Here is a 70,618-nt window from a genome sequence, read left to right on the forward strand (position 1 = left end):
AGGAGCACTGATCACAGGTTAAGGAGATGTGTATTGTCTCCAGACAGTACAGTAAGTGAGGTTTTGCAAACCCAGGCAAGTCACGGGGGTTACAGATAGTGCGACATGAACCCAAGATCCCTGTTGAGACCGTCCTCACGTGTGCGGAACTTGGCTATCAGTCTCTGTTCAGCGACTCTGCGCTGTCGTGTGTCATGAAGGCTGCCTTGGAGAATGCTTACCCGAAGGTCAGAGGCTGAATGCCCGTGACCACTGAAGTGTTCGCCAACAGGAAGGGAACAGTCTTGCCTGGTGACTGTCGAGCGATGTTCATTCATCCGTTGTTGTAGCGTCGACAACGGATGAATGAACATCGCTCGACAGTCACCAGGCAAGACTGTTCCCTTCCTGTTGGTGAACACTTCAGTGGTCACGGGCATTCAGCCTCTGACCTTCGGGTAAGCATTCTCCAAGGCGGCCTTCATGACACACGACAGCGCAGAGTCGCTGAACAGAGACTGATAGCCAAGTTCCGCACACGTGAGGACGGTCTCAACAGGGATCTTGGGTTCATGTCGCACTATCTGTAACCCCCGTGACTTGCCTGGGTTTGCAAAACCTCACTTACTGTACTGTCTGGAGACAATACACATCTCTTTAAACTGTGATCAGTGCTCCTTCCACTCACATTATCAGCCACTTCAGGTCTTGAACAGCAGGTTAGGTGTAAAGATTCGCATTCTAATCAGTAATCTCTAAACTGTCTGTGCTTTATATGCTCTGTCTGAGGCCAGAACTCTCCATTCACCTGACGAAGAGGGTGTCCCTCGAAAGCTTGTATATTATCAAATAAATAGGTTGGACTAAAACCTGGTGTTGTCAGACTTTTTAAAGTGAATTACCTCACGCTTCTCCGCATTAAACTCCATCCGCCACCTCTCGGCCCAGCTCTGCAACCTGTCCAAGTCTCCCTGCAAACTAAGACACCCTTCCTCACTATCTACCACACCTCCGACTTTGGTGTCATCAGCAAATTTACTAATCCACCCAACTATACCCTCATCCAGATCATTTATAAAAATTACAAACAGCAGTGGCCCCAAAACAGATCCCTGAGGCACACCACTTGTAACTGAACTCCATGATGAATACTTACCATCAACCACCACCCTCTGTCTCCTATCAGCTAGCCAATTCCTGATCCAATTACCTAGATTACCCCCAATCCCATACATCTGCATTTTCTGCAGAAGCCTGGTGTTGGATTGGGATAAACAGCAAGAAGTCTCACAACACCAGGTTAAAGTCCAACAGGTTTATTTGGCAGCACAAGACACTAGCTGCCAAGTGCTAGTGGCTTGGCACTAGCGCTGCCCCTTCATCAGGTGAGTGAGAATTCTATTCACAAACAGGGCATATAAAGATACAAATTCACTTTTGAGTTCAGTATAACTCTTCATCAAAACGTCTTTAGGGGAACAAGTAATTGTTTGGAGTGGGAGGTCTGGAGGTTTATGAAGGACTGAGCAGAGGACTGGCGGGCAGTGCTGAATACTGGCACAGACACGATGGGCTGAATGGCCTGGCTGACTGATGACGTAACGCGGTGGGTGTTTCTTTCTGATTGACGTGTCCAATAGCCAATGAGAGTACACGTAGTGTGTGCATCGCAGCCAATGGGACTGCAGCACTGGGGTGATGCGAATTCTCTGGCGTGAATCACGCTGTATTTTGTGTGATTCTCCATTCTTTCAGTCAGATTGCAGACATTCCAACAACAATAAAAGCTGCGCTAAAACCCCGCCAGACGATTGACAGAGAGCAGGGAAAAGCAGCTTAAAAACATATGAAAGTCAGTCAGAATTCCTCACCCGCGGCCCAGGATCGGGTTAAAATGGGGAAAGCGGCAGAACCCCGGCCAACAGCCCGCTGACTGACAGCCAATCAGGGGTGCTAGGCTGTGATTGGCCGGGAGCTCGGGGTGCTAAGCTCTGATTGGCCGGGAGCTCGGTGTGCCGGGCTCTGATTGGCCGGGTGCTCTGGTTGCCTGGCTCTGATTGGCCGGGTGCTCTGGGTGCTGGGCTCCGATAGGCCGGGAGCGCGGGGTGCCGGGCTCTGATTGCCCGAGAGCTCGGGGAGCCGGGGCTGGTGATCCCGGCCGAATTGTGCCCAACACCCGGCCAATCAGAGCCCGGCACCTAGAGCTGTCCGCCAATCAGAGCCCAACACCCTGACCATCTGACCAATCAGAGCCTGAACCCGGAGCTCCCGGCCAGTCAGAGCCCAGAATCCGGAGCTCCCGACCAATCAGAGCCCAGCATCTAGACCTCCTGACCAATCAGTGCAAGGTGGCGGGGCGGGGCTTGATACAAAATGGCGGCGATGAAGCGGGAGGGCTTTGGGCCTCGGTAAGAATCTGCGGGGGGGAAAAAATCCAGTCGGAAGCACCCGAGCAGCGGCTCAATCGGCAAAGCTCCCCAGTCGTTGAGGTAAAGTATCGATTAAACAGCGCCGATTGTTCCGATTCTCTCCCGGAGGGGAAGCGAAATGAAGGAGCTGCAGTGAAGGAGCGGCGGCGGGCAGCAATCCGCGCAATCCGCCCGGCTTCTCGATCGACACAAAATCGCACAAGAAACTTGGTCCGGACCTTCCAATACCATCTGCGTTAGTCATTGCGGCAGCGAGAGAACATGAAGGAGAAAGACGTGTCGCCCAAAGCTGGCGGAAAGCGTGGGGAGGAAAGGCGAGGCGGCCATCACCAACAACCCAGGAAAATGGGAAATAACCACAACAGCATCAACAGGAACAACAAGAACCATGGCAATGCCAAAAGGGCTCGCAATGTCAGCGGCAAGAGGACCAACAACAGGGACTATGATGTTTACCCTCCCAACCGGACTGCTAATAACTTAAGTCTTTCTTCTGCTTCAAGGACAAGTAGGGCTGAGAGACAGCCTGGTGAATACAAAACCCTGAAGATCAGCAATTTGGGTTCCCAGTTGAGTGATGGTGCCATTGAGGATGGGCTCTTCCACGAGTTTAAGAAGTTTGGGGATGTTAGCGTGAAGATCTCCAGGGATGGGGATGAAAGAGTTGCTCTGGTGAATTTCAGGCATTCTGAGGATGCCAAAGCTGCCAGGCATGCCAAGGGCAGGCTGGTGTTGCACGATCGACCTCTGAAAATTGAAACGGTTTACCCTCCTCCGAAAGGAAGAAGCTACTCCCCTGAGCTGGATGGGTATTCAACTCCAAATGTGCAAGGCAACCGTCATAGGCAGAGATCTCTGTCTCCTGCAGGACTTGGATACAGAGAACACCGGACTCAGCAGCGCAGTTCTTTGGGGCGTCAGTTACCACCTCCACCTCCACCTCCACCACCACCTCAGAGAGATTTAGAAAGAGAGCGGGATTATGCATTTTATGAAGGCCGGGCACGAGCTGCTTACACACTCGACAGAACCACATTCAGGGAGGATGAGATCTTGCCAGAAGATGATAAAAGAGCTAATAGGACGTTGTTTATTGGTAACTTGGACCCTTCCGTTTCACAAAATGATCTTTTGCTTGCATTTGAAAGGTTTGGAGTAATTTTAGAGGTCGATATCAAACGACCACCACGTGGGCAAGGGAATTCATATGGCTTCCTGAAATTTGAAAACTTGGATATGGCCCACAGAGCAAAGATTGCAATGTCAGGAAAAGTGATCGGGAGAAATCCTATTAAGATTGGGTACGGAAAAGCAACCCCCACCACTCGATTGTGGGTTGGGGGATTGGGTGCCTGGGTTCCTGTAGCTGGTCTTGCAAGAGAGTTTGATCGCTTTGGGACCATAAGATCTATTGACTACAGAAAGGGAGACAATTGGGCTTACATTCAGTATGAAAGCTTGGATGCTGCACAAGCTGCTTGTACTCAGATGCGTGGCTTTCCTTTGGGTGGACCAGATCGGCGGCTCAGAGTTGATTTTGCGGATACCGAACATCGATACCCTCAACAGTTTCTACAAGCTTTGCCTCTGCCTCATTTTGATTTGATTGGAGATGGCCTTCTTCCTCGTGGTGCGGAATGTCTGAGGGGTAGAGAAAGGAATTCTCCTCCAATGCATTACAGAGAGAGGGACCTTTTTCCAGGCAATGACTGGCATGTCCTTTCTGTCCGGGAAAGAAACCGGAATAGCCATGAACCGTTTGACCATCTTGATCGTGAAGTCCGGGATAGCTGGTCCCTTGAACGTGGACGTGACCATATTTTACAAAATTGGGACCAAAGGAGAAAAAGGAGAGGCCCTCTAGAAACACGCCCGGCTGATTGTTCACCCAGCAATGACCGCTCCAGAAAGCGGCGTTGTATTTCGCCTGATCGCAGCCCGGGTAATAGCAGCCGTGATGGTGGACGACACAGTGACTCAGACCGTGATGCGAAGAATGAACGATATTCACCAGGTCGGGATCAGTGTAACAGCACAGAGAAAGTTCCGTGTGGCAAACATGAGGTCAAAATTATAAACTTAAATGAAAAGGATAAAGACCGCAAACATAGAACTACAGAATGTGCAAGCCCCATGAGGAGCAAATCTAAATCTGAGTTGGGCAACGCCAAAGCATCTGACAGCTTCCGGGAATATGAACGCAAGTTGAATGTAGCGTGGCATGGTATGCTGGTTCTAAAGAATAGTTCTTTCTCCACGAACATGCACTTCCTTGAGGGTGATCTCAGTGTTGCAGCCAACTTATTGGTGGATGTTTCAACTGGTGGAAAAGTCGCACAGTTAAAAATCACTCAGCGCTTACGACTGGATCAGCCAAAATTGGATGAGGTAACAAGACGCATCAAGGCATCAGGCACTAATGGCTATTGTGTCCTGTTGGCCGTACCGGCTTTGAACAACATGGAAAATGCGGAAGGGATGCCCTCTTCTGTAGAGCAAGCCACTTCACCACAAAGACCACTAAGAAACTTGGTGTCCTATCTAAAACAAAAGCAGGCTGCTGGTGTCATAAGCCTGCCTGTTGGAGGAAGCAAAGAGAAGGACCACACTGGTGTGCTTCATGCTTTCCCCCCATGTGATTTTTCTCAACAGTATCTGCAAACCTCTGCTCGAGCCCTGGCCAAATCTGAAGAAGACTGTCTAGTTATAATAATTGTACGTGGTACAGCTTAGAATTGAAAGTGTTTGTTGTGTTACCGCTGTGTATTGTGATGTGTACGGAATGCAAAAAGGGCAAAGTTCACCAAACTGTCTGACCCTTTTTAATTGCATCAAGTTCTGGGAGCCCTAGGTTTTTATTTACACAAACACCAACAAGACTGAGCTGGGAGCCTTGCTTCCAGTAAAAGTAGATCTTCTACCAATTAATAGAAAGTATTATGGTTGTCTTATGAAATTTCCTTGACTAGTGTCCTGCCTAATGCCCAATTCAGTCACAATAATAAACTGGGTATGTAGTTATTAACATTTTTTGGCCTGGGTGGCCCATATGTTTTAAATTTGATTTCTCTATCTTTTGTCTCCAAGTCCTCAGTTTTTAAAAAACTCTCTTGAAATCACCACTTGTTATGGATACTTCTTTACTCTGTTTTTTCAAAAAGATTCCGTACTACATTTCAATACACCAGCGTTGTCACTTGATTATAAACCATGAACTGTACAGAGCTTGAATGCTTCCTGCATTAAGGTAGCGCCTACCTGCTGGTGCTAGAGGCCAGTAGTTGATTATTCCTTCAGGTAGGATTCACTATTGGAAACACAGAGTCCTAAGCGTGATACTCCTTTAATGTTATTGTTGAAGGGCAAAACAACTGTTGAAAATCCAGTTGTTTTCTAGTTTTGTAAATATGGCAACCGATACAGGAGAGCAGACACCTTGAAAACTGTTTTATACAATGTGCTGTAAAGCGTTGTAGGCAGTTCTGTTTTGCACTTATTATCTTTTAGGCACCAGTAATATTCAAACCTGAGTTGAAGCAGAGTAAGGTAATACTTTGTCTTTCCTGCCTGATGGTTCAGAAAACCTTTTTTAATTACTTGGATTTCAGTCCAAAATCTACAAATTTGGTTGATTTAATCTTTAACATACCTAAAGAAAATGGCTTAAGCTTTTAGAACCAGTGATCGGGACAGTAAAGTCAATTTTTATGCCAAGAAAAAGAAGCCAACAGTTTAATTGTATATGTCAAGAATCTGGAGTTGAAAAGAACTTGTGTGAATGTTTTAAAATGTGTCTATGTACTTGTTCTTTAGAGGGTTAACTTGTCACTTGTGAAAAGAAGAAAATGAGCCAAAGCACAACAATTTGAGAAAAGTCCCGGGTCGTTGCCCAGGTTTCCCGCCCAGTCCTGCAGAGACTGGCTCAAATTCGGATATTTGGTCCTCTTCTTTTAGGCAGTTTGTTGGCATTTGTATAAATGTGATCACCGGAACTGAGGTGCAGCAGAGTGACTAGTCCATTGAACCACCCCAGCGAGTGTCAGTGCATTTAGGAAACCAGGTGGATCAAATGATCAAAAATAGAAGACCATTTATCCTGTATAGTAGCATAATATCCTTTGCAATGAAAGTGGTTACTGGAGGTGGACAGCCATGTTAGGACATTTTGTTTTTTTTTTCCAGCTGAGCAGGAACCTCCTGTGTGTTTCTAAAATTATCTGGCCAGATTTAATTTGGGGCGACAACTTTTAACTGGATTAAGTCTTTTGGCGAGGGAAATGAAAAGCAAAACAGAGCAAGTCCTATGATGTCACTATTTACTGTAGTCTAAGTACTACTGTTCATCATTTGGGCAGAGTTTCCAGTAAAATCTACACACAGGATTCAGATTTCCTATTTTTGATACAGCTTTATCCAAATGTACATTTTGACATTGTTGTTTCTTCCTTAATGTAACAAATAGCTCTAACTGTGTGGTCCTAGTCACAAAGACAGAAGCAAGAACTGTTCAATATGTGATACAAGTTGGGAAACTATTCAATTTACAACGATCTTGAGCTAATGGGAAATGCTGTTTGAACAAGTACACAGGCATTATATAAATGACACCAAAGAAAGATGCTTTCAATGTAAAAAAAAAGGTATGCAAGTGCACACTGAATGTTTCTGAAAGACAAAACCAGAAAAGCCTAAATTCTCAGCTGGTCACTCACTGTCTGTGAAGGGAACAGTCATTGTTCTGTCTTGCTGCAGATGCTGACTGACCTGTTGTGTGTTGTCAACTTCCTCTTTTGCTTGCCTATTGGATGAAAGTACTTCTCCCACCTTCAGTTCTTTGGATCTGGGATGTTGGGGCACTGGTGATCAGTACTAGCTTGCAAAGATTATGTATTTTGTTTAAACAAAGTTAAATAGTAGTCTGTAGTATTTCTCTTGTTGGAGAAGTTTGCAATGCTCAGTGTCACTGTTTCATAGCATTGAAGATGAAACTGGCCTGCTTTCCAGCATAATTAAAGTATCTAGCTCTCCCCAGTGAATACACATTGTAGGGCAGCCTGTGGTGACTTAACTCGTTAGCCAAGGCACCAGTTGGAATGTGACAATTCGCTTTTGTGCCCCTGCTCAAATAAAAATTACTGCCCTCTCAGTTTAAAAAAAATCACTTCTCATAATATGAGTGTCAGTAACAAGGTTGGAATTTATTGCCTGTCCTTTTGTATTCGAGAAGGTGGTGATGGGCTATACCCTTGACCACTGCTGTCTGTGCTGTGAAGCAGTCACATTTCTGTGCAGTTATCTAATGGGAAGACGATTGGGTTGTGATCCCTGTGTAACTTGACATAAGTGGCAGAATGGGTAAACTAAGCTTTGAGTGAGGAAAGAGGGCATGGGGGTTTAGAAGTGTTGTTTGGTGTCAAGCGAACTGTGTGTATGTGAGCATGAAGAGGGAAGAAAGCTAGAGATAGGATGCTCCAAAATTACTTGATGTGTACACATACATGCATGTGGGAAACATTTGTTTATATTAAGGCTTCCAGCAGCATTTGGAATGCAGCACTGTTGGCGTTAGGATGTACTGGTCCATCAAATCATTTTACTTGCATTCCACAAGAACCGCCCTTTGCTGATGTCAAGTCAACGCAGTAAATGACTTCAAACAAATGCAGATGTTAACACAGCAGGAACACATTTTGGCACAAGGGTGGGGTAGCAAGTTTTTTCCCCCTGAAATTGGATGCTTGCATACTTGTACACGTGCATGCTAAAAACCAAAATGAGTACTTTCATTTGATGGGATTTTGGGCCAAATAAAGATTCACAAAACAAAGGAAGATAATTGCAACTGACCTGTATTGGTCTAATTAAATTGGCGTGGAGATTTTTTAATAAAGGAGGTAAATCCAATTAAAGCAAGTCCGTGTGCACTGTCCTGAATATGATTTTAAGTTGTGAAATGTATGCTTTAAAAAAAAAGCACCGATGTTTTTGGTTTAATCACAATTTTGTTTTAGACAATTGGAGTGGAGTGTAAAATGTATGAAGCATCAATCTGGCGCACCCGTTTGAACAGTTGGCATGTTGTCCCACAAACTGTGTTCAAAAGCTGCAGTTATTCTATAATTTAGTTTATCCTCAATATTCTGAGAGTGTAGGTGCAAAAGTGTGTTTGGGTGTTGGCTTTCTCATTCCCATAGCACTAAAACAGCAGTCTTTCTCTAACCATAGAACTTCTGTTTTCAGTAGAATAACTGACTTTCCTTAGAAATTAAAGGAAGATCTCTTAGGAGCACTTAGACAAAATAACTATCAGAATCCTGTTATAGGTTTAGTTTTAAAGTTTAGGTAGTCTACTTACTCCTTTTTGCCTAGTTTAGTCTAGAACTGTTCCCCTCTCCTCACCAGTCTGCGGCTCTAAAGGCCAGCAGACAGTCCATCCCCAAGATTTGGCCAATGTCACCAATTGAATGGAGGCTTGAGAATGGTCATTGGAACCAATATTTTTGTCTTTTGTTTTATGTTTTTCTTTCCCCTTCTCCTGCTGAGATTGGGAACATTGTAGGCAGTTCTACCTGGTACCACTGCATAGTTGAACATCTGTTTATTGTTGACTCTTGGATGCTGGGGGTGTAGTATTGAAACACAGACCTGTGACTCGTGAGAGGCACTCTTCCAATTTTATTTTCTAGTCAGTGTGTTGCTGTCCTCTTGACTCGGTTGGAGTTCTAGTAGTTTATACATTTTTTAAAAAAAATTTCTTGTTGACCTGCATAGACTCACATCATGAGGACAAGTTCTAGGCACCGTCATTACTGTAAAATGCATAATGCTTCTAATGTTCTATGGTCTGTATTGTTCTCTTCCCATTCCTGGCAGCCAAGGCGTATAATTATTTTGGTGCAGGTAGCCCCATCCCAAGAGAAGAAATGGTCTTAAATGTTTCAAACTGTAAAATGACCTAGAGTGTTAGAATCCATTGTAAACAAGGATTAAGAAAAAACTGTAAAGGATCTTAATCTTCAAGCAAGTCTTCAGACTTGCATCAGATAGTCTTGATTAGGGACTATTTAACATAGGACTTTTATCTTGAAGAAAAATCAGCTTTTACAATGTCTTTGACAACTCTACATCAAAAAAAATTGTTTAGAAATCTAGGGTCTTGGTGCCTTAGTAAGAAGCAGTTGCTCAGTAGCATGCCAACTGAATTTCCTTAGAACTATTTTTTTTTTGAAGCTATGTGTAAAATTACTGTATTCTTGTTAGTTATATAGAAGAAACTGGTGTTGCATGTATTTTTTGTGTCTAATTTGATATTTCTTTCCTGCAAAAACCAAGTGACAGAATATTTGAATGGCAAAGCTGAGGAGGAGACTTCCTGCTGGAATTTAGTACGAACCGAAGACAATGTTTGTGTGAAGTAGAATGGCCTGTTGCAGGGGGAAAAGATTTCTGTTATTTTGTTTTAAAGAGCTGGAATGGCAGCTTGAAAAATATATATAAAAGTTCCTGTATCTTCTAATGTGAACCAGGTCCTGTGTTTTGAGGGGAAAGATGATCTGCTGCTGTGTGCTGTTAATAGCTGATTTCTGGGGGAGAAAGGAAAAGCTATTCGGGCTCAACCAGCTGAATACAGGCTTTCACAGACACACGTGCGTTGAGCTGATTATGTTGTCAACCAAAATCAATAAAATGTGTTTTCTTTTGAGGAAAAAACTGCGTTGGAGTAAGTTTGAATGAAGCAAAAAAAATGACCCCCTTGTGTACATTTGAGGCTTTTTGTTTCGGAAGGCCCCGATATTTGAGGAGGAAACATCAGCGTCACCGTTAACTTAACAGTGGCCTGCAAGAAACGAAATGGGGGGAACATTCCCCACTTGAAGTGTGAGAATTGACCGCTGGCTGATCATCTTGATGCTGTTCTAATCGAAGATCCAGAATTGCTTGAAAGAGTTATAAAAAAAAGTTTTGATTTATTTTTGACCTGACAAATCTGTGAAGTGTTTGAAGAATGTGAATCCTTCAAAATAAGTCTCGATCTTGCTACCCATGACCAAACCAAAAAATCAAGGCATTCCGTGCTTCCCCAAAGTAAAAATATTCAGCTTTCCTCGAACGTTGCCTAGAATTGTAAGGCAATGCCCCCATATCCTGGAGCTTTAAAAGCGTGCCATTTGAGTGCTTAATTTCGAGAGGAAGAAAAGGTACTATACACCTGATATGTCATCAGGGCTAGCAGTTGGTTTAAACACACTTCCTTTACTGTGTTACTGGTGCCTTTTTTTGATGGATCCGTTGTGGCTTGTAACAGTTTCACACCCCATGGATGTGCATGTCTTTCTTAGGTACCCAAACTTATTTATACCTGTATTGCCTCAACTCATCAGTGAGCTTTCGACTCCAGTGTTTTGACCTAGGAGACCTTTTATATATTTAAAAACCGAATAGAATTGCCCAGTAACTAGCTGATAAGCTTGCACTGTTAACTAACAGAAGACGTCTGGTCTGAGTTTCCCTCGCAGCTGCTATGTTAAACACTTTGTAAAGGATGAGAGAAAAAAACACTTCTGCTCTACAGCTTTTGCAAGACAACTTCTATCACCATTGGATGCTATGGATTGCCGTCTACAAAGGTGTTTACACTGGTTAATATTAATGTGTTTGCACCAAGGTAAGGTTTTTAAAATAGGATTAAAATATTCAATAGTAATCTTTGTAGAGTTAGGATGTTAAACTTTTGGTTTATGTTTTGTCTTAAATTGCCTTGGCACAAACTGGAAAGATGTGAACGTGAAGCTTTGTGTGGTGTTTATGCTTTGCAGACACTACTAGCTGTCCTATGGTAAAGATCTTACGATATCAATCAGAGGGATATTTATAGTAATGTATATTTCTTTTAATTGCATGCCAATGTCCTACATAATCCATATATCTTACTGGGTATGGTGTTTTCAGGCTGAGGCCACTTAGATGTTGCAAGTTGCATCTTCTGTGTAAAATTAAGGATCACGTGAAGGGACAGTGATGGAGTTGGGAAAGGGGCATGGGTTTTTGGAAATTGACAGACTAAGATAGTTCACTCTCAACTCCTATTGCCCTGAATATCTAATTCTGTCACCATTTCAACCCCTTTGGACTTGGATGCACAATTTTGTTTGTAATGCACCCTGCAATATATGACCATATTCTCTGCAGCTAAATGTTACACATTTCAGGACCATGGGTAGCTAATATATTTTTCACCTTGATACCCAGAAGCTCAACCTTTATGAAATATAAGCTACAGGAAAGAGAACGTTTAAGTGAGCGTGTAATCAAAACATAACCTGTCTTTTTCTAATCAGATGATGCCCAACCTGTTGTTGTTTTCAGCATGTTAGCATTTTGTTTTTTAAAGATATATTTCAAAATCTGGCAGCTCCCCACTCTGAAGCAGCACATTGGGCTTATTGGAGTTGACTAGTTTCCTTCCTGTTTTCAGATGTTTGGGGATGATTGTTTACCAGATTTTGTAAAGGTGTTTGATGCTTGTACCATCCATTTCCAAAGACAATATTTACATTCAGGTTTGTGAGAGTACAGAGACTTTTGGAATGAATCTTAAATTGTAATGCTTAAACATTGCATTGACTAACTTTATCCTGACCTTTTACCAGATTCTCTAGATAATCTATCACACTGTTATTTGTGGCCGTAGCCTATTAGCACCCTTAGTATTCCCTCACATTGTCTTTCCCCACCCCAACAAGTCCTTCCATTCCAGCACTCTGCTTTCCAACTCCATCCCAAATCTGAAGCCCAAACTATTTGGTCTTATTTCTAATTTTTTTTTTGGTTTGTCATCGTGCAACCTTTTTAGTTTGGGAGGTTTGGAAAAGGCTTCTCCTTTTGAATAAATCCAAAATCTGGCTGTTGCTATTAGCTTCAAGATGTATATAAATCAGCATGATTTAAACACTCTATTATGAGACCCAGTTGCATAACTTGTGTGACCCACAAAGATCACCACCATTCTTAACACTGAAATCTTAATGTGAGTAACTAAATTGGCAACCTCAATCAAAGACAGAAAACAAGTCAAGGTTGAGTTTGAAAAGCACAGCACAATGTGAAGTTTAGTCTGAGGCATGTTTGAGCACTGCACCAGGTGACTGATTTTTGCTTTTTAACTTCACTTTGATCAGTGGGTGTGCTTGATCCTGGGGGGAAAGAAATACCGGTAAAAGTTGAATAGTGATACTTGCTCTGACCATTTTAATTAAGCTGTCCATTGTTTTATAATTATTACTGTAAATATTTTTAGTGATTTTTAAACTTTTCTCAGCATGTCCTTGTTACCTGGGGAACTATCTAGGATATACAGTTACCTAGAGTAAGATGGGTAATTCTGGAAATGGGCATTGGGTCACTCAGCACCTGAAAGAGAAAGGGTCAATCGAATTGTATGTTCTGACGAAGACAATATTAGGCTGTCGTCTTTTGTCAGATGCTGACTAGTCTGTATTTCTAGTTTTTTTTTCTGTTCTCCTTATTTTAGAATTCCATTCCTTGAAGTTCATACAATATACACACACATACTCCGTCCCCATTATGTGATTAGACTTCCAGGAGAATCTTATTCTGACTTGAAATGTGTGGCATCAGATTGCATTTGCAGCGTTTGCCAACCAGGCCAGAACGGTCAAAGGACGTACTGTTATTGGCTTTGGTGCCATGAGAATGTGGTGTGGGATGGTGGCAAATCAGCTATGCTGATAGAATGATGATTCTTTAGTATGGGGAAGTCAGACAAGTATGGTTTTGTATAAATTGAGTGCTGATCTAATTGGATCAAGATGCTGGTTTGGAACAGATATTACTAAAAGCTGAATTGATCTTTGCTAAGATAGTAGTGAACGTGGGCAATTTCGTTAAACATGCCATTTCTGTTTATAGTTCATTTCCCTTTACTGTTGGGCACAGTTGTTCTTCCATTGTATTGTCACCATTAATTTTGCAATCCCATACCTTTTATAATTACACTTTGCCCAATTGTAACACTGTATTCCAGATTTAACCATGTCTGTACGATTAAACTTTGCTGAAGTCTGTTTTGCATCAGTGGAGTCCTGTATGTCGGTGGCACAGTGCTTAGCACTGTTACCCCTCAGTGCCAGGGACCCAGGTTCAATTCCAGCCTTGGGTGACTATGGAGTTTGCACGTTCTCCCTGTATCTGCTTGGGTTTCCTCTGGGTGCTTCAGGTTCCTCCCTCAGTCCAAAGATGAGCAGGTTAGGTTGATTTGCCATGCTGACTTGGCCCTTTATGCAGGGGGATTTGCAGGGTAAATACATAGGTTATAGAGATGGGATCTGGGTGGGATTGTTGTCAATGCAGAATGCCATCCTGCAGTATAGGGATTCTACGTAGCAACTCATTACTGTAGAATATATGATACAAAAGTAAGACTAGATTGGGCTTGATTTCCTTTCTTAAACTTGTAAACCAGGAATATTGTGTGCCTGTCAGGATGACGAAAGTGAGTTAGATAGATTTTGGTCTTTGTCAAGCTATTCAACTGGACATAAGTGGAATAAGCAACTTGTCAGTGATATTCTGCAAGGATTTGAGTTGAGTACTGAAAACTCTGACTTGGTGCAAGTCCTCATGCCTGAAGACCAGTTTGGTTTGTGCTATATGCCATTAGTTACGTTTTTATTTGGGGTGCTACAGTTGATCTTGGTAGAGAACATGAAAGAAAACTGATGTTTTTTTCTCCTGGTTGGGTAGTGCATGTGTGTGAATGTGGGTGAGATGAAGATTGGGCTTGACAGTTGATCAAATTCCCCTTCCTGCCTTAAGCCTGAAGATGAGCTAGGCGAGCAGCTGGCCTGGTAGCATTGTACCCAAGCATTACTTGGGTACGAATTTTCATTTCTTAAACATTGTCACTGAATCTACTTTTGCTCCTTGGCACAACTATGAAACATAATGATATATTGAGAAGTTTCCCAAGTGTGGTTGGGATACCTTGTGTATAAGAGTGCTGCAGAAGATTTATATATATATATTTTGTTTATAATTGTGCAGTTAAAGATTTTAATTTTGAGACATGTTAACATCAAATCAAGCTGCACACAAGATTATTGTTAATTAACTTAATTTTGTAGCGTCAGAGATTTACAGCATGGAAACAGGCCCTTTGGCCCAACTTGTCCATGCCGCCATTTTCTATTAGACCACTAAACTAATCCAAATTGCCACATTTGGCATATATCCCTCTATACCTACCTTTATCCATGTAATTATCTAAATGCTTTTTAAAAGACAAAATTGTACCCGCCTCTACTGCTACCTCTGGCAGCTTGTTCTAGACACTCACTACCCTCTGTGTGGAAAGAATTGCCCCTCTGGACCCTTTTGTATCTCTCCCCTCTCACCTTAAACCTACGCTCTCTAGTTTAGACACCCCTACCTTTTGGGAAAAGATATTGGTTGATTATCTACCTTTTATCTATGCCCCTTGTTATTTTCTAGATTTCTATAAGGTCACCCCGCATCCTCTATGCTCCAGAGAAAAAAAGTCCCAGTCTATCCACCCTCTCCTTTTAATTCAATCCATCAAGTCGTGGTAACAACCTAGGAAATCTTTTCTGCGCTCTTTCTAGTTTATTAATACCCTTTCCGTAATAGGTTGACCAGAATTGCACACAGTATTCCAAGTGTGGCCTCACCAATGTCTTGTACAACTTCAAAACGTCCCAACTCCTGTATTCAGTGTTCTGACCAATGAAACCAAGCATGCCGAATGCCTTCTTGACCACTCTGTCCACCTGTGACTCCACTTTCAAGGAGCTGTGAACATGTACCCCTAGATTTCTGTTCTGTATCTCTCCCCAATGCCCTACCATTAACTGAGTAAGTCCTGCATCACCTCACATTTGTCTAAACTTAGCCTCTAATGCATTCAAGAGTTCCAAAGAAATCTGTTTGTAAAAGTTGATGCTGGGGGCTGTTGAAGTGTTTTGCTTGATCGGGTTTGTTACTCTCAGTAGCTATACTTGGCTGAACCATCTGGAGAACGCTGACTAATATTTCTGGACTATCCGTTATTTGTAATAAGCTTTGCCAGTGGTGTGCATGTTTCTCTAAATTGTGGTTGTGGCTGGCAATGTCCATCTCTATGGCAGCAAATGGTAGCACATCACATTAAATATGATCAAACAAAAAGTCACGTATCAGAAATTTCCTGGGAATCTTGAATTATTTCCAACTCTTTTTGGTGACCATGTTATTTTCTCTCACTTGACTGCAACACACAATTTCTGATTTACAATCAGTAGCTGGGGATGTGTGGTATGATTGGTGTTCCTCATGAATACTTTTGAAAGGTTGATAGTTTTAAAGTATGTTTTTTGTGTAATCAAGTTATATTTAGAGTAAAGATACTTTCCTCCTTTTCCATTCTGTGCCCTCTTGAACTGGATGATTTCCTCAGCAAGGAACTTGCCAATATCTGCCTGAAATTTTGCCATCTTTTCAGGTGAGATATTAAACCAAGGCCCCTCTGCCCTCCCAAGTGTATGTTGATGGTCGTAAGGTCCTAATACAAATAAAAATTGAATTATCTATTGTTCCTTGGCCAGTATACATCCCTCAACCAACATCACAAAAACAGGTGATGTGGTCATTATTTAAGAACGAAGAGAAGTACAGCACAGGCACAGACCCTTTTGGCTCTCCAAGCCTTGCCAATCATGATGCCCTAACTAAACTAAACAAAACCTTCTGCCCTTACTCAGACCATACAGGGTGGCACAGTGGTTAGCAAGCTGTCTCACAGCACCAGGGACCTAGTTTCGATTCCTGGTTTGGGTCACTGTTTGTACAGAATTTGCACGTTCTTCCCATGTTTGAATGGGCTTCCTCTGCTGGGTGCTCCATTTCCTTCTACAGTCTGAAAGATGTGCTGGTTAAGTGCACTGGCCATGCTAAATTCTCCCTAGTGTATCCCAAACAGGTGCCTCTGTCTTTCCAGTGAAAATAATCCCAGTCTCTTCAACCTCTCCTTATAGTCAACAGCCTCAAGACTAGGCAACATCCCGGTGAACCTTATTTTCACCCTTTCAAGAACTTCCATGTCTTTCTGGTAGTGTGGTGACCGGAACTGTACAAAATACTCCCAAATGCAGCCTAACCAAAGTTCTATATAGCTGCAACATGATTTGCCAGCTCTTGAACTTAGTGCCCTGGCCGATTTTGAAGGCAAGCATGACATGTGCCGCCTTAATCACCTTGGAAACCTGTGTTGCCACTTTTAGGGAACGGTGGACCTGCACACCCAGCTCCCTCTGTGTTATGTTCCTAAGGGTTCTGCCATTTCCAGTATAATTCACACCTAAATTTGATCCTCCAAAATGCATCACCTTATGTGTCTGACATTTCTGTGCCCAAGTCGCCAATCTATCTATATCCTGTTGTATCATCTGACAATCCCTGGCACTATCAACAACTCCACCAATCTTCGTGTCATCTGCAAACTTGCTAATCAGACCACCCACGTTTTCTTCCAGATAACTTATATATACTACAAATGACAGAGATCCCAGCACTGATCCCTGTGGAACATCACTAGCTACAGATCTCCATTCTGGAAAAACACCCGCCTATCACTACTGTCTTCTATAACCAAGCCAGTTCTGTATCCGTCTGGCCATTTGGGAACCCCAAATTCCACATGCTATTAGTTTTTGTACCAGTCTGCCATGTGATATGTTGTCAAATGCCTTACTAAAATCCATATAAACTATTGTTGGTTGCGAGTGTTTAGTGTGTAAATTGGCTTCCTGTCCTACATTGAAACCAATGACTTCATTCCAAGGCATTTCCAGATGTTGTAAATATAAAATTGCAGTGCCTTGCCAATATATATGGTGAAAACTCCCAGGTTTGTGGATGATAGTTAGGCATAGTAATTTGTGTAGATAGAGGATAAGGTTTTAAAGGAACATTGACAGATTAATTGGGCAAAACTGTAGTAGATGGGTTTTCTTTTCAGGAAGCGTGAAATCATCAACTTTGGAGCTGAGACAGATTTAACCTTTAAAAGGGTTAAATTAAGGATCAGTTCTGCATCACCTTTAGATTTAGAAAATTGCTGAGTTAATCAAGTTGTCCAAAAATTTTACAAGATTTTGATGTACAGAGAAATTATTTCCTTTTGGCGGGGGAATCAAGAATAAGTGGTCACATCTTAAAATTTGGGCTCGACCGGTCGGAAGTGAAATTAAGGACAGTGAACATTGTCTTTCCACTATCCTATAGATACTGGGTGACAATTGGAACTTCCAAGACTGAGTATATTTTATGTTTTTGGTAAAGGGTAATAAGGAATAAGGCAAGAAAATGAAGTTGGGTTCAGATCATGATCAAATTGAATCATGTACTATTTTCTGGGCTGTTCCTTTTACTGTTTTACTTTATTTACTTCAAAAAAAGTAAAATTCCTTTTTTTAAAGGGAAAAAAAATTACCATTCTTTTATGTATAATACTTGTAGTGAAAAACCTAGAAACTGTAAAGGATCAAAGTGTCTGTGCACACAGGGCAATTTGACAAAAAATTGCAAATGTAATTTGGCCTTTATCTTAAAGGGGTTAAAATTCAAAAAGTAAAAATGGCTCTTCTATTATAGAGAGCTTTGCTCTGACTGAACTGGGTTATTGTATTCTGGGAACAATGTATTAACCTTTGAAGAAGTACAATGCAGATTCAAGGGCTGTGCACTTACTGGCTGTTCCTAATTGTCCTCGTGAAGGTGGTGAATTGCTTTCTTGAACTGTTGCAGTCCATTTGGTTCAGGTACATCAACAGTGCTGCTGAGAGGGAGTTCTGGGATTTGACCCAGTGACAAATCTGGATGGTGTGTGGGTTGGAGGGGAGTTAGTAGAAGGTGGTGTTCCCATGCATCTGCTGCCCTTATCCTTCCGGATGGTAGCAGTTGTGAGTTTGGAAGGTGTTGTGTAAGGAGCCTTGATGAATTATAGATGATGCACACTGCTGCCACAGCTCACCTGTGGAGGGGAGTGTGTGTTGAAAGTAGTGGATGGGAAGCCATTCAGGTGGGCTGCTGGTGGGTGGTAGACTCTTCCTGGATAGTGTCAAGCTGCTCAGATGTTACTGGAGATGCATTCATCCAGACAACTGGAGAGGATGACACCAACACTTTGTGGAATAAACCTGCTCTCAAAAGTTTAATCCTCTGAGTTCAAAAATTTGACAAATTATTTAAGAGACATTAAAAAGATAGATTCTCTGCAGTTGCTCCATTGAATTCTAATTCCCCTGGAGAAGAAATCCAGAACAAAGAATCACAAATATTAAAATTAAAGCTAAGCCTTTTGGTAGTGAAGTCAGGAAGCTTCTCTTCAAAGTTTTGGGCATAGAACTGTACTGCACAGGAACAAGACCTTTTGGCCCAGCGATGTTCTGCCAAACATGATGCTAAATTTAACTAATCCCTTCTACCTGCCTTTATCCATATCCCTCTTGCATATTCAGGTGCTTATCTAAAAGCTCTTAAATGTTCCTATCGTATCTGCCTCCACCATCATCCCTGGCAGTGCATTCCAGACACCTGCCAATGTGTTTAAAAAAAACTCATGTCTCCTTTTGAATCTTGCCCCTCACAAGCCCTTAAATGTCCCCAGTCCTAGATGTTTCTACTCTGGGGGGAAAAGATTCTGACTATCAAGCCTACCTATTACTATCATAATTTCATAGACTGCTATTAGGTCTCCCCTCAGCCTATACTCCTCAAGAGAAAAGAACCCTAGTTTTTCCAGCCTCTCCTTAGGGGTGGCACAGTGGTTAGCACTACTGTCTAACAGTGCCAAGGACCCGGATTTGATTCCTGGCTTGGGCCACTGTCAGTGTGGAGTCTGCACATTCTCAGCCATATCTGTGTGGGTTTCCTCCCACAATCCAAAAGACATGCTGGTTAGTTGCATTGGCCATGCCAAATTCTCCCTCAGTGTACCCAAACAAGCACTGGAGTGTGGAAGAGATTTTTCACAGTAACTTCATTGCAATGTTAATGTAAGCCTACTTGTGACTAATAAATAAATTTAAACTTTATGGCTCATACTCTCTAATCCAGGCAGCATCTGGGTAAACTTGTTCTGCACCTTTTCCAAAGCCTCCACATCCTTCCTGCAGTGTGGTGACCAGAATTGAACACAATACTAAGTATGGCCTAACCAAAGTTTTGTGAAGCAGAAACATGACAGCCTGACTCTTGTACTCCAATGCCCCAACCAATAAAGACAAGCCTGCTATATGCCTTCTTTATCACCCTGTCTACTTGTGTTCAAGGTTTTGCCAGTAACTGTATACTTGCCCTTAATATTTGATCTCCCAAAGCACAACACTTCACACTTGCCTGGGTTAAACTCAGTCTGCCATTTCTTTGCCTATATCTGCAACGGATCTATATTGTGCTTTATCCTGTGACAATTTACCATTATCTACAGCTCTATCTATCTTTGTGTCGTCTGTTAATGTATAAACCCACCCCTCTACATTTTAATCCAAGTCATATTTATATAAAATATGTCACAATCAGCAGAGGTCCCAGTACGGATCCCTGCAGAACACCACTAGCCATAGACCTCCAGGTGGAAAAACACACTTCCACCACTACACTGACTTCTATGGGCAAACCAAGTCTGAATCCACGCAGCCAAGTCACCATGGATTCCATGTTTATTAAACTTCTGGATGAGTCTACCGTGAGGGACCTTGTTGAAAGCTTTACTAACAGCCATGTAGACAACATCCACTCACTGTTCTACCCTCATCAATCACCTTAGTCACTTCCTCCAAAATCAGTCAAGTTAGTAAGACATGACCTGCCCTACACAAAGCCATGCTGACTTTCCTCATTAGGCTATACTTTTCCGAATGTGTGTAAACCCTATCTCTAAGAATTCTCTCCAATAGCTTCGCAACCACTGATGTGAAACTCACCAGTCTATAATTTCCTGGATTGTTCCTTTTTCCTTTCTTGAACAGAGGAACAACAATAGTTACTCGCCAGTTCTCCGGGACCGCTCCAATTACTAATGAAGATACAAAGATCTTTCTCGACCCCAGCAATCCCCTCTCTTGCCTCTCTCAATAACCTGGAATAATGGAATTGAAGGATCGAGCATTAGCAGCGATCTGATTCAAATAACAAACTTGAGGCTCTGAATAGCTTACTTGTGCCCCAATTTTCTTGTAGAAGAGAGTGCGTGGCAGAGATTGATGCTGACTTTAGCTTTTGGGGCCTTGAGGCTCTGAATGCTACTTTGGCGATTCCTCTGGTTCAAAGATATCTTGTTTCGACTCTGATTCAATCTGTATGAGATGGCTGGTAAGTCCCACGTGCGATCGACAGATGCTGCCACATGTAGAGCAGGTGCTTGGAAAGTCAGATGGATGAGTCATTGGGAGGTACATGCGCTCTCCGACGGCTCTTGTTCCGGGCAAAGTCTCTTGATCTTCCTGAATGAACCTGCTCCATTTTGGCTCTTCACAAACCAGGCACTCCCATGAAAAATCAACATGTGACAGTGGGCATTCAGCTTGCGACCGATACTATACACCACCTCATACTGGTATATGCTGTCACATGCATTCTCGGAGACATAACTGTGTAGTGAAATCCTGCCTGGGCGCACCTCTGCTTGAACAGAATTTTACATTGCCCCAAACCTAAACCCAGTCCCTCGGGCTGGAGCCCCACAGTCTGACCTGCCTCACAAAAATTTCCCTGAGCCCTTTGCCATTGCACAGAGGGATTTCCTGTATTTGCTGCTGCTGCCGTACCCTCACCTGTGGCCAGGACTTTTGCTGTCCGGAGATCCCTTCACCGAGAGATCCTTCTCACTATGCTGGGGACGTGGGGCGGAGGGTGGTGTGCACAACAGTCCTATAAACCACAAATTGCACTAGTTCACAAACTCCCAAGCTACCTGCCCTTTTTACAATCTTGCCTGTGGACAATGTTGACATTACTTGTTTTAGGCTGCACTCCCTTTTCAGTTCCTTAAAAAATCTTTTATCAATGTTTTGTTTGCACTTCAGCCCCATGCTCCTGATCTATGGGCAGCCAGTGGAGTGGGGAAGGTGGAAGACCTCCTAGCCAAATGTGCTATTAGCAGGTTCAGGCAGTGGGTGACTGAGGGGGCTCATTCTATCTGACTCTCTGTCCCTCTACCATGTCCATGTTTGTGGCCGGGGATTCCTGGAGAGAGATTATGTGGTGTCCACGGGCATCATTGAGGTTTGCCATGCTTGTTGGGCCCTGTTGGGGCTGGGATATATTAACCCTAGTTAATACTGGATGCAGAACTGGCTCAGTCATAGAAGACAGAGGGTAACAGTGGAAGGGTGGGTTTCTGAATGGAAAGCTGTGACAAGTACTGTTCCTCAGGGGTCAGTTCTGGGACCTCTGCTGTTTGTAATATATATAAATGGTCTGGAGGAAAATGTAATTGGTTTGATTAGTAAGTTTGTACACGATACAAATGGTGGAATTGCAGAATGCAATGAGGACCATCACAGGATACAGCAGGATATGGATTGGTTGGAGACTTGGGTGGGGAGATGGCATATTAAGTTTAATTCAGACAAATGTGAGCTAATGCATTTTGTAAGATCTAATACAGCTGGGAAATATACAGTAAATGGCAGAACCCTTAAGAGTATTGATAGGCAGAGGCATCTGGGTGTACAGGTACAAGGTCACTCACTTAAAGCAGCAACGCAGATGGAGAAGGTAATCAAGAAGGCATACAGCATGCTCGCCTTCATCCACTGGGCCATTGAGTTTAAAAATTGGCAAGTCCTGTTTCAGCTTTGTAGAACTTTAGACCGCACTTAGAATATAGTGTTCAATTCTGGTCGCCACACTACCAGAAGGTACTGGAGGCTTTGGTGAGGGTACAGAAAAGAATTACCAGGATGTCACCTGGTATGGAGGGCATTAGTATGAGAAGAGGTTGGAGAAATTTGGTTTGTTCTCATTGGAAGGACGGATTTGTGGGGCGACCTGATAGAAGGCTACAAGTTTGAGGTGCATGAACAGAGTGGATAGTCGGAAGCTTTTTCCCAAGTTGGAAGAGTCAATTACTAGGGGGCGTAGGTTTAAGCTGCGAGGGGCAGGGCTTAAAGGAGATGTAAGAGGCAAATGCTTTACTCAAGAAGTGATGGGTGCTTGGAACTCACTACTGGGAGAGGTAGTGGAAGCAGATACAATAGTGACTTTAAAGGGTTGTCTTGACAAATACATGATTAGGATGGGAATAGAGGGATATGGTGCCCGGAAGGGTAGGCGGTTTTTCGTTCAGTTGGGCAGCATGTTCAGTGCAGGCTTGGAAGGCCGAAGGGCCTGTTCCAGTGCTGTAATATTCTTTGTTCTAGCCCCTTTAATCACATTTTGGTTTAGTATTTTAAGTTTTCTTAACTCTATGTTCTTCGCTTGGGACGGTTCCTCCGTTTAAGGGGCTATCCCCTTGCTTTATCCCTTAGTTTGTTTAGTTTAGTTGCTTTACCCAAAAGAGAACCTGGAAGGTGTTCTATTTCCCCTCCTGCATGTTTTATCATGGTTCTGAATAGAGCTGTATAATTTCCACTGATGTGTTATACATTGACCAAGCCAAATCTTATTTAGAATTTTTAACTTGCTCTGATTCTTTTACCTGTTTTGTGTTGAATGTATTGACATTTGTGGAAACAGGAATGGATCAGAGAGAAATCGTTCTCCTTTTGAGTAAAGAAGCTAAACTGTAAAAAGAAAGACAGTTTAATATCTAATGTGCAGTCATGTTTTGAGACACTTGGAGACTAAACAAACTATTTTTCCTGCTTTGATGTTTTTGACTAGTTTGTAACTTATGGTAACACGAGGTCTGTTAAGCAAGTGTAGATGTTGACCACAAATTATGATATCTGTATAAGTAAACTCCATTGTGATGTTCATCAGTTCAATATTCCAAAATTAACAGATGAATTACTTTTAATTGCCTTTTCAAAGAAAAAGGCTGGCGTGAGAAGGAGGTTGTTTCTGTGGGCGATTTTGAATTTTTTCATTGTTGTAGTTAAATAGACTTTTGGATAGCCTGGGAAGGCAGATTGTTAGTTTCTGATTAAAATGCAGGTTTTCCATGTACTCGTGTTCAAACATTGGGTCAAATGTTTACGGCACAGAAGGAGGCATATCTTGGATATCTGTACCAAATCTTTGCAACATTCTAGAAATAATCGTACAACGCTGATCTGTTCCTTAGCCTATGAATTCATTGTTTGAACTTGAGGAGATGCCACATCTACAGAAATTAGCAATCTTCACTTTATATTACATTAATACCTACATTTTCCTGGATCTGTTGTGCAGTTGGTTCAGGCTAGGCCTGATTAATGGTAAGTGCACCATTTGACCAAGGGAGATGAGGACTGCTCTGGCTGCAATTCTGCAATGTGAAATTGCTTTTAGAGTAGTTGAGTAAGGAAGGTGATGACCTAGTGATATTATCACTAGACTATTAACCAAGAAACACAGCTAATGTCCTGGGGACCTGGGTTTGAATCCCACCCCAGCAAATGATGAAATTTGAATTCAATAAAAATCATCTGCATTTAAGAATCTTCTGATGACCATGAAACCATTGTCAATTACCAGAAAAACCCATCCGGTTCACTAATGTGAAGGAAAGAAATCTGTCGTCCTTACCTGTTCCGGCCTACATGCAACTCCAGAGCCCCAGCAATGTGGTTGACTCCCAGTTGCCCTTGGGCAACTAGGGATGGGCAATAAATGCTGGCCAGTGATGCCTATGTCCCACGAATGAATTAAAAAAAAATGCAGTGTGATCTCAACCTGCTTGACTTGATGTTCATTTGGCCTGCAGTGCAAAGGGAAAGTTTGAGTGGATTTTTTTAAAAATCAGCCACTGTCTTTGAGTGTGTGTGATCTTTGCAAGTTTGAGTTTCTAATTGGCTTTGTAGCATGAATCAAAGAAACCCTATAGTGCAAAAGGAACCATTTGGCCCATCAAGCCTGCACCACCAACAATCCCTTCTAGGCTTTATCCCTGTAACCCCACATATTTACCCTACTACAGTAGGGTAAAACTAATCCCCCTCACCTATGCATCCTGGGACACTAAGGAGCAATTTAGCATGGCCAGTGGACCTAACCCGCACATCTTTGGAGGGTGGGAGGAAATCAGAGGAAACCCATGCAGACAAAGGGAGAATGTGCAAACTCCACACACAGTGACCCAAGCTGGGAATTACCTGGGTCCCTGGCGCTGTAAGGCAGCAGTGCTCACCACTATGCCATCGTGCACAGCAATCCATTTTTTTTTCAGTTTTTGGGAAAGGAATCAAGATGCAGGATGGCACAAAGTTTGAAAAGATCAGAAGACTCGAGTGTCACTTAACCATTAGTCATAGTAATTTACAGCACAGAAGACCATGTTGCCTCCCTACAAAATAATGCAGTCATTCCCAGTGCCGCTGCCCTGCTCTATCCCTGTAGCTCTGTAGGTTTATTTCCTTTCCATGTCCTCCCAATTTCCTTTTAAAATCACTGATTTGTTCTGCTTCTGCCATCCCTGTGATTTTTTTTTCACCTCACTTTTGGCTTCATAAATATAAATTTAAGACAAGTATGTCCTGTAAATGTGAGGCATTTTATGACTTGAGTCTGAGAAAGAAAAAGTTATTCCAGTTAGGAATTGGTGTGATGGATCTTATCACTACTAGGGGTGTGGAATCGTGTAGTCAGTGTTTACATAGTTTTAAAGAGAGACTAAATTACTGTAGCAGAATCAATTTATGATCTGGATTCATAATAATAAACCCCAGCAATGAATTGACATGGTTATGGATTTATGGTGATATGGAAGAATGCATTTGTTGCTTTATGTTTTGCTATTTTCATAAATTCCTGTCTAGGGAGTGGGAGATAACAATGTTAATTGGCCCAGGAGGGAGGGAGAAGAGCTTGGGTGGGGGAAAGGTGGGAGACAGGGCAAGATCTAAAAATATGTTTCTTGTGAACACAAATGCACAGTGGACAGTGGCTGTGTAGGCAGCTTCCTGATTGACGCTGCTGTGTTGGGACAGCGTTCACTGGTCTATTGTTAAAAGCAGTTGGTCCAGCCTAACGAAAGGGTGCAGATTTGAAGCCCAAATGTGACTCTTGTTATATTTGTATTTCAATTTCAAGTGGATCAAGCAAAGTTGCATTTATATTTAGCAGCTGCTTGACACCTTTGTGTATGGAGTTCTGCATCTCTTTGTAGCTAGCATGCCTGAGCTTTTAGTCTTTGTGGGTTGTACATTGGAATCTGTGGGGCTTGGGAGAGCGGTGCATCTACAATTTGAATCCATGCTTTTTATTTGTCTGTAATTCAACTTGCTGACACCAGCAGATCGTGGTGTTCTGATTTAGGAATTGTCTGCCTATTGAATAGCAATGCTAAGTACAGCTCTTTCCAAACCTCCAGAGCCAGACAATTATAACACGACAAGTCTGTGAATAAGAAACATAATCATTGAATCCATTTAAATCTGGGATAGACAGACTTTTGGTCACTCGGGGAACCATGAGGTGTGGGGAGCAAGCAGGGAAGTGGAGTTGAAGCCCAGAAACAGCTCTGACCAAACTGAATGGCGGAGCAGGCTCAATGGACCATATGGTTTACTCTGATTTCTTGTGAACGGTTTCTTCCTATCTACTAAATCCTTCATGATTTAATCATCTTTATGTTCTCTGATGAAGACAAAGTTAGCTGCTTCAATTTTGGCCAGAAGGGCCTAGAATATAAGTAATTGGCATGGGAGGGTGATGAAGGCAGATCCAATTATGGCTTTCAAAATAGAATTGGATAAGCATCTGATAAATGATTATGAAGATTTGAAAACTGTAGGGTTTTGGGGAGAGGCCAGTGGAGTGAAACTAGCTGAATTGCTCCAGTAGAAAGCTGACACAGACTTCACCACTTGAATTACTTCCTATGCCTTAACCATTTTATGATTTATATTTATTTTTCTTTTCTGCCCAAGACATGGGCTCATTTGGGGCTCTGTGGGTGTTGGCTGGTGACAGGGTGGGGGCTCCATGGGTGTTGGTTTGTGACAGGGTGGGGGCACCATGAGTGCTGTTGGTGATGGGATTCAGACCATAGCCTAGAAAGGGCATGTTAACAAGGTGCCCCGATATGACTTCTTTGCAATAAGTGTGACTGAATAGCAATTAAAGGACAGGAACCCTAACTGTTATTACTGCATTGGCATAGTGACTTGGATGGCTAATTGTGCTAGTATGTTGCCCTTTAATAGATTGAAGAGATGTGGGTTCAAGCTGCTGCTGGTTCCCACCAGTAATATTGAAGCAATGGAACTGAGCCCACTCATTATAGAACATAGAACATTACAGCGCAGAACAGGCCCTTCGGCCCACGATGTTGCGCCGACCAGTTACAAAAACAATGACCCACTAGCCTATACCAATCCCTTTTCGTCCATAAACCTATCCAGAGATCTCTTAAACGCCCCCAAACTAGACGCATTTACAACTGCAGCAGGCAGGGCATTCCAATCCCTCACCACCCGCTGGGTAAAGAACCTACCCCTGACATCTGTCCTGTAGCTACCCCCCCTTAATTTAAAGCCATGCCCCCTCGTGCTAGCTTTCTCCATCCGAGGAAAAAGGCTATCACTATCCACCCTATCTAAACCTCTAATCATCTTATATGTTTCAATAAGATCCCCTCTTAGCCGCCTTCTTTCCAACGAAAACAACCCTAAATCCCTCAGTCTCTCCTCATAGGACCTCCCCACCATACCAGGCAACATCCTAGTAAACCTCCTCTGCACCCTCTCCAACGCCTCCACATCCTTCTTGTAATGCGGGGACCAGAACTGCACACAGTACTCCAAGTGCGGCCGCACTAGAGTAGTGTACAGTTGCAACATGACGCTGCGACTCCTAAATTCAATCCCCCTACCAATAAACGCCAAGACACCGTACGCCTTCTTAACAACCTTATCTACTTGATTCCCAACTTTCAGGGATCTATGTACACATACACCTAGATCCCTCTGTTCATCCACACTATTCAAAGTCCTCCCGTTAGCCCTATACTCGACACATCTGTTGCTCCTACCAAAGTGAATTACCTCACACTTCTCCGCATTAAATTCCATCCGCCACCTCTCGGCCCAGCTCTGCAACCTATCTAAGTCTCCCTGCAGACTATGACACCCTTGCTCACAATCTACCACACCTCCGACTTTGGTGTCATCAGCAAATTTACTAATCCACCCAACTATACCCTCATCCAGATCATTAATAAAAATTACAAACAACAGTGGCCCCAAAACAGATCCCTGAGGCACACCACTCGTAACCGAACTCCATGATGAATATTTACCATCAACCACCACCCTCTGTCTCCTATCTGATAGCCAATTCCTGATCCAACTTCCTAGATTACCCACAATCCCATACATCTGCATTTTCTGCAGAAGCCTACCATGGTGAACCTTATCGAACGCCTTACTAAAATCCATATATACCACGTCAACTGCCTTGCCCCCATCCACCTCTTTGGTCACCTTCTCAAAAAACTCAATAAGGTTAGTAAGGCACGACCTACCCGCTACAAAACCATGCTGACTATTTCTAATCAATTCATTACACTCCAAATAACTATAAATCCTATCCCTAATAATTTTTTCTAAAACCTTGCCCACAACAGAAGTAAGACTCACCGGTCTATAATTCCCGGCAAAGTCTCTGTTCCCCTTCTTAAACAATGGGACAACATTCGCTATCCTCCAATCCTCCGGGACTACACCAGAGACCAATGACGACCTGAAGATCAGAGCCAGAGGCTCTGCAATCACCTCTCTAGCCTCCCAGAGAATCCTAGGGTAGATCCCATCCGGACCAGGGGACTTATCTATTTTCAGCCCCTCAAGAATTTCCAGCACATCCCCCTTATCAACCGTAATACTGTCTATTTTACACCCCTGCAACCCAATGTCGTCCTCAGCTATATTCATGTCCCCCTGTGTGAACACCGAAGAGAAATATTGGTTCAATACTTCTCCAATCTCCTCCGGTTCCACACACAACTTCCCCCTGCTGTCTGTAACTGGCCCTAATCTTGCCCTGACCAACCTTCTGTTCTTGACATACCTGTAAAACGCCTTAGGATTCTCCTTAATCCTATCAGCCAAAGTCTTCTCATGTCCTCTTTTAGCCCTTCTCAACTCACTCTTCAACTCCCTCCTAGCCAATCTAAAGCTTTCTAGTGCACTATCTGAGCCCTCCAATCTCATCCGAACATAAGCCTCCTTTTTCTTTTTAACCATCGACTCAACTCTTTTAGTGCACCACGATTCCCTAGATCTACCAAATCCTCCATGCCTGACAGGGACATACCTATCAAGGACTCGCAGTAGCTGCTCCTTGAAAAAACTCCACATTTCGGACGTTCCCAGTCCCTGTAATCTCCTAGTCCAATCTGTGCTTCCTAATTCACTCCTAATAGCCTCATAATTGCCCTTCCCCCAGCTAAAACTACTGACCCGAGGTTCATGCCTATCCCTTCCCATCACTAAGGTGAACGTAACCGAATTGTGGTCACTATCACCAAAATGCACACCAACTTCCAAGTCTAGCACCTGGTCTGGCTCATTTCCCAGCACCAAATCCAATATAGCCTCACCTCTAGTTGGCCTATCTACATACTGAGTCAAAAAACCTTCCTGCACGCTTTGTACAAACACTGACCCCTCTAGCGAGCTAGAACTATAGCAATTCCAATCAATATTCGTAAAGTTAAAGTCCCCCATAACAATTACCCTATTACTTTCACTCCTAACCAGGATTGTCTCCGCAATCCTTTCCTCAACCTCTCTAGAACTTTTAGGAGGTCTATAAAAGACTCCCAACAGGGTGACCTCTCCTCTCCTATTTCTAATCTCCGCCCATACTACCTCAACAGACAAGTCCTCATCAAACTTCCTCTCCGACACTGTGATACAGTCCTTGACTAGCAATGCTACCCCACCCCCCCTTCTACCTTCATCTCTACTCCGACTAAAGCATTTGTACCCCGGAACCTGCAACAACCATTCCTGACCCTGCTCTATCCATGTCTCTGAAATGGCCACAACATCAAAGTCCCAGGTACTGATCCACGCTGCAAGTTCATCCACTTTAATGCGAATACTCCTCGCATTAAAGTACACACATTTCAAACCCTGCTCCGCCCCACCCCCACTATGCCGTGCCTTGCATTCCCCAACTATGCCCCCCTCACTTTCACCCCCTTTCCTCACTATCCCTCTCCCCCTCCGAATCAGTTTAAACCTCCCTGCATCGCCTTTGCAAATTTACCCCCCAGGATATTGATTCCCCTCTGGTTCAGGTGTAGACCATCCCTCTTATAGAGGTCCCACCTTCCCCAGAATGAGCCCCAATTGCTCAAGTACCTGAACCCCTCCCTCCTGCACCATCCCCTCAGCCACGAGTTCAAACTTTCCCTCTCTCTATTCCTCTCTAAACTATTATATCGGGAAATTTTAAACATGAATTATGCCAAAGCTGCTTTAACATTCAGCTTTTCCAAATCAGACCCTACATTCAGTCGCGTGTCAAGTTGTGATTTTTGCCAATTACAATTGTTCAGGAAGGCTATTCAAATTGCATTCACTTTCTTAGACCTGACACCCAGAAGCACGTTTTAAATGCCTTCGCATTAAAAGTACTTAATTTACTAAACAACTGACTGGTACCCAATGAAATTCTTAGTTTCTGTAATCTTGAATCCGGTTGGTCATAGCTGGAGGGCTGTTAAGAGCAGAAATGGCATGACCATATGTTATGGAGAGAGAGGGAATTAGGTGAGGTGAGTGATGGAGATTGAACTGCCAACAGGAAAAGAACAGGAAGGCTTAAGAACAGATGGAAAGATACAGTGGTAAGAGATATAAATACAGCAGAATTGGAAGAGGAAAATGTGATTGACAGAAGAGGTGGTCAAAGTAGCAGGTTGCAACGCGGAGAGAGGAATGAAGAAATAGAGAGATTGCGGCAGAATTCCAGATCTAGACAGTCGAAGGCATGGTGGACATTGGTGCAGCAATGGAAACTGGGGTTGCACGAGGCCAGAAACACAAAATAAGTGCAGGAGTAGGCTGTTTAGCCCTTCAAGCCTGCGTCACCATCCAGTATGATCATGGTTGATCATGCACTTTCAGTAGCCCATTCTGCTTTCTCTCCAGACCTCTTGATCCCTTTAGCCACAAGGGCCACGTCCAGCTCCCTCTTGAACACACCTAACAAATTGGCCCCAACAGCATTCTGTGAGAGAGAATTCCACAGGTTCACCACTCCAAATGAAGAAGTTCTTCCTCATAGAGTCAGAGGTTTACAGTGTAGAAACAGGCCCTTTAGCCCAACTTGTCCATGCCCTCTTTTTTTTTTTTAGAAGCTGAATCTAGTCCCAATTGCCTACATTTGGCTCATATCCCTCTCTACCCGCCTTACTCATGTAACTGTCTAAGTGCTTTTTAAAAGACAAAATTGTAGCCACCTCTGTTACTACCTCTGAATTGTTGTTCCAGACACTTGCCACCCTGTGTGTGGAAAAAATTGCTCCTCTGGATACTTGTATCTCTCCCCTCTCACCTTAAACCTCTACTCTCTAGTTATAAACTCCCCTACCTTTGGAAAAAGATATTGATTATCTGGCTGAACTGTGCCCCTCATTATTTAATAGGGCTCTGTAAAATCACCACTCAGCTTTCTACGCCCCAGAGGAAAATAGTCCTAGTCTATCCAACCTCTCCTTTTATAACTCAAACCATCAAGAACTGGTAGCATCTTAGTAAATCTTTTCTGCACTGTCTCTAGTTTAATATGCTTTCTATGATAGGATGATCAGTTCTGTATTCTTCTAGCCAACCCATCCCAAATTCCGTGTGATTTAAATTTTATTTATTAATGTCACAAGTAAGTTTATGTTAACACTGCAATGAAGATACTGTGTTACTAAGGATTATATTCACTGAAGTTTAGAAAGGTGAGAGGGGATCTCATAAATTCTAACAGGGTAAACAGCAGATTCAGAAAGAATGTTCCCAATGGTGGGGGAGTCCAGAACTAGGGGTCATAGTCTGAGGATAAGAAGTAAACCTTTTGGCCCTGAGGTGAGGAGAAATTTCTTCATCCAGAGGGTGGTGAACGTGTGGAATTCACTAAGGCCAAAATGTTGTCTATAATTTCAAGAAGAAATTAGATATAGCTAAGGGGATCAAGGGATATGTGGTTAAGGAGGTGGATCAGGATAGTGAATTTGATGATCAAAATGATTGGTGGAGCAGGTCAAAGGGCCAAATGGCCTATTCCTCCTTCTAGTTTCTATGTTTACCTTTTGTACCAGCCAGCCACAAGGGACCTTGTCAAATGTCTTAGTAAAGTCATGTAGAGAACATCCACTGCTTTCCCTCATTAAGCATTCTTATTGCCTCTTCAAAAAAAATCAAGTTGGTGAGACATGACCTTCCCCACGCACAACCTTGCTGCCCATCACTAAGAAGTCCATTCACTTCTAAATGGAAATGGACCGAATAGTCATTCCTACATGATCAAAAACTGGTTTATACTAAACAAGTGGAAAAGAATTGCGTCTATTTTGCCAAATGTAATATCAAGTGAAGCAATGATTTTTGTTTCCTGGGGTACAAATTACTTCAGTTCCAATTGAATCCCTTGCCCTTTTAAATGAGCTGTTTCCAGATTTCCTTAAATTCTTTGGATTTATTGTTGTTTAGTTGGAAGTGTCACTGCACTTTAAGAATTCTCTCGTGGGCTGTGGGTGTTGCTGGCACCCCCATCCCTAATTGCCTTTGAAGTGAGTGACTTGCTAAGCCATTCTAGACGGCAGTTTAGATCCAGCCACATTGTTGTAGGTCTCAGGTCATAAGTAGGCTGGACTAGGTAAGGATGGCAGGTTTCCTTCCCTAAAGGACATGTGAACCAGATGATTTTTCTGACAGTGATTTCATGGTAGTTATTTAGACTTTTTAAAGTTCCACATTATTACTATTGAATTCAAATTCCATCTGCAATGGGGGATTCAAACCTGTGGCCCCAAAATATTACCCTGGCTCTCTGGGTTGGCATTCTAGTGACCATATCATTGGCACCACCTCCCCACATTATAAAGCAGACTCGGCATGCCTGGCAGCATCTGTGGAGAGAGAAACTGAGTTAATGGGCCCGATTTTACCATTTTCATTCTAAGTGCTGAATCTGGGCGTGATGCAGATCTGACTTAGAAATCTGCTTTCAGGTGCCACCGTGCGCACTCAGTCTTGGAAAAAAATCTCCAGTCCATTCGCACTGTGGGCGGGACTTAGCACAGCCAAAACGATCGGAGCTCTGAACTGCGCACGCACAGTTAGAAAAGAATGTGAAGAAGTGTGCTTGTGTGAGATCATTCCCAGGCTACAGAAAGTGGCCCGGGAGCGATGGTGCACACACACATCACTGTCACCCTTATCCACCCAGCCCCACTACCCGCACGCATCACTGTTATTCCCCTTATTCACTCTCTCCACTACCCAGACCAATTTACCATCTTTGCTCCCCCCCCCCCCCCCAAAAAAAACTGGTTGCCTGCAGAGTGGCAGCTGACTCCCCCACCAGAGATATATCTGCCCCCCCCCCCCCCCCCCCCCCCCGAGTTACATCTTGCTTGTCTCCCCCTCCGGACAACAATCTGGCCTCACTTACCCTCACCCCCCACTCCTACCAGAGGAACATCTGACCCATATCCCCCTCCCTTCCCACCAGACAATGATCAGCCCTCCCACTCCCCCCACTTTCTACCAGAGATACATCTAACCTGCCTGCTCCTCCCTCCCTTCCCCCGCAACCAGACAACCATCTGGCCTCATTCCCCTCCCTCCCCCAACCAGAGAATGATCTGACCCGCTTTCTCCCCCACCACCTCATCAGAAAGCCGTTGGAAGCTCTGAACTCGCTCTTCAGAGCTGGAGCGCCCGATTTAGACTTTTATTCAGCTGGTCCGTTTTGGCATGGTTCCAGATCAGCGAACATGGTGGTAAAGGGGAAATGCTGATAAAGTTGGGCGGACAGTTCACTAATTTAAATGCATGCAAATACATTTAAATCGGACATGAATCGAATCGCCGCCGTTATGGGTTTCGGTAAAGTGGCAATCTGGTTGGGCACGGGTGTGGATCGCTTTAATGGCCTCTCACCCAACTTTATCATGTTTTTGTGCCTGTTTTTGGGTGCGATGCAGTGGTAAAATGGGACCCAATGTTCCAGGTCAAGGACCTTCAGACTAAAGGAAGATAAAAATGTAATAAGTTTGTGCAAATGGTGGGGGGGGGGTAGGAAAATCAAAATGGAAAGTCTGTTTGGGTAGAAGTTAGATGAGTTTAAATGACAGATTTTGTTGTATAAAAGGCAAAGGAAGTGCTCATGATGTGGTTTTAAAACAAAATACTCAGATGAGGTGTGAATGTTTTTTTAATCTTGTTCAATATTCTGCCAATCAAAATGAGGGATCGAATTCATGGTCTGAAATTGTTGAATTCAAGATTGAGTCCAGAAGGTGTAGATTGTCTGTTTGAAAGGGGTTTTGTTTCTCTGGCCTGTGAGGTTTGCTGGAATGCTGCAGCAGGTTTAGCATGGAAATGCCAACACAAAAACAGAGGAGAATTAAAATGATTGGCAACCAGAAGCTCGGGGTCAAGCTCACAGAATTAGTAGAGGTGTTCCACAAAGCGGTCATCTAATCTGTTTTTGGTCTTCCCGGTGTGGAGGAAACAGCATTGTGAACAGTGAATACAGTATACTAAATTGGAATTTGCTCACTATTTCATTTAATGAAAGGTTTTTATTATGCTTGTTTTCCTCTGGTTCCTGAAGGAAGCCTTGTAAAGTAATGAAATACCCAAAACAAAAAGGCAATGCTTATTTAATGAGGTTAGAATAGTTTCCATGCCCCAAGTAAAGGTACAGTTCGATAGATGGACAACACTCCCTGTTAGCTCACCATTGTCTTTCATGTAGAAATCTTTACTGTGAATCATATCAGGCTTTTTAATGTGGGCTGAGCCTTGCCAAAATAGATTCTCTGCCCATAGCTACTCCAATTCCAGCAGACTAGTTTTAGACCATACTTTCTAATCCCTGGGTGGTCAGAGTTAAGCCTGAAGAGGGCTGCTGTGACACAGCTGCTAACAATGAACCACCCTCTGCCTCAATTGGAGTGAAAAGGTTGATTTTGAAACTATCTGTTTTGTGTCAAGGATATTTTGGCCTTGGAGGGAGCGCAGAGGAGGTTTACTAGGCTGATTCCGGAGTTGAGGGGGTTGAACTATGAGGAGAGGCTGAATAAACTAGGCTTGTACTCGTTAGAGTTTAGAAGAATGAGGGGAGATCTCATTGAGACGTATAAGATGTTGAATGGGATGGACAGGATAGAGGTGGAGAGGCTCTTCCCGCTCAGAAAGGACAGTAGGACTAGAGGGCACAGCCTCAGGATAAAGGGGGGGGTGTTCAGAACGGAGTTGAGGAACTTCTTCACTCAAAGGGTGGTGAATCTCTGGCATTCTCTGCCCGTTGAATTGGTGGAGGCTGCCTCGCTCAATATTTTTAAGACGCAGGTTGATAGGTTTTTGATAGGCAAGGGGATTAAGGGTTATGGGGAGAGGGCAGGAATGTGGAACTGAGCCACGACAGATCAGCCATGATCTTATTGAATGGCGGGGCAGGCTTGAGGGGCTAGATGGCCTACTCCTGCTCCTATTTCTTATGTTCTTATGTGTCAGGTTGTGACAAGAAGTTTCCAGACATTACAATCCTGCCCCATCTCTTCTAGATGATTGCCAAAGGACTTTGCTACCTTGGAAAGGTTTGTGTTTGTTTTTAAAGTAAGGGCACAGTAGGCGTCACACTGTTTTAATGGAGCGACACCTGCTTTCAACGATCAGGTGAGTCAGTATGATAGAAGAAAACATCCTGCTGCAACCTTTAGTCTGCCTTCACAACCATTAGCTGATCCACCTGTTGAAGAATTTTGTTGTTGATGGGATTTGTTGACCAGCCCTTGTCCACCATAGGAACAGTAGGTGTAGGCCATGCAGCCCCTTGAGCCTGTAATTCAAGCCATTCAATAAGGTTGTGGCTGATCTGCGGCCTGACCCCATGTAAATGCCCTAGGCTCATATCCCTTAATAATACTCAATAAAAAAAATTGTCCCTCTCAGACTTGACCTAGCATCCACTGCCATTTGAGGAAGTATTCCAACCTTCCCTGCTTTGGGTAGAAGTGTTTCTTTCCTGAATGGCTTGGCCCTAGTTTTTTGAGATTATGGTGGCAGGTTCTAGAGCCTTCAACCAATGGAAACAATTTATCCTTTTCCACCCTATTTTTTTTTCCTGTAAATATTTTGTAGACTTCTATCAACTCATCCTTCAACCTTCTGAATTCGAGAGAATAAAGGCCTTAAAATGTCTAATCTTTCCTTGCAACTTAACCCCTGAAGTCCATGTATCATTCTTACAAACTTGCGTTGACCTTCCTCCAGGGCCAAAACCTCCGTCCTAAGGTGTGGTGCCCATACCTGATCTCAGTACTCCTAAGGGAGTCTAACTAGGATTTTGTACAACTGCAACATAACAGTTGCATCCCTGTACTCCAGCCCTCTAGTTATGAAGGCCAGCATTCCACTGGCTGTCTTGATTATTTTCTGTACCTGTTTGTGGCATTTTAAGGAGTTGTGCATCTGAACTCCCAAATCTCATTGGACATTCACTGAATTTAACTGTGTGCTTTCTGCAAACAATACTCTGATCCAGCCATTTTTGATACGAAATAGATAACCTCAGTTGTTTATATTAAAATCCATTTGCCATAGCTTGGCCTATTCAGCCAATCTATCATAAAAACATGGAAACTAGAAGCAGGAGAAGGTCATTCAGCCCTTCGAGCCTTCATTTTGATCATGGCTGATCATCGAATTCAATACCCTGATTGCCACTCTTCTTTCCACCCACCCTCCCCCCCCCCCCCCCCCCCCCACCCCCCAAACATATCTCTTGATCCCTTTAGCCCCAAGAGCTACATCTAATTTGTTCTTGAAATCAGACAACATTTTGGCTTGAACTACATTTTGTGGTGGTGAATTCCACACATTCGCCACCCTCTGTGTGAAGAAATTTCTCCTCCCATCAGTCCTAAAAGGTTTACCCCATATCCTCAAACTGTGACTCCTAGTTCTGGACTCCCCCACCATTGGGAACATTTTTCTGAATCTATCCTGTCTAATCCTGTTAGAATTTTATAAGTTTCTGTGAGATTCCCTCTCACTCATCTGAATTCTAGTGAACATAATCCTAACCAACTTAGTGGCTCCTCATATGACAGACCTACCATCCCAGGAATCAGCCTGGTAAACTTCACTGTACTCCCTCTATAGCAAGGACATCCTTCCTCAGATAAATACACCAAAACTGCACACAGTACTCCAGATGTGACCTCAGCAATTCCCTACAGAATTGCAGCCAAACATCCCTATTCCTATACTCGAATCCTCTCACTATGAAGGCCAACATACCATTTGCCTTCTTTACTGCCTGCTGTACCTGCATGCTTACTGTCAGCGACTGACGCACGAAGACGCCAAGGTCTTGAGGATCCACCTCTCAATTTGCCCCCCTTCAAGTAAGCTGTCTTTAAATTATTGCTATCAAAATGGATAACCTCACATTTATCCACATTGTACTACATTTACCATGCAGATGCCCACACATTCAGCCCGTCCGAATCATGCTGAAGCGTCTCTGCTTCCTCTTTACAGCTCAGCCTTCCACCCAACTTTGTATCTCTTTAAATTTGAAGACAGTGCATTCAGTTCCCTATCAATATCCTGTTGTAATTTTATGCTGCCTTCAACATTACAATGCTGCCCAATTTTTATGTCACCTGCAAATTTGGGTATCTTTTTATGCCATTACCTAAGTCGTGAATGAATATTGTAAATAATTGAGGCCAGGATGGGACAGTGCAAGTCACATCCTCCCAGTTTCAGTACTTGCATTATTACAACGCTCTTTCCTGTTGCTCAAACAATTTCCTATCCATGTCAGCAATCTACCATCAACTCCATGGGCTTCCACCTTAGTTTACAATCTACTATACAGGATTTTATCAAGAGCCTTCTAGAAGTCCATAAAACAATATCCATCTCTCACCTCTGAGAGAACTCTGAGGTTTGTCAGGTATGACCTACCCTTCGTGAATCCATGCTGACTCTCTCTGATTCACTGGAATTTTTTGATGATCAGTTACCCTTTCCTTGATTAGTAACTCCAACAACTTTCCCACCACAGACATTAGACTAACTGGCGTGTAATTCCCCGGTTTCCCCTCTGTCACCCTTAAAGAGCGGAGTGATATAAGCCAAGTTCCAGTCTATGGATACAACCCCTGAATCAAGGGAGCTGTGAAAGATTATAGCTAGGGCATTGGCAATGTGTTCTCGTAGCTCTTTTAACATACGTGGATGGAAGGCATTAGAACCAGGGGATTTGTTCAGTTTCATTAGTTTCCCCGTTACCGATGATTCACTTAAGCTGATTCACTTAAGCTAATTCTATTTAGACCTTGTCCCTGGTCCCCTTACTTTCCCTGGGAATTCAGGCAAGCTGTTCTCCCTTTCTACTGTGAACACTGGAACAAAATACTCGTTCAGCACGTCTACCATTTACTCGTGGTTATTGACAACATTCCCACACTCCATCTTTAGAGGGCCAGTAGTGCTTTTAAACAGCCGTTTCCCCTTTATATAACTATAAAATCTCTTATTCTCATTTATGTCCCTTTCGAGTTTCTCTTCATAATCCCCTTTTGCAGCTCTTATAAGCAGCTTTGTAGCCCTTTGTTGGTCTTTGTATTTGACCCATTCTGTGAGTCTGTTCTATTCTTTGCATTTTTATAAGCCCTTTTAATTTTATGCTGTCTCTTACATCCTTAGAAGTCCATGGCTTTTTTTTTGTGTGAGGTGGAGCTTTTCCTTCTCATGGCACAAACTGCTTACAAAGAACAGTACAGCATAGGAACAGGCCCTTCGGCCCTCCAAGCCTGCGCTGCTCATCTGCCCAACTAGACCATTTGTTTGTATCCCTCTATTCCTAGTCTGTTCATGTGGCTATCTAGATAAGTCTTAAACGATCCCAGCGTGTCCGCCTCAACCACCTTGCTTGGCAGCACGTTCCAGGCCCCCACCACCCCCTGTGTAAAATACGTCCCCCTGACATCTGTGGTGAACCTTGCCCCCCTCACCTTGAACTTCTGACCCCTTGTGTTCGTCACCTCCGACCTGGAAAAAAGCTTCCCGCTGTTCACCCTATCTGTGCCCTTCATAATTTTATACACCTCTATTAGGTCACCCCTCATCCTCCGTCTTTCCAGGGAGAACAACCCCAGTTCTGACCTGAAATGCTTCTGGAACCTGGAAATTTATCAGGCTGCTCATTTGCTTCTCATGGAGACTTTGGTTTAAAAGTGAGTCTGTTAAGTCTCTTCCGAATAGTATTAAATGTTTCTTTTGAATATGCTTCACTGTTCCTCGGTTGTTCTACCCTTGAGCATAGTTTCCCAAGTTTGCTTTGTTTAAATCCAAAATTTTAGTGTCTGATCTTTACAAATGCTGCAGTAAACACAATCATGTGATGACCACAACTTGGTATGGCTCCTGCTGTGACCAAAACTTCAAGAAACTATAAAGGGTTGTGAGCGAAGCCCAATCCATCATGCAAACCAACCTCCCTTCCATTGACTCCATATACAGTTCCCGCTGCTTCGACAAAGCAGCCAACATAATCAAGGACCCGTGCACCCCAGACATATTGTCTTCTGCCACCTTCTGTTGGGAAAAAGATACAAAAGTCTAAGGTCATGTATCAACCAACTCAAGAAGAGCTTCTTCCCTGCTGCAGTCAGATTTCTGAATGGACCTGCATCTGTTAATTTGATCTTTCTCTACATCCTAGCTATAACTGTACACTACATTCTGCACCCTCTCCTTTCCCTCCCTATGAATGGTATACCTTCTATAGCACACAAGAAATCATACTTTTCATTGTATACCAATACATGTGACAATAAACCAAGTAAAAAGTCTGACAACACCAGGTTTTAGTCCAACCAATTTATTTGATAATAGACTCACAAGCTTTCGAGGTTTCCCTCTTCGTCAGGTGAATGGAGAGTTCTGGCCTCTGAGTCTATTATCAAATAAATTGGTTGGACTAAAACCAGGTGTTGTCAGACTTTTTACTGTGTTTACGCCAGTCCAATGCCGGCATACCCACATCATGACAATAAACCAAATCAGAGATCACTGTTTGACAAGTGTTCACAAACAATGAGGTCACTAATTAAATTAGGTTCATTGCTCAGTACCAGATCTAGTAACGCTTGACCCCTTGTTGCATCCAAAACATGCTGCTGTAGGAAACTATCTTGGACACGCTCAGAAATTCATAACCTTTCTGGCAAACACATGTCTGTCCTTCCCAGTCTGTGTTGAGATTAAAATCACACATTAGTAAAAGCAGAGTTAATACTATATAGTTGTCTAATTTCAGCATTTATACCATCTAGCAATCTGGGCTACTACCAAGTGGTCTATATATGACGCCTGTTGTGGTTTTGGTTCCTCAGTGCATCCATAGGGGCTCTATTGGATGCATTCCCTTTGCACTCTCCTTCACCATAGAAGAGATTGTTATTGGTCAGAGTTGCTCCTCCACCATTGCTGCTGTTTTCTCTATCCCTCCTGCATACTGTATATAAACTGTTCCATTAGTTCCCAGTCCTGACTATTCTGCATCATGTCTCAGTAATGGCTATGACATCATAGTTACTGATTTGAATCTGTGCCTGGAGTTTATTCAATTTGTTCCTTACACCCTGTGCATTAGTGTAAAGAGCTCTAATTTTGACTGCACACTCAAATGTATCCTTCACCTTTTTTGTTATTTTTCCTTCCTTGCTGAGTCAATACACCTTTTGTACTTCTGTCCCTTCTGTCCCTTCTGTTCTTCAAACTTAATCTGATCCTGCTTGATTGTCCTATTGATCTCTATTTTCTCCTTGCATACTGACCCGCTGCTCTGGTTCCCATTGCTTGTGGCCACAGAAATGCCTATGTCCCTGACTATGGAGTCCTAATTACGAGTGCTTGCCTGCACTTCAACCCTACCTGCTGTGCAACAAAGCCATTGTAGTGACACTGTTCTGGCTACTGCTGTCACTGACCATTGGTAGGCCAATTTCTCTTCCCCCACCCCCAACTGTATCCAAAACAGTATACTTGTTTGAGAGGGTGATAGCCTGCCTCTCGTCACCATCATCCATCTATCTGTCTCATCTATGGGTGTGGTCACATCCCTGAAACTCCTGCCTATGATGCTTTCTGCCATCTGCATGCTTCTAAATATGTGGAATTGCTGCTCCATCCAATCCATGCAGGCTGTTAGGAGCTGCAAATGGACACTCCCTGCAGATTTGGTTGTCAAGGATTTCTGAAGATTCCTTGATTTTCCACATCTGTCTTGATAGGCATGCAATTGCACAAACTGACATTTCTGACCCTCTGGCATCTACTGAAATGAACCAAGTAAACAAACAAAATAAAATCTTATTTAGTTAGAACTCACCAACCAGTAGAGTTAGTGACTACTAAGAATAGTTATCAACTAAACTAAGTTCTGAAACTCAAAGAAAAACCCTTACCTTGCAGTTGTAATCAGGTTCCCTGTCTTGTACAACTGTGATATCACAATGCATGTTCACTGCTCCTGCCTTGGCCTCCAACTACCCCTACTGATCTGTGTACACAGTAAAGAAAAATGAGACACTGCAATACCTCCCCCCCAGTCACCTTATACCCCAGGCACGTGGAGCACAAAATGTTGTATAGGGCTGGAATTTAGGTTTGGGGGGGCTTTGAATGATGTAGAGGCACCATCCTTTACCTCACCTCACCTTAAACATCCTGCTGATACAGTCCACAATTGTTCATTAATCAAGAGTGCTCTTGCCTATTTTGCAGCTAGCCTCCATGTCTGGAGAATAACATGGCTATTTGCCACCTACCTGCATGGTCGGTAACTGCAACTCACGCCAACAGACCTGATTTTTCATACAGCGCAGGAACAGTGCTGAGAAGCTTTGGCTGCTTCTTAGTGTTCATATCTCCCTACTTGCCTGTCATTTCCAGGGAAACCACCTTTGGCCTGGGGCTCAACACTGTGTTCCCTTTGACCTTGCCTATTGCAGCATCTAATTTACTTCCTGCTTCTTGTACCTTCTGGGATTTCTTAACCCCATACAAAATGGTTTGGAGTAATTAATTCTCACTGCAGTATGTATCAAAATTAGCACGAGTCTCTCATTTCCCACATCCCTAGGAATGGAACATAGAAATTAGGAGCAGGAATGGGTTGGCCCCTTGAATGTCAGTATTGGGGAAGTTGCTGGAGTCCATTATCAAGGACTTCATAACTCAGCATTTAGGAAGCAAATTAGGTGGATTGGCCATATTAAATTGCCTCTTAATATCGGGGTACTAGCTAGGGTAAATGCAAGGGCCTGGGTGGTCGGTGCGCACTTGATGGGCCAAAGGATCTCTTTCCTAAACTGTAGGATTCTATGATGTGGTTTATTTAGACTTTCAGAAGTCTTTTGCAAAGGTCTCGTATAGCAGACTACTATATAAATACTAAGCACATGGGATTGTGGATAATGTCTTGAAATGAATAGAAAGCTGGTTAGCTGATAGAAAGCAAAGAATTGGCATAACTGAATCTTTTTCCAATTGGCAGTCAGTGACTAGTGGGATTTCGCAGGGGTCTGTGCTAGGATCCCAACTGTTCACATTATATATTAATGATTTGGAAGAGGGAACTGAATGTTTTATCGCCACATTTGCAGATGATACAAAGTTGGATGGGAGCCTGAGCTGTGAGGAGGATGCAGAGAATCTTAAGCTTGATTTGGACAAACTGAGTGAGTGGGAATATGCATGGTAGATGCAGTATAATATGGATAAATGTGAGTTTATCCACTTCAGTAGCAAAAGTAGGAAGGAAGATTATTACTTGAATGGGTGTAAATTGAGAGAGTTGGATACTCTGTGAGACCTTGGTGTCCTCATGCATCAGTCGCTGAAAGTAAGTGGGCAGGTTCAGCAGGCAGTAAAGGCAAATGGTATGTTGGCCTTCATTGCAAGATTTGATTATAGGAATGGGGATGTTTTATTGCAATTGTACAGGGCGTTGGTGAGGCCACACCTGCAATTTTGTGTACAGTTTTGGTGTCCTTATCTGAGAAAGGATGTCCAAAGGTTTACCAGGCTGATTCATGGGATGGCAGATCTGTCTTATGAGGAGAGAGAGAGAGAGACTAAGTCGGTGAGGATTATATTCACTGGAGTTTAGAAGAGTGAGGGGGGATCTCATAGAAACTTACAAAATTCTAACAGGGTTAGACAGGGTAGATTCAGAAAGAATGTCCCCAGTGGTGGGGGAGTCCAGAACTAGGAGTCATGGTTAGAGGATAAAGGGCTTTTGGAACTGAGGTGAGGAGAAATTTCTTCACCCAGAGAACAGTGAATGCGTGGAATTCGTTACCACAGTAGTTGAGGCCAAAACGTTGTGTGATTTAAACAAGAAATTAGATATAGCTCTTGGGGCTAAAGGGATCAAGGGATATAGAGAAAAGGGGAGGATCAGGATATTGACTTCGATGATCAGCCATAATCAAGACGATTGTCGGAACCTGCTCCACATTCAAATAGTATGTCATTTAACCATTCTCTCCCCATATCCCTTGATTTCTTTAATGTGTAGAAATCTCTCAAACTCCATCTCCCATTGTTGCTCCACATTTAACTGTTAGCTTTCTGACCTCATTACACTCCAGTTCAACAACTCCTATTTTAAGTATCATTCATTTTTTTCCCCCTAATTCCTGGTAGGAACCTAGATTTGTTAAAAAACTTGGTGATGCATGGTCTAGTCAGATAACGGTGGTTACTTTGTGATCATAGCTTGGTTGCTGTGGAAAGATGAGGCCAAATCTGGCAGTTACAATCAGAATGGAGAGAAAATTACCCCTCAATGACTGGGAGAAAAGCAGAAGTTTCAAACTGGCGCAGAAGGAAGTGCTTTTCTGATTTGTGCTCAAGATATATATTGTTGGAATTATGGATGGCTTAGTGGTATTATTTGTAGACTATTAATCCAGAAACTAATGTTCTGGGGACCTGGGTTCGAATCCTATCATGGCAAATGATGTAACTTGAATTCAGTCAAAAGAATCTACTAATGACCATGAAACCATTATCGATTTGTTGGGAGAAAAAACCCATCTGGTACAGTAATGTCCTTTTAGGGAAGGAAATCTGCCATCCTTACCTGGTCTGGTCTACAGGTGACTCCAGAGCCATAGCAATGTGGTTGACGCTCAACTGCCCTCCAAGGGCAATTAGGGATGGACCATAAATGCTGGTCAGCCAGCAACACCCATGTCCCACGAATGAATAAACAAAAAATCCAGTTCTGCGCCCAAAGGTTGTATTACTTGATGTTGTAGAGTTTATTATTGATGCTGCAAGTTGGCGGGGAAGATTGTTTCGTTCTTTTCTATCTTCTCGTTTGTTTTTAGTGAGCACAAAAACCAACCTGCTGGAGAAGGCAGCAAATTTTCTGAAACCCAATATTGGAATTCCATGATAATGTGATATCAGGATTGCTTAACAAACATAAGGCTGCACATACTTTCTTACATTTCTCTTCTCATTCTTACAGATGCTTTCATTAATTTGTGGAAGGAATTACGTTATTGGTGAGTTTCTGTCTGTTAGATGGCCCCACCCATAGTTGCATGCATGTACTGGCTGCAGTGTAACCTTCAAATCCTTGGTGATAAAATGACATGTACTCTTGTGTGTTAATCACACTTCTGGTAAGTCACACTTGCATCCATCGTGATTGTTTTCACTCATTTTAAATTTACTCCAACTCTGCATGAACAAAATAAGTCATTCGGGTATTCATTTGCATTCTCCCCTTTCCTCTGTCTCGCACAATTCTCCAGTCTCCCCATCTCCACCCTGCAATGCTGCTGTTGAACAGGCCACACAAACAACTTGTATCATTTAGCACCTTTAAGACACAAATGTGGAAGTATTGTGAACTGTGTGGTGACGTAATAATCTTCAAGCAGGCATGGAAAGGCTGGAGGACTGGGCAGATATGCGACCGATGAAATTTAATGCAGCGGGAAGTGAGAAGTGATTCACTTTGGGAGGAAGAATGGGGAGAGGCAATATTTCTTTTTTTAAATCTGATAGGAGTACAATCAAGCCAAGTAAGCATGGCTTCATGGAAGGGAAATTGTCTTGGACTAATTTATTAGAGCTTTTCGAGGAAGTCTCAATCAGAGGGGAGCCGTAGCTGTGGTACCTCACAAAAGGTTGAGTGATAAGATAAAAGCCCATGATGTTGGAGGTTGTATATTGGAATGGATAGAGAATTGGCTAAAAGGCAGGCAATAGAGAGTGGGGATAAAGGCAGTTTTTCAGATTGGTGACCTGTAACCAATGGGGTTGCACGGGGATCAGTGCTACAACTTTTTAAGTGCTGGAACCACTACTTTTTACAATATATTAATGACTTGGAGGAAGGAAGCAAATATGCTGCAGCCAAATTTTTAAATGACAAAAAATAGGTAGAAAGGCAAATTGCGTGAGGAGTATAGTTTACAAAGAGATAGTGATGGGCAAAAAGTTGGCAAATGGTGGCAATGTGAGAAAATGTGAATTTCATTTTTGGAAAGGAGAACAAAAAAAACAGCATATTATTTAAATTGAGAAAAACTGCAGAAATGTTCAATGCAAAAGGACCTGGGGACATAGCCAGAGTGAGTGAGTGTGAGTTGTGGAACATAGTGGGAATCTGGTGCAGAGGGGAGAGAGGTGCTTTGTGATTTTTTTTTTATTTTGCTGTCTAAGTTCTTAAATTTTCACAGTGGTCTTGCCCTACTGCAGCAGATGAAAATGCAAAGGAGAGAACTGACCCGTGAGTAATGGGTGAAGTTGGGTAAGTATTTTATCGCTTGTAGTTTGTAGGATATTTTTGTGGTTTATGGTTTGTACAGGCTACATTCTGTAGTAATGAGCTAAGATGGGGCCCTAGATTAATTGATATTCAGCATTTCCGAAGGTTTAATTTAAAGGGGTAGTCATGGCAGGAGAGGTCAAAGCCATAGTGTGTTCCTCGGGTTTCATGTGAGAGACCAAGCACATTTCCAGTGGCTTGAGCCACTGTGTGCAGGAAGTGTCTCCAACTGCAGCTCTTGAATTCTGGGTTTCTGAGCTGGAACACGGAAGCTACCACAAGGTGGAAAGGTATTGTGGATAGAACATAAGAGAGGGGATCACACTGCAAGCTAAGACTCAGTAGCCATGAAAGGAATGGATGACCACGTGGCAGAGCAATAAGACTTAAGCAGGCAGTGCAGAAATCTCCAATGGCTATTCCACTGCAAAACAGCTGTATGCTTTTAGATACTGTTGGAGAATGGCCTCTCGGGAAACCAATAACATCCAAATTCATTACACCCTGGTTGGCTCTGTTGCACAGGGGAGGAGTAAAATGTGTGGAAACGCTATAGTTATAGGGGAATAGTTAGATATTAGGCCGCTAACAAAACTCCAATATGGTACTTTCCTCCCTGGCGCTAGGGTCAAGGATGTCTTAGAGCAGTTTCAGGACATTCTGGAGGGGGAGGATAAGCAGCCAGTGGTCATAGTACACATTGGTACAAATGACATGGGTAAAAATAGGGATGAGATCCAAAAAGCAAAATGTAGGAAGTTGAAAAGTAGGACCTCAAAGGTAGTGATCTCAGAATTACAATCAGTGGCTCAAGCTAGTCAAAAATAGTAATAGCAGGATATAATCAAATGAATGCATGGCTGAAAAGATGGTGTGAGGGGGAATGTTTCAGATTTCTAGGACAGTGGTACTGCTTCTGGGCTTGGTGGGACCAATACAAACTGCATGGGTTATACCTGAGCAGGACCAAACTGATGTCCGAGAGGGAGTATTTACTACAGTGGTTGGGACAGGTTTAAACTAAAATGGCAGGAGGCTAAGAGCCCAGGCAGGGAATCAAGGACAAAAAAAAAGAGGAAGGGGAATAAGAAAAGTGATAGACAAAGAAATTAGATTCAAACAGGACCACAGTGAAAAATATTAGGAACGGGACAAATAACGTTAAAAAGAAGAGCCTGAAGGCTTTGTGCCTTTATGTGTGGGGCACTCGCAATAAAGTTGCTGAATTATTCACACAAATAGATGCAAACGGGTATGATGCAGCTGGGATTATGGAGACTCCACTGCAGGGTGGCCAGGAATGAGAATTGAACATCCAGGAGTATTGAGAATTTAGGAAGGACAGATAAAAAGGAAAAGGCAGTTGAGCTGCATTGCTGGTTAAAGAGGAAATTTGTGCAATAGTGAGGAAAGATATTAGTTCCAATGATTTGATTTGGAATCTACGAGTTGAGCTGAGAAACACCCAAAAGGAAAATTGAATGCAAGAGTAAGCTTGCAGGGAACGTAAAAACTGACTGTAAAAGTTTCTATAGGTATGTGGAGAGAAAAAGATTGGTGAAGACAAATGTAGGTTCCTTGTATCAGAAAAAGGGGAATTTATAATGGGAACAAATAAATGGCTGACTAACTAAATACATACTTTGATTCTGCCTTCAAAAAGGAAAACACAAATAACATTTCAGAAATGTTAGTGAACACAGGGTTTAGCGAGAGGGAAGAACTGAAGGAAATCAATATTATCCGGGAAATGGTGTTGGGGAAATTGGGATTGAAGGCCAATAAATCCCCAAGGCCTGAGTGCTTAAGGAAGTGGTCCGAGAAATAGTGGATGCATTGGTGGTCATCTTCCAAGTTTCTGTAAACTCTGGAATAGTTCCTACAGATTGGAGGGTAGCGAATGTAACACCACTATTTAAAAAGGGTGGTAGAGAGAAAACAGAATTATAGATGAGTGGGGAGAACTCTAGAATCCATTATCAAAGATTTTATAGCGGAGCACATGGTAAAATTGGACAGAGTCAGTGTGGATTTACAAAGGAGAAAGTTGACTGACCAAGGGCATTCCCTTGCCCATGACCTGCAAGGGGTGCAACCAGCGAGGCCATCATGACTGGCCTCCGTTTGTAGGGACCAACTGTGATCCTCGCCAGAAGGAACCCCTCCCAGCAAGGCCACAGAGTTAAGTGAGCCCAGATGATAGCATCCCAGGCTCATTAATCCAATGTAAATTTTCATTTAAATGTATTTAAATTATTCAGCCTCGCATTGGAAATAGAAGGGAGGCTGAATGCACTGGATATTTGGTGCCTTTAAGTTCACGAGGGTGAGAAATCAGGCATAAACCTGATTTCTCGGCTCTCCCGCGATCTTACCAGCACACCCTGTCCATCAGCCCCCAGACCATAACAGTAAGATTGCTCACATGGAATATAAAAATGAAGAAGTTACCGACATTTTTCAAACACTGGTTCAGCTTCAGCTGGAGTATTTTGTCCAATTCTGGACAAAATATTTGTCAACATTTCATGGTTTGTGGAATGAAATTTCTCTAATGACTGTCTTTGTACTCTCCAGATTCCTTATTCATTGTGAAAGTGTTTTGAGATAAGAAGAATCATGCTGAGTTACTTGCGATACAATTCTTTCTCCTTTGTCGCATGAAGTACCATCAATGATGCTTTAATGTTCACATTATCACAGCAAGGCTTCCTAGAACTGCTAGAGGTTTATTCTACAGATTCACTTACATAATCTGTTCAACTAATTTAGACTGAAGAACTTTAGGAGCAGGAACCTGGCGTTAAATGAACAAGTGATGAGGAAAATGAAGATGTTGTATATTACTAAGAAAATAAGCATCAAAGTGGGGTAGAGGAATGAAGGGATCGGGGAGTACAAATACACAAATCACTAAAAGTGTTGGTGCAGATTAATAAGACCATAAAAAGGCTAATCTAGTGCTGGGGTTTATTTCTCGAGAGATAGATTAACAAAGTAAATAAATTATGTTAAACTTGTACTGAGCTTTAGTTTGACCACACTGGGAATAAGGCATACAATTCTGGCACCCTTGAAAAATGAGTGTGATTGGCTCTGAGAGCACAGGAACATCCCTACAAACCTGAGATAATAAGGACATTTAGAAAGAGATGTGCTGAGCACAGTTGGGACAGATCAAAATGTAGCTATTCAATCGCAGTTGGCTCCCATAGCCCACATGTTCCATAGTCATTGGCCAGTTGGAAGTAAATTGGTGGATTTAGTTGAATCAAAGGTAGAATCTCACCTTTTTCCTTCCATCACTATATTTGTCAAATCAATTTGCGTTTACTAGAAGCTTACGGGCATTAGGGTAGTTAAACAAAGAACAGCACAGGAAACGGGCCCATCGACCCTGCAAGGCCGCGCCGCCCATTTTAACACTGTGTGCTTTATTCAAGCCTTTCGTCGATCGTCGACATTTTTGTCTACCTCTAGTGGACTCCGCAATAAAGGGGTGCAAATTTAGAGAATTATATGTGCATCAGATTAAGGGAGATCAATTCAGCGACAATTTATTGATGCCAATCAGCCTAAAAAACACGGTTTAGGATGTGGAAGGAAACCAGGGCACCCGAAGAAAACCCACGCAAACATGGGGAGAATGTGCAAACTCCCACAGACATTGATCCAAGCCAGAGATCCGATCCAGGTCCCTGTGACTGCACAGCAGACAGTGATAGTCACTGAGCTGTTGTGTTGATCGTCAGTTGGTCCAGTTTAAGCGTACACTAACGACGTGAAGCACTAGGCAACTCTCGAAGCAACATCCAAGAGCAGCCCTCTCATGACCCACCGCGTGTATGCCCCTTGTTGGCCAACAAGGCGGACCGAATTGCCTGTGAATGTAAAAAGGAGACATCAATAGACATACATGGGCTGTACAGACATTAATGGAAGATCCCCAATAGCTCCAACGTAAGTGACAAGGTGAGCCTTAAAATTTGTTGGACAGCTAATAGGAATCTATTAATTCCCAGGAATGTCCTGAGGCTCTGGATCTTCAACTAGAACATTCTTTTGTATCTCTCCATCTCCAGTCTGCTCATGTGCCTATCTAGGTAAGTCTTAAACAACCCTAGTGTGTATGCCTCCAACCCCCCTACTTGGCAGTGCATTCCAGGCCCCCACAACCCTCTGTGTAAAAAAGAAATTCTTCTAACACCTGAATTATACCTCGCCCCTCTCACCTTGAGCCTGTGACCCCTCGTGATTTTCGCATCCAACCTGGGAAAAAGCTTCCCATTGTTCACTCTATCTACACCCTTCATAATCTTATACACCTTTATTAGGTCTCCCCTCATTTTCCGTCTTTCCAGGAAGAACAACCCCAGTTTGCCCAATCGCTCCTCATAGCTAAGACCCTCCATACCAGGCAGCATCCTGGTAAACCTCCTCTGCACTCTCTCTAAGGCCTCCGTGTCCTTCCGGTAGTGCGGCGACCAGAACTGGACACAGTACTCTAAACGTGGTCTAACCAACATCCTATACAACTGCAACGTTAGACGCCAGCTTTTATACTCTATACCCCTTCCTACAAAGGCAAGCATACCATATGCCTTCTTCACCACCTTCTCCACCTGTGCTGCCACCTTCAAGGACTTGTGAACTTGCACACCTAGGTCCCTCTGTGTTTCTATATTCTTAATGTTCCTACTATTTATTGTATAACTCCTCCCTACATTATTTCTTCCAAAATGCATCACCTTGCATTTATCTGGATTAAATTCCATCTGTCATTTCTCTGCCCAATTTACCAGCCTATCTATCCTGCTGTATTGTCTGACACTGTTCATCACTATCAGCAAGTCCAGCCATCTTCATGTTATCCACAAATTTGCTGATCACACCAGTTATTCCCTCTTCCAAATCATTTATATATATCACAAATAGCAGAGGTCCCAGTACGGAGCCCTGCGGAACACCACTTGTCACAGACCTCCAGCTAGAAAAAGACCCTTCCACTGCTACCCTCTGTTTCCTGTGACCAAGCCAATTCTCAACCCATCTAGCCACCTGTCCTTGTATCCCATGAGTCTTAACCTTTTTCACCAACCTGCTATGAGGGACTATGTCAAATACCTTACTGAAATCCATATAGATGACATCCATGGCCCTTCGTCAACCATTTTTGTCACCTCCTCAAAAAATTCCACTAGATTTGTGCCTGTCACTAATGAGATTGTTCTGTTCTAAATGCGCATACATCCTATCTCTAAAAATCCTCTCCAATTAGTTACCCTTGATGCACACTTGATGAGGTCTCTGTGCCATGAACAGTTTATGTATTATGAAACCAGCTAATTATGATGATATAATTACAATGCATATGCAGTGACCACTCTACACTTTTTCCTTAGATACAGGTTAAAGGTAACTTTTGAAGAACAAGGATTCTGATTTCTCCACTGGACATAACCAATATTATAAACACAATCATGTTGAAGGGGGAACAAGCTTCAGTCCCTTACTGAACTCAAGGGATCATGCTGTTCACAACTTACTAAAGCATCCAAAATGAACCTGACGAGACTTGGTGAGCATTAAGCACGTTTTTCACAATATGTCCATGGACATTGGAGACAAATGGAATGGTGGGGGGGTGTATTTTCTTTTGAGGAGGCTGATGGTTGCCTTTGAAAAGGGTGAGACACAGAGATGCTTCAGCGTGACTTGGACAGGCTGAGTGTGGGGCATATGCATGGCAGATAATGCGGACAAATGTGAGGTTACACACTTTGGTAGCAATAATGGGAAGGCAGATTATTACTTGAATGGATGTAAATTAAGAGAGGTGAATACTCAGCGAGGCTTCTGCAGAAAATGCAGATGTATGGGATTGTGGGTAATCTAGGAAGTTGGATCAGGAATTGGCTATCAGATAGGAGACAGAGGGTGGTGGTGGATGGTAAATATTCATCATGGAGTTCGGTTACGAGTGGTGTGCCTCAGGGATCTGTTTTGGGGCCACTGTTGTTTGTAATTTTTATTAATGATCTGGATGAGGGTATAGTTGGGTGGATTAGTAAATTTGCTGATGACACCAAAATTGGAGGTGTGGTAGATTGTGAGGAAGGGTGTCATAGTCTGCAGGGAGACTTAGATAGGTTGCAGAGCTGGGCCGAGAGGTGGCGGATGGAATTTAATGCGGAGAAGTGTGAGGTAATTCACTTTGGTAGGAGCAACAGATGTGTCGAGTATAGGGCTAACGGGAGGACTTTGAATAGTGTGGATGAACAGAGGGATCTAGGTGTGTGTGTACATAGATCCCTGAAAGTTGGGAATCAAGTAGATAAGGTTGTTAAGAAGGCGTACGGTGTCTTGGCGTTTATTGGTAGGGGGATTGAATTTAGGAGTCGCAGTGTATTGTTGCAACTGTACACTACTCTAGTGCGGCCGCACTTGGAGTACTGTGTGCAGTTCTGGTCCCCGCATTACAAGAAGGATGTGGAGGCGTTGGAGAGGGTGCAGAGGAGGTTTACTAGGATGTTGCCTGGTATGGTGGGGAGGTCCTATGAGGAGAGACTGAGGGATTTAGGGTTGTTTTCGTTGGAAAGAAGGCGGCTAAGAGGGGATCTTATTGAAACATATAAGATGATTAGAGGTTTAGATAGGGTGGATAGTGATAGCCTTTTTCCTCGGATGGAGAAAGCTAGCACGAGGGGGCATGGCTTTAAATTAAGGGGGGGTAGCTACAGGACGGATGTCAGGGGTAGGTTCTTTACCCAGCGGGTGGTGAGGGATTGGAATGCCCTGCCTGCTGCAGTTGTAAATGCGTCTAGTTTGGGGGCGTTTAAGAGATCTCTGGATAGGTTTATGGACGAAAAGGGATTGGTATAGGCTAGTGGGTCATTGTTTTTGTAACTGGTCGGCGCAACATCGTGGGCCGAAGGGCCTGTTCTGCGCTGTAATGTTCTATGTTCTATGTTCTGCATCAATCACTGAAAGTGAATGCACAGGTACAGCAGGCAGTAAAGAAGGCAAATGGTATGTTGGCCTTCATAGCAAGAGGATTGAGTATAGGAATAGAGATGTTTTACTTCAGTTGAATAGGGCATTGGTGAGGCCATACCTGGAGTATTTTGTGCAGCTTTGGTGTCCTTAGCAAGGACATCCTTCCTCAGATATAGAGGGAGTACAATGAAGGCTTATTAGGCTGATTTGTGGGATGGCAGGTCTGTCATGAAGAGACTAAATTGGTTAGGATTATGTTCATTGGCATTTAGAAGATTGAGAGGGGATAGAAACATTGAAACGTAGAAAAACTACAGAACAAACAGGCTCTTCGGCTCACAAGTTGCGCCGAACATGTCCCTACCTACTAGGCGTACCTATAACCCTCCATCTTACTAAGTTCTTAAAAGACCCTATCGAATCCGCTTCCACCACCACCGCCGGCAGCCGATTCCACTCACCCACCATCCTCTGAGTGAAAAACTTACCCCTGACGTCTCCTCTGAACCTACTCCCCAGCACCTTAAACCTGTGTCCTCTTGTGGCAACCGTTTCAGCCCTGGGAAAAAGCCTCTGAGAATCCACTCGATCAATACCTCTCATTATCTTATACACCTCTATCAGGTCACCCCTCACCCTTCGTCTCTCCAAGGAGAAAAGACCGAGCACTCTCAACCTATCCTCGTAAGGCATGCCACCCAATCCAGGCAACATCCTTGTAAATCTCCTCTGCACCCTTTCTATGGCTTCCACATCCTTTCTGTAATGAGGCGACCAGAACTGAGCACAGGACTCCAAGTGGGGTCTGACCAGGGTCTTGTACATCTTCAGCATTATCTCCCGACTCCTAAACTCGATTCCTTGATTGATGAGGGATCTCATAGAAACTTATAAAATTCTAACAGGATTAGACAGGGTAGATTCAGAAAGAATGTTCCCAAATGTGGGGGAGTTACTATTTCAGGCGTATAGACAAGATGGTCAAATGGGTGGATAAATGGCAGATGGAATTTAACTATGAGAAGTGTGAGATGATGCACTTTGGAAGGAGTAATTTGACAAGGAAGTATACTATGAAAGATCTGGCGTTGGGAAGTTCCGAAGAACAAAGGGATCTTGGTGTGTTTGTCCACTGATCTCTGAAGGCGGAAAAGCAGGTTAATAGAATGGTGAAAAAGGCACATGGTACGTTCGCCTTTATCAATCGGAGTATAGATTACAAAAGCAGGGAAGTCATGTTGGAGTTGTATAGAACTTTGGTGAGGCCACAGCTGGAGAACTGTGTGCAGTTCTGGTCACCACATTAGAAGAAGGATGTGAATGCATTGGAGGGGGCGCAGGGAAGATTCACCAGGATGCTGCCTGGGATGGAATATTTAAGTTATGAAGAGAGGTTGGATAGGCTTAGGTTGTTTTCATTGGAACAGAGAAGACTGAGGGGTGACCTGATTGAGGTGCTCAAGATTGAGGGACACGGACAGGGTGGAGAGGGAGAGCTGTTCCCTTTAGTTGAAGGGTCAGTCATGTGAGGACAAAAGTGAGGAGTGGGACGTTTTGGGGGGATTTAAGGAAAAACCTTACTCAAAGGGTGGTGATGGACTGAAATGCACTGCCTGGGAGGATGGTAGAGGTGGTATGCCTTACATCCTTAAAAAAGTATCTAGATGAACACTTGGCACATCATAACACTCAGGGCTATGGACCAAGTGCTGGCAAATGGGATCAGCTGGGCAGGTCAGGGCACTTCCTGCATTAGTGAGGACTCCATGAAAGGCTTCTTTGGCACTCTAGTAATCTGTGATGATGTGGGGGAGGATCATTGTGGGGAGGGTGTGTGTGGGGGAGGAAAACGGGAGTGTGTGTCGGAGGTGGGGGGGAAGGGGAGTGTGTGTGTGTGTGTGTGTGTGTGTGTGCGCAGTGGGGAAGGGGAGTGTGTGTGTGTGCGCAGTGGGGAAGGGGAGTGTGTGTGTGTGTGCGCGCGCAGTGGGGAAGGGGAGTGTGTGTGTGTGTGCGCGCGCAGTGGGGAAGGGGAGTGTGTGTGTGTGTGTGCGCGCGCAGTGGGGAAGGGGAGTGTGTGTGTGTGTGCGCAGTGGGGAAGGGGAGTGTGTGTGTGTGTGCGCAGTGAGGAAGGGGAGTGTGTGTATGTGTGCGCAGTGGGGAAGGGGAGTGTGTGTGTGTGCGCAGTGGGGAAGGGGAGTGTGTGTGTGCGCAGTGGGGAAGGGGAGTGTGTGTGTGTGTGTGTGCGCAGTGGGGAAGGGGAGTGTGTGTGTGTGTGTGCGCGCAGTGGGGAAGGGGAGTGTGTGTGTGTGTGTGTGTGTGTGCAGTGGGGAAGGGGAGTGTGTGTGTGTGTGTGCGCAGTGGGGAAGGGGAGTGTGTGTGTGTGTGTGTGTGCGCAGTGGGGAAGGGGAGTGTGTGTGCGCAGTGGGGAAGGGGAGTGTGTGTGTGTGTGTGCGCGCAGTGGGGAAGGGGAGTGTGTGTGCACAGTGGGGAAGGGGAGTGTGTGTGTGTGTGTGTGTGTACGCAGTGGGGAAGGGGAGTGTGTGTGTACGCAGTGGGGAAGGGGAGTGTGTGTGTGTGTGCACGCAGTGGGGAAGGGGAGTGTGTGTGTGTGTGCACGCAGTGGGGAAGGGGAGTGTGTGTGTGTGTGCACGCAGTGGGGAAGGGGAGTGTGTGTGTGTGTGCACGCAGTGGGGAAGGGGAGTGTGTGTGTGTGTGTGCAGTGGGGAAGGGGAGTGTGTGTGTGTGTGTGCGCGCGCAGTGGGGAAGGGGTGTGTGTGTGTGCGCAGTGGGGAAGGGGTGTGTGTGTGTGCGCAGTGGGGAAGGGGTGTGTGTGTGTGCGCAGTGGGGAAGGGAGTGTGTGTGTGTGTGTGTGCGCAGTGAGGAAGGGGAGTGTGTGTGTGTGTGTGTGCGCAGTGAGGAAGGGGAGTGTGTGTGTGTGTGTGTGTGTGTGTGTGCGCGCAGTGGGGAAGGGGAGTGTGTGTGTGTGTGTGTGCGCGCAGTGGGGAAGGGGAGTGTGTGCGTGTGCGCGCAGTGGGGAAGGGGAGTGTGTGTGTGTGTGCGCGCAGTGGGGAAGGGGAGTGTGTGTGTGTGTGTGCGCGCAGTGGGGAAGGGGAGTGTGTGTGTGTGTGTGCGCGCAGTGGGGAAGGGGAGTGTGTGTGTGTGTGTGTGTGTGCGCGCAGTGGGGAAGGGGAGTGTGTGTGTGTGTGTGTGCGCGCAGTGGGGAAGGGGAGTGTGTGTGCGTGTGCGCGCAGTGGGGAAGGGGAGTGTGTGTGTGTGTGCGCGCAGTGGGGAAGGGGAGTGTGTGTGTGTGTGCGCGCAGTGGGGAAGGGAGTGTGTGTGTGTGTGTGCGCAGTGGGGAAGGGGAGTGTGTGTGTGTGTGTGCGCAGTGGGGAAGGGGAGTGTGTGTGTGTGTGTGTGCGCGCAGTGGGGAAGGGGGGTGTGTGTGTGTGTGTGTGTGTGTGTGTGTGCGTGCAGTGGGGAAGGGGAGTGTGTGTGTGTGTGTGCGCGCAGTGGGGAAGGGGAGTGTGTGTGTGCGCGCGCGCAGTGGGGAAGGGGAGTGTGTGTGCACAGTGGGGAAGGGGAGTGTGTGTGTGTGCACGCAGTGGGGGAAGGGTGTGTGTGTGTGCACGCAGTGGGGAAGGGGAGTGTTGTGTGTGTGCACGCAGTGGGGAAGGGGAGTGTGTGTGTGTGTGCACGCAGTGGGGAAGGGGGTGTGTGTGTGTGCACGCAGTGGGGAAGGGGAGTGTGTGTGTGTGTGCACGCAGTGGGGAAGGGGAGTGTGTGTGTGTGTGCACGCAGTGGGAAGGGGAGTGTGTGTGTGTGTGCACGCAGTGGGGAAGGGGAGTGTGTGTGTGTGTGCACGCAGTGGGGAAGGGGAGTGTGTGTGTGTGTGCACGCAGTGGGGAAGGGGAGTGTGTGTGTGTGTGTGTGCGCGCAGTGGGGAAGGAGAGTGTGTGTGTGTGTGCGCGCAGTGGGGAAGGGGTGTGTGTGTGTGCGCAGTGGGGAAGGGGAGTGTGTGTGTGTGTGTGTGTGTGTGTGTGTGTGTGTGTGTGCGCGCAGTGGGGAAGGGGAGTGTGTGTGTGTGTGTGTGTGTGTGTGTGTGTGTGTGCGCGCGCAGTGGGGAAGGGTGTGTGTGTGTGTGTGCGCGCGCAGTGGGGAAGGGGAGTGTGTGTGTGTGTGCGCGCAGTGGGGAAGGGGAGTGTGTGTGTGTGTGCGCGCAGTGTGTGTGTGCGCGCAGTGGGGAAGGGGAGTGTGTGTGTGTGTGCGCGCAGTGGGGAAGGGGAGTGTGTGTGTGTGCGCAGTGGGGAAGGGGAGTGTGTGTGTGTGCGCAGTGGGGAAGGGGAGTGTGTGTGTGTGCGCGCACAGTGGGGAAGGGGAGTGTGTGTGTGTGCGCAGTGGGGAAGGGGAGTGTGTGTGTGCACGCAGTGGGGAAGGGGAGTGTGTGTGTGTGTGCGCAGTGGGGAAGGGGAGTGTGTGTGTGTGTGCGCGCGCAGTGGGGAAGGGGTGTGTGTGTGTGCGCAGTGGGGAAGGGGAGTGTGTGTGTGTGTGTGTGTGCGCGCAGTGGGGAAGGGGAGTGTGTGTGTGTGTGTGTGTGCGCGCAGTGGGGAAGGGGAGTGTGTGTGTGTGTGTGTGTGTGTGTGCGTGTGCGCAGTGGGGAAGGGGAGTGTGTGTGCGTGTGCGCGCAGTGGGGAAGGGGAGTGTGTGTGTGTGCGCGCGCAGTGGGGAAGGGGAGTGTGTATGTGTGTGCGCGCAGTGGGGAAGGGGAGTGTGTGTGTGTGTGCGCGCAGTGGGGAAGGGGAGTGTGTGTGTGCGCGCAGTGGGGAAGGGGAGTGTGTGTGTGTGTGTGTGCGCAGTGGGGAATGGGAGTGTGTGTGTGTGTGTGCGCGCAGTGGGGAAGGGGAGTGTGTGTGTGTGTGCGCGCAGTGGGGAATGGGAGTGTGTGTGTGTGTGCGCGCGCAGTGGGGAAGGGGAGTGTGTGTGTGTGCGCAGTGGGGAAGGGGAGTGTGTGTGTGTGTGTGTGCGCGCAGTGGGGAAGGGGAGTGTGTGTGTGCGCGCAGTGGGGAAGGGGAGTGTGTGTGTGTGTGCGCGCAGTGGGGAAGGGGAGTGTGTGTGTGTGTGCGCGCAGTGGGGAAGGGGAGTGTGTGTGTGTGTGCGCGCAGTGGGGAAGGGGAGTGTGTGTGTGTGTGCGCGCAGTGGGGAAGGGGAGTGTGTGTGTGTGTGTGTGCGCGCAGTGGGGAAGGGGAGTGTGTGTGTGTGTGTGTGTGCGCAGTGGGGAAGGGGAGTGTGTGTGTGTGTGTGTGCGCAGTGGGGAAGGGGAGTGTGTGTGTGTGTGCGCAGTGGGGAAGGGGAGTGTGTGTGTGTGTGCGCACAGTGGGGAAGGGGAGTGTGTGTGTGCGCGCGGTGGGGAAGGGGAGTGTGTGTGTGCGCGCGGTGGGGAAGGGGAGTGTGTGTGTGTGCGCGGTGGGGAAGGGGAGTGTGTGTGTGTGCGCGGTGGGGAAGGGGAGTGTGTGTGTGCGCGCGCAGTGGGGAAGGGGAGTGTGTGTGTGTGTGTGCGCAGTGGGGAAGGGGAGTGTGTGTGTCTGCGCGCAGTGGGGAAGGGGAGTGTGTGTGTGTGTGTGTGTGCGCGCGCAGTGGGGAAGGGGAGTGTGTGTGTGTGTGCGCGCGCAGTGGGGAAGGGGAGTGTGTGTGTGTGTGTGTGTGCGCGCAGTGGGGAAGGGGAGTGCGAGTGTGCGCGCGCGCGGTGGGGAAGGGGAGTGCGTGTGTGTGTGCGCGCGGTGGGGAAGGGGAGTGCGTGTGTGTGCGCGCGGTGGGGAAGGGGAGTGCGTGTGTGTGTGCGCGGTGGGGAAGGGAGTGTGTGTGTGTGTGTGTGTGCGCGCAGTGGGGAAGGGGAGTGCGTGTGTGTGTGCGCGCAGTGGGGAAGGGGAGTGCGTGTGTGTGTGCGCGCAGTGGGGAAGGGGAGTGCGTGTGTGTGTGCGCGCGGTGGGGAAGGGGAGTGCGTGTGTGTGCGCGCGGTGGGGAAGGGAGTGTGTGTGTGTGTGCGCGCAGTGGGGAAGGGGAGTGTGTGTGTGTGTGCGCGCAGTGGGGAAGGGGAGTGTGTGTGTGTGTGTGTGTGCGCGCAGTGGGGAAGGGGAGTGTGTGTGTGTGTGCGCGCAGTGGGGAAGGGGAGTGTGTGTGTGTGCGCGTGCAGTGGGGAAGGGGAGTGCGCGCAGTGGGGAAGGGGCGTGCGCGTGTGTGTGTGTGCGCGCAGTGGGGAAGGGGAGTGTGTGTGTGTGTGTGCGCGCAGTGGGGAAGGGGAGTGTGTGTGTGTGCGCAGTGGGGATGGGGAGTGCGTGTGTGTGCGCGCGCGGTGGGGAAGGGGAGTGCGTGTGTGCGCGCGCGCGGTGGGGAAGGGGAGTGCGCGTGTGCGCGCGCGCGGTGGGGAAGGGGAGTGCGCGTGTGCGCGCGCGCGGTGGGGAAGGGGAGTGCGCGTGTGCGTGCGCGCGGTGGGGAAGGGGAGTGCGCGCGCGCGGTGGGGAAGGGGAGTGCGCGTGTGCGCGCGCGCGCTGGGGAAGGGGAGTGCGCGTGTGCGCGCGCGCGGTGGGGAAGGGGAGTGCGCGTGTGCGCGCGCGCGGTGGGGAAGGGGAGTGCGCGTGTGCGCGCGCGCGGTGGGGAAGGGGAGTGCGCGTGTGCGCGCGCGCGGTGGGGAAGGGGAGTGCGCGTGTGCGCGCGCGCATGCTCGCAGTGGGGAAGGGGAGTGCGTGTGTGTGCACGCGGTGGGGAAGGGAGTGTGTGTGTGTGCGCGCGCAGTGGGGAAGGGGTGTGTGTGTGCGCGCGCAGTGGGGAAGGGGTGTGTGTGCGCGCGCAGTGGGGAAGGGGAGTGCGTGTGTGTGCGCGCGCAGTGGGGAAGGGGAGTGCGTGTGTGTGCGCGCGCAGTGGGGAAGGGGAGTGCGCGCAGTGGGGAAGGGGAGTGCGCGTGTGTGTGTGTGTGCGCGCAGTGGGGGAGGGGAGTGCGCGTGTGTGTGTGTGTGCGCGCAGTGGGGAAGGGGAGTGCGCGTGTGTGTGTGTGTGTGCGCGCAGTGGGGAAGGGGAGTGCGTGTGTGTGGGTGTGTGTGCGCGCAGTGGGGAAGGGGAGTGTGTGTGTGTGTGCGCGCAGTGGGGAAGGGGAGTGTGTGTGTGTGTGCGCGCAGTGGGGAAGGGGAGTGTGTGTGTGTGTGCGCGCAGTGGGGAAGGGGAGTTTGTGTGTGTGCGCGCGGTGGGGAAGGGGAGTGCGCGTGTGCCGTGCGCGGTGGGGAAGGGGAGTGCGCGTGTGCGCGCGCGCGGTGGGGAAGGGGAGTGCGCGTGTGCGCGCGCGCGGTGGGGAAGGGGAGTGCGCGTGTGCGCGTGTGCGCGCAGTGGGGAAGGGGAGTGTGTGTGTGTGTGCGCGCAGTGGGGAAGGGGAGTGTGTGTGTGTGTGCGCGCAGTGGGGAAGGGGAGTGTGTGTGTGTGTGCGCGCAGTGGGGAAGGGGAGTGTGTGTGTGTGTGCGCGCAGTGGGGAAGGGGAGTGTGTGTGTGTGTGCGCGCAGTGGGGAAGGGGAGTGTGTGTGTGTGTGCGCGCAGTGGGGAAGGGGAGTGTGTGTGTGTGTGCGCGCAGTGGGGAAGGGGAGTGTGTGTGTGTGTGCGCGCAGTGGGGAAGGGGAGTGTGTGTGTGTGTGCGCGCAGTGGGGAAGGGGAGTGTGTGTGTGTGTGCGCGCAGTGGGGAAGGGGAGTGTGTGTGTGTGTGCGCGCAGTGGGGAAGGGGAGTGTGTGTGTGTGTGCGCGCAGTGGGGAAGGGGAGTGTGTGTGTGTGTGCGCGCAGTGGGGAAGGGGAGTGTGTGTGTGTGTGCGCGCAGTGGGGAAGGGGAGTGTGTGTGTGTGTGCGCGCAGTGGGGAAGGGGAGTGTGTGTGTGTGTGCGCGCAGTGGGGAAGGGGAGTGTGTGTGTGTGTGCGCGCAGTGGGGAAGGGGAGTGTGTGTGTGTGTGCGCGCAGTGGGGAAGGGGAGTGTGTGTGTGTGTGCGCGCAGTGGGGAAGGGGAGTGTGTGTGTGTGTGCGCGCAGTGGGGAAGGGGAGTGTGTGTGTGTGTGCGCGCAGTGGGGAAGGGGAGTGTGTGTGTGTGTGCGCGCAGTGGGGAAGGGGAGTGTGTGTGTGTGTGCGCGCAGTGGGGAAGGGGAGTGTGTGTGTGTGTGCGCGCAGTGGGGAAGGGGAGTGTGTGTGTGTGTGCGCGCAGTGGGGAAGGGGAGTGTGTGTGTGTGTGCGCGCAGTGGGGAAGGGGAGTGTGTGTGTGTGTGCGCGCAGTGGGGAAGGGGAGTGTGTGTGTGTGTGCGCGCAGTGGGGAAGGGGAGTGTGTGTGTGTGTGCGCGCAGTGGGGAAGGGGAGTGTGTGTGTGTGTGCGCGCAGTGGGGAAGGGGAGTGTGTGTGTGTGTGCGCGCAGTGGGGAAGGGGAGTGTGTGTGTGTGTGCGCGCAGTGGGGAAGGGGAGTGTGTGTGTGTGTGCGCGCAGTGGGGAAGGGGAGTGTGTGTGTGTGTGCGCGCAGTGGGGAAGGGGAGTGTGTGTGTGTGTGCGCGCAGTGGGGAAGGGGAGTATCCGTGTGTGTGTGCGCGCAGTGGGGAAGGGGAGTGTGTGTGTGTGTGCGCGCAGTGGGGAAGGGGAGTGTGTGTGTGTGTGCGCGCAGTGGGGAAGGGGAGTGTGTGTGTGTGTGCGCGCAGTGGGGAAGGGAGTGTGTGTGTGTGTGCGCGCAGTGGGGAAGGGGAGTGGTGTGTATGTGTGCGCGCAGTGGGGAAGGGGAGTGTGTGTGTGTGTGCGCGCAGTGGGGAAGGGGAGTTGTGTGTGTGCGCGCAGTGGGGAAGGGGAGTGTGTGTGTGTGTGCGCGCAGTGGGGAAGGGGAGTGTGTGTGTGTGTGCGCGCAGTGGGGAAGGGGAGTGTGTGTGTGTGTGCGCGCAGTGGGGAAGGGGAGTGTGTGTGTGTGTGCGCGCAGTGGGGAAGGGGAGTGTGTGTGTGTGTGCGCGCAGTGGGGAAGGGGAGTGTGTGTGTGTGTGCGCGCAGTGGGGAAGGGGAGTGTGTGTGTGTGTGCGCGCAGTGGGGAAGGGGAGTGTGTGTGTGTGTGCGCGCAGTGGGGAAGGGGAGTGTGTGTGTGTGTGCGCGCAGTGGGGAAGGGGAGTGTGTGTGTGTGTGCGCGCAGTGGGGAAGGGGAGTGTGTGTGTGTGTGTGTGCGCGCAGTGGGGAAGGGGAGTGTGTGTGTGTGTGTGCGCGCAGTGGGGAAGGGGAGTGTGTGTGTGTGTGCGCGCAGTGGGGAAGGGGAGTGTGTGTGTGTGTGCGCGCAGTGGGGAAGGGGAGTGTGTGTGTGTGTGCGCGCAGTGGGGAAGGGGAGTGTGTGTGTGTGTGCGCGCAGTGGGGAAGGGGAGTGTGCGTGTGCGCGCAGTGGGAAGGGGAGTGTGCGTGTGCGCGTGCCGGGGAAGGGGAGTGTGCGTGTGCGCGCGGTGGGGAAGGGGAGTGTGCGTGTGCGCGCGGTGGGGAAGGGGAGTGTGCGTGTGCGCGCGGTGGGGAAGGGGAGTGTGCGTGTGCGCGCGGTGGGGAAGGGGAGTGTGCGTGTGCGCGCAGTGGGGAAGGGGAGTGTGCGTGTGCGCGCAGTGGGGAAGGGGAGTGTGCGTGTGCGCGCAGTGGGGAAGGGGAGTGTGCGTGTGCGCGCAGTGGGGAAGGGGAGTGTGCGTGTGCGCGTGCCGGGGAAGGGGAGTGTGCGCGTGCCGGGCAAGGGGAGTGCGCGTGTGCGCGCTGGGCAAGGGGAGTGCGCGCAGTGCGGAAGGAGTGCGTGTGTGTGTGTGCGTGCGCGAGGTGGGGAAGGGGAGTGCGCGCGGTGGGGAAGGGGAGTGCGCGCCCAGGAAGGGGAGTGCGCGCGTGTGTGCGTGCCCGGGAAGGGGAGTGTGTGTGTGCGTGTGTGCGCGCGGTGGGGAAGGGAGTGCGCGTGTGCGCGCGCGGTGGGGAAGGGGAGTGCGCGTGTGCGCGCGCGGTGGGGAAGGGGAGTGCGCGCGTGTGTGTGTGCCCGCGCGTGGTGGGGAAGGGGAGTGCATTTGTCTGCGTGCGGTGGGGAAGGGGAGTGCGTGTGTGTGTGTGCGCGTGCGCGCAGTGGGGAAGGGGAGTGTGTGTGCGCCCGCGCGCGCACGGTGGGGAAGGGGAGTGTGTGTGTGTGTGTGTGCGCGCGCGCAGTGGGGAAGGGGTGTGTGTGTGTCTGTGTGTGTGTGTGTGTGCGTGCGCAGTGCGGAAGGGGAGTGTGTGTGTGTGTGCACGCAGTGGGGAAGGGGAGTGTGTGTGTGTGCGCGCAGTGGGGGAGGGGAGTGTGTGTGTGTGTGTGTGCAGTGGAGAAGGGGAGTGTGAGTGTGTGTGCGCGCAGTGGGGAAGGGGTGTGTGTGTGTCTGCGCGCAGTGGGGAAGGGGAGTGTGTGTGTGTGTGCACAGTGGGGAAGGGGAGTGTGTGTGTGCGCGCGCAGTGGGGAAGGGGAGTGTGTGTGTGTGTGTGTGCAGTGGGGAAGGGGAGTGTGTGTGTGTGTGTCTGCGCGCAGTGGGGAAGGGGAGTGTGTGTGTGTGTGTGTGTGCGCGCGCAGTGGGGAAGGGGAGTGTGTGTGTGCGTGCGCGCGCAGTGGGGAAGGGGAGTGTGTGTGTGTGTGCGCGCGCAGTGGGGAAGGGGAGTGTGTGTGTGTGCGCGCAGTGGGGAAGGGGAGTGCGAGTGTGCGCGCGCGCGGTGGGGAAGGGGAGTGCGTGTGTGTGTGTGCGCGCATTGGGAAGGGGAGTGCGTGTGTGTGCGCGCGGTGGGGAAGGGGAGTGCGTGTGTGTGTGCGCGGTGGGGAAGGGAGTGTGTGTGTGTGTGTGTGTGCGCGCAGTGGGGAAGGGGAGTGTGTGTGTGTGTGTGCGCGCAGTGGGGAAGGGGAGTGCGTGTGTGTGTGCGCGCGGTGGGGAAGGGGAGTGCGTGAGTGTGCGCGCGGTGGGGAAGGGAGTGTGTGTGTGTGTGCGCGCAGTGGGGAAGGGGAGTGTGTGTGTGTGTGCGCGCAGTGGGGAAGGGGAGTGTGTGTGTGTGCGCGCAGTGGGGAAGGGGTGTGTGTGTGCGCGCGCAGTGGGGAAGGGGAGTGTGTGTGTGTGCGCGCGCAGTGGGGAAGGGGAGTGCGCGCAGTGGGGAAGGGGCGTGCGCGCAGTGGGGAAGGGGAGTGCGCGTGTGTGTGTGTGTGCGCGCAGTGGGGAAGGGGAGTGTGTGTGTGTGTGCGCGCAGTGGGGAAGGGGAGTGTGTGTGTGTGTGCGCGCAGTGGGGAAGGGGAGTGTGTGTGTGTGTGCGCGCAGTGGGGAAGGGGAGTGTGTGTGTGCGTGCGCGCAGTGGGGAAGGGGAGTGTGTGTGTGTGCGCGCGCAGTGGGGAAGGGGAGTGCGCGCAGTGGGGAAGGGGAGTGCGCGCAGTGGGGAAGGGGGGTGCGCGCAGTGGGGAAGGGGAGTGCGCGTGTGTATGTGTGTGTGCAGTGGGGAAGGGGAGTGTGTGTGTGTGCGCAGTGGGGATGGGGAGTGTGTGTGTGTGTGCGCGGTGGGGAAGGGGAGTGCGTGTGTGTGTGCGCGCGGTGGGGAAGGGGAGTGCGTGTGTGTGTGCGCGCAGTGGGGAAGGGGAGTGCGTGTGTGTGCGCGCGCAGTGGGGAAGGGGAGGGAGTGTGTGTGCGCACGCGCAGTGGGGAAGGGGAGGGAGTGTCTGTGCGCACGCGCAGTGGGGAAGGGGAGTGTGTGTGTGTGTGCGCACGCGCAGTGGGGAAGGGGAGTGTGTGTGTGTGTGTGCGCAGTGGGGAAGGGTAGTGTGTGTGTGTGCGCAGTGGGGAAGGGGAGTGTGTGTGTGTGCGCAGTGGGGAAGGGGAGTGTGTGTGTGTGTGCGCAGTGGGGAAGGGGAGTGTGTGTGTGTGTGCGCAGTGGGGAAGGGGAGTGTGTGTGTGTGCGCGCAGTGGGGAAGGGGAGTGTGTGTGTGTGCGCGCAGTGGGGAAGGGGAGTGTGTGTGTGTGCGCGCAGTGGGGAAGGGGAGTGTGTGTGTGTGCGCGCAGTGGGGAAGGGGAGTGTGTGTGTGTGCGCGCAGTGGGGAAGGGGAGTGTGTGTGCGCGCAGTGGGGAAGGGGAGTGTGCGTGTGCGCGCAGTGGGGAAGGGGAGTGTGCGTGTGCGCGCAGTGGGGAAGGGGAGTGTGCGTGTGCGCGCAGTGGGGAAGGGGAGTGTGCGTGTGCGCGCAGTGGGGAAGGGGAGTGTGCGTGTGCGCGCAGTGGGGAAGGGGAGTGTGCGTGTGCGCGCAGTGGGGAAGGGGGAGTGTGCGTGTGCGCGCAGTGGGGAAGGGGAGTGTGCGTGTGCGCGCAGTGGGGAAGGGGAGTGTGCGTGTGCGCGCAGTGGGGAAGGGGAGTGTGCGTGTGCGCGCAGTGGGGAAGGGGAGTGTGCGTGTGCACGCAGTGGGGAAGGGGAGTGCGCGTGTGCGCGTGCCGGGGAAGGGGAGTGCGCGTGCCGGGCAAGGGGAGTGCGCGTGTGCGCGCTGGGCAAGGGGAGTGCGCGCAGTGCGGAAGGAGTGCGTGTGTGTGTGTGCGTGCGCGAGGTGGGGAAGGGGAGTGCGCGCGGTGGGGAAGGGGAGTGCGCGCCCAGGAAGGGGAGAGCGCGCGTGTGTGCGTGCCCGGGAAGGGGAGTGTGTGTGTGCGTGTGTGCGCGCGGTGGGGAAGGGGAGTGCGCGTGTGCGCGCGCGGTGGGGAAGGGGAGTGCACGTGTGCGCGCGCGGTGGGGAAGGGGAGTGCGCGCGTGTGTGTGTGCCCGCGCGTGGTGGGGAAGGGGAGTGCATTTCTCTGCGTGCGGTGGGGAAGGGGAGTGCGTGTGTGTGTGTGCGCGTGCGCGCAGTGGGGAAGGGGAGTGTGTGTGCGCCCGCGCGCGCACGGTGGGGAAGGGGAGTGTGTGTGTGTGTGTGCGCGCGCGCAGTGGGGAAGGGGTGTGTGTGTGTCTGTGTGTGTGTGTGTGTGCGTGCGCAGTGCGGAAGGGGAGTGTGTGTGTGTGTGTGCACGCAGTGGGGAAGGGGAGTGTGTGTGTGTGCGCGCAGTGGGGGAGGGGAGTGTGTGTGTGTGTGTGTGCAGTGGAGAAGGGGAGTGTGTGTGTGTGTGCGCGCAGTGGGGAAGGGGTGTGTGTGTGTCTGCGCGCAGTGGGGAAGGGGAGTGTGTGTGTGTGTGCACAGTGGGGAAGGGGAGTGTGTGTGTGCGCGCGCAGTGGGGAAGGGGAGTGTGTGTGTGTGCGCAGTGGGGAAGGGGAGTGTGTGTGTGTGTGTCTGCGCGCAGTGGGGAAGGGGAGTGTGTGTGTGTGTGTGTGTGCGCGCGCAGTGGGGAAGGGGAGTGTGTGTGTGTGTGCGCGCGCAGTGGGGAAGGGGATTGTGTGTGTGTGTGCGCGCGCAGTGGGGAAGGGGAGTGTGTGTGTGTGTGCGCGCGCAGTGGGGAAGGGGAGTGTGTGTGTGTGCGCGCAGTGGGGAAGGGGAGTGCGAGTGTGCGCGCGCGCGGTGGGGAAGGGGAGTGCGTGTGTGTGTGTGCGCGCGGTGGGGAAGGGGAGTGCGTGTGTGTGCGCGCGGTGGGGAAGGGGAGTGCGTGTGTGTGTGCGCGGTGGGGAAGGGAGTGTGTGTGTGTGTGTGTGGCGCGCGGTGGGGAAGGGGAGTGCGTGTGTGTGTGCGCGGTGGGGAAGGGAGTGTGTGTGTGTGTGTGTGTGCGCGCAGGTGGGGAAGGGGAGTGCGTGTGTGTGTGCGCGCGCAGTGGGGAAGGGGAGTGCGTGTGTGTGCGCGCGGTGGGGAAGGGGAGTGTGTGTGTGTGTGCGCGCAGTGGGGAAGGGGAGTGTGTGTGTGTGTGCGCGCAGTGGGGAAGGGGAGTGTGTGTGTGTGCGCGCAGTGGGGAAGGGGTGTGTGTGTGCGCGCACAGTGGGGAAGGGGAGTGTGTGTGTGTGTGCGCGCAGTGGGGAAGGGGAGTGTGTGTGTGTGCGCGCGCAGTGGGGAAGGGGAGTGCGCGCAGTGGGGAAGGGGCGTGCGCGCAGTGGGGAAGGGGAGTGCACGTGTGTGTGTGTGTGCGCGCAGTGGGGAAGGGGAGTGTGTGTGTGTGTGCGCGCAGTGGGGAAGGGGAGTGTGTGTGTGTGTGCGCGCAGTGGGGAAGGGGAGTGTGTGTGTGTGTGTGTGCGCGCAGTGGGGAAGGGGAGTGCGTGTGTGTGTGCGCGCGGTGGGGAAGGGGAGTGCGTGTGTGTGCGCGCGGTGGGGAAGGGGAGTGTGTGTGTGTGTGCGCGCAGTGGGGAAGGGGAGTGTGTGTGTGTGTGCGCGCAGTGGGGAAGGGGAGTGTGTGTGTGTGTGCGCGCAGTGGGGAAGGGGAGTGTGTGTGTGTGCGCGCAGTGGGGAAGGGGTGTGTGTGTGCGCGCGCAGTGGGGAAGGGGAGTGTGTGTGTGTGTGTGCGCGCAGTGGGGAAGGGGAGTGTGTGTGTGTGCGCGCGCAGTGGGGAAGGGGAGTGCGCGCAGTGGGGAAGGGGCGTGCGCGCAGTGGGGAAGGGGAGTGCGCGTGTGTGTGTGTGTGCGCGCAGTGGGGAAGGGGAGTGTGTGTGTGTGTGCGCGCAGTGGGGAAGGGGAGTGTGTGTGTGTGTGCGCGCAGTGGGGAAGGGGAGTGTGTGTGTGTGTGCGCGCAGTGGGGAAGGGGAGTGAGTGTGTGCATGCGCGCAGTGGGGAAGGGGAGTGTGTGTGTGCGCGCGCGCAGTGGGGAAGGGGAGTGCGCGCAGTGGGGAAGGGGAGTGCGCGCAGTGGGGAAGGGGAGTGCGCGCAGTGGGGAAGGGGAGTGCGCGTGTGTATGTGTGTGTGCAGTGGGGAAGGGGAGTGTGTGTGTGTGCGCAGTGGGGATGGGGAGTGTGTGTGTGTGTGCGCGGTGGGGAAGGGGGAGTGCGTGTGTGTGTGCGCGCGGTGGGGAAGGGGAGTGCGTGTGTGTGTGCGCGCAGTGGGGAAGGGGAGTGCGTGTGTGTGTGCGCGCAGTGGGGAAGGGGAGGGAGTGTGTGTGCGCACGCGCAGTGGGGAAGGGGAGGGAGTGTCTGTGCGCACGCGCAGTGGGGAAGGGGAGTGTGTGTGTGTGTGCGCACGCGCAGTGGGGAAGGGGAGTGTGTGTGTGTGTGTGCGCAGTGGGGAAGGGTAGTGTGTGTGTGTGCGCAGTGGGGAAGGGGAGTGTGTGTGTGTGCGCAGTGGGGAAGGGGAGTGTGTGTGTGTGTGCGCAGTGGGGAAGGGGAGTGTGTGTGTGTGCGCGCAGTGGGGAAGGGGAGTGTGTGTGTGTGCGCGCAGTGGGGAAGGGGAGTGTGTGTGTGTGCGCGCAGTGGGGAAGGGGAGTGTGTGTGTGTGCGCGCAGTGGGGAAGGGGAGTGTGTGTGCGCGCAGTGGGGAAGGGGAGTGCGCGTGTGTGCGCGCGGTGGGGAAGGGGAGTGCGTGTGTGTGTGTGCGCAGTGGGGAAGGGGAGTGTGTGTGTGTGTGCGCAGTGGGGAAGGGGAGTGTGTGTGTGTGTGCGCAGTGGGGAAGGGGAGTGTGTGTGTGTGTGCGCAGTGGGGAAGGGGAGTGTGTGTGTGTGTGCGCAGTGGGAAGGGGAGTGTGTGTGTGTGTGCTCAGTGGGGAAGGGGAGTGTGTGTGTGTGCGCAGTGGGGAAGGGGAGTGTGTGTGTGTGTGTGCGCAGTGGGGAAGGGGAGTGTGTGTCTGTGTGTGCGCAGTGGGGAAGGGGAGTGTGTGTGCGCGCAGTGGGGAATGGGAGTGCGCGTGTGTGCGCGCAGTGGGGAAGGGGAGTGCGCGTGTGTGCGCGCAGTGGGGAAGGGGAGTGCGCGTGTGTGTGTGTGCGCAGTGGGGAAGGGGAGTGTGTGTGTGTGTGTGTGCGCAGTGGGGAAGGGGAGTGTGTGTGTGTGTGCGCAGTGGGGAAGGGGAGTGTGTGTGTGTGTGCGCAGTGGGGAAGGGGAGTGTGTGTGTGTGCGCAGTGGGGAAGGGGAGTGTGTGTGTGTGTGTGCGCAGTGGGGAAGGGGAGTGTGTGTGTGTGTGCGCAGTGGGGAAGGGGAGTCTGTGTGTGTGTGCGCAGTGGGGAAGGGGAGTGTGTGTGTGTGTGCGCAGTGGGGAAGGGGAGTGTGTGTGCGCGCAGTGGGGAAGAGGAGTGCGCGTGTGTGCGCTCAGTGGGGAAGGGGAGTGCGCGTGTGCGCGCGCGGTGGGGAAGGGGAGTGCGCGTGTGTGCGCGCGCGGTGGGGTAGGGGAGTGCGTTTATGTGTGCGCGCGGTGGGGAAGGGGAGTGCGTGTGTGTGTGCGCGCGGTGGGGAAGGGGAGTGCGTGTGTGTGTGCGCGCCCGCGCGCGGTGGGGAAGGGGAGTGCGCTTGTGTGCGCGTGGTGCCGAAGGGGAGTGTGTGTGCGCGGTGGGGAAGGGGAGTGTGTGTGTATGTGCGCGTGCCCGTGCGTGGTGGGGAAGGGGAGAGTGAGTGTGTGTGTGTGTGCGCGCCCGGAAAGTGTAGTGTGTGTGTGTGTGTGTGCGCGCCCGCGCGCAGTGGGGAAGGGGAGTGCGCGTGTGTGCGTGCGGTGGGGAAGGGGAGTGCGCGTGTGTGCGCGCCCGCGCGCAGTGGGGAAGGGGAGTGCGCTTGTGTGCGCGTGGTGCGGAAGGGGAGTGTGTGTGCGCGGTGGGGAAGGGTAGTGTGTGTGTATGTGCGCGCGCCTGTGCGTGGTGGGGAAGGGGAGAGTGTGTGTGTGCGCGCGCCCGGGAAGGGGAGTGTGTGTGTGTGTGCGCGCCCGGGAAGTGGAGTGTGTGTGTGTGTGCGCGCCCGCGCGCAGTGGGGAAGGGGAGTGCGCGTGTGTGCGCGCGGTGGGGAAGGGGAGTGTGTGTGTGTGTGCGCGTGGTGGGGAAGGAGTGCGTGTGTGTGCGCGCGGTGGGGAAGGGGAGTGTGTGTGCGCGCTCACGCGTGGTGGGTAAGGGGAGTGCGTGTGTGTGCACGCAGTGGGATAGGGGAGTGCGTGTGTGTGCACGCAGTGGGAAAGGGGAGTGCGTGTGTGTGCACGCAGTGGGAAAGGGGAGTGCGAGTGTCTGCGTGCGGTGGGGAAGGGGAGTGCGTGTGTGTGTGTGTGTGTGTGTGCGCGTGCGCAGTCGGGAAGGGGAGTGTGTTTGTGTGCGCGCAGTGGGGAAGGGGAGTGCGCGTGTGTGCGCGCAGTGGGGAAGAGGAGTGCACGTGTGTGTGTGTGTGTGTGCAGTGGGGAAGGGGAGTGTGTGTGAGTGCGCGCGCGGTGGGGAAGAGGAGTGTGTGTGTGTGTGCGCGCAGTGGGGAAGGGGAGTGTGTGTATGTGTGCGTGCGCCCGCGCGCGGTGGGGAAGGGGAGTGTGTGTGTGTGCGCAGTGGGGAAGGGGAGTGTGTGTGTGTGCGCAGTGGGGAAGGGGAGTGTGTGTGTGTGTGCACAGTGGGGAAGGGGAGTGTGTGAGTGTGTGCACAGTGGGGAAGGGGAGTGTGTGTGTGTGTGTGCGTGCAGTGGGGAAGGGGTGTGTGTGTGCGTGCGCGCGCGCAGTGGGGAAGGGGAGTGTGTGAGTGTGTGCGCGCGCGCAGTGGGGAAGGGGAGTGTGTGTGTGTGCGCGCGCGCGGTGGGGAAGGGGAGTGTGTATGTGTGCGCGCGCAGTGGGGAAGGGGAGTGTGTGTGTGTGTGCGCGCGCGGTGGGGAAGGGGAGTGTGTGTGTGTGCGCGCGTGCGGTGGGGAAGGGGAGTGTGTGTGTGTGTGTGCGCGCAGTGGGGAAGGGGAGTGTGTGCGCGCAGTGGGGAAGGGGAGTGTGTGTGCGCAGTGGGGAAGGGGAGTGTGTGTGTGTGCGCGCGCAGTGGGGAAGGGGAGTGCGCGTGTGTGCGCGCAGTGGGGAAGGGGAGTGCGCGCACGTGTGTGTGTGTGTGTGTGTGCGCAGTGGGGAAGGGGAGTGTGTGTGTGTGCGCAGTGG

The 70,618-nt window shown here is 48.4% G+C and overlaps 1 protein-coding gene across 2 annotated transcripts; it reads left to right on the forward strand.

Annotated features, from left to right (window-relative positions):
• Positions 1-2,344: 2,344 nt before the first annotated feature.
• On the forward strand, positions 2,345-46,752 carry rbm15 (RNA binding motif protein 15). Of its 2 annotated transcripts, XM_080183281.1 has the most exons (4): positions 2,345-5,123; positions 9,741-11,073; positions 44,367-44,403; positions 45,589-46,752. In XM_080183281.1, the coding sequence occupies exons 1-2, from the start codon at positions 2,670-2,672 to the stop codon at positions 9,741-9,743; spliced, it is 2,457 nt and encodes an 818-aa protein (XP_080039407.1). In that variant the 5' UTR covers positions 2,345-2,669; the 3' UTR covers positions 9,744-11,073; positions 44,367-44,403; positions 45,589-46,752. The 2 variants fall into 2 exon arrangements, with proteins under 2 accessions (XP_080039407.1, XP_080039406.1); XM_080183280.1 differs by having other exon boundaries at positions 2,345-11,073.
• The last annotated feature ends 23,866 nt before the right edge of the window (positions 46,753-70,618 follow it).

The sequence above is a fragment of the Carcharhinus amblyrhynchos genome, unplaced genomic scaffold, assembly GCF_965287045.1.
Source record: "Carcharhinus amblyrhynchos unplaced genomic scaffold, sCarAmb.v2.hapA chromosome_208, whole genome shotgun sequence".
Lineage (NCBI taxonomy): Eukaryota > Metazoa > Chordata > Chondrichthyes > Carcharhiniformes > Carcharhinidae > Carcharhinus > Carcharhinus amblyrhynchos.

Excerpts from the sequence above, each read along its gene's own strand:
- rbm15 (XM_080183280.1), top strand. The coding sequence starts at position 2,670 with ATGAAGGAGAAAGACGTGTCGCCCAAAGCTGGCGGAAAGCGTGGGGAG.